The following is a 60,948-nucleotide window of genomic DNA, read 5'->3' as shown; positions in this document are numbered from 1 at the left end:
AGGATTGTCATCACCTCGGTTCATTTTTCTCCGTGACAAGCTCACGGTGTGTGCCTCCCCGTTTTGCTTGTGGGAGGGTATTAAAGATATGGAGGTTGTTAAAGATAAGGATGCCCTTTTACATTTCAAAGAGACTAGAAAACATAAAGTCTCATTCATTCCCAAGGAAAAACGTCAACACATACCAAGGGTCTGCCAATTAATAAATGATGTTGTTTCCCAATACATTGAATCTTGTATATAAATAGTGTTGATGTAATATCAAAGAAATATATAGAAAATATAATTTCCCTCTATCTTACTCTCTCATTCACCTATCTTTACTTATCATTTATTCTATATTCTCTAACTTGTGGGAACAAAGTGTCACGTGGGTCACTTTAAGAGTCCTAACCGGAGGAGTACGAGACTAAGGACGTCACGTGATTAAGTTGAAGAGATTGTAATGTCCAATATTGGGAAATCACAGTAAATACAGACTTCATATAAAAAGAAGTGGAACAACGAATTAAGCACTCGCAAACACTTAATCATTTAACCAGACGCAGAATTTGTCATCTAACGGGCTCAAACCCAGGATCTCAGGGAGGCTGAGAATATACACACCTTGTCGTCGCTAAGCTAGAAACGGGTATTATAGACTCCATATAAGAGTGATGCTAATAAAATTTTGAACTTTGACTGTGTTGGTTTAGTGATTTACTCGGGATATTTATAGTTTATTTTTTTCACGGGTAATGATACCAAAGTTTGGAAATTAAGTTACATTGAATTATAAGTGCCCTAAAATTTAGGGCAAATTACCTGGGCGACCCTCGAATTACTTCGATCGCTCACTTTTAGCCCTTAAATTATTTTTTAAAACAAATCGCCCCTTCAACTTTTAGAAAGGTCACCAATGGCCCTTCCGTCAACTTTTTGGTTAAACATAACGGTTTAAGCTTAAATTTATTTTTATATATATTATCTTTAATCTTATTTTTTATATTTATATATATATAATTATTAAATCGCTTATATATAATATTATATATATATATATATATATATCTCTTTAATTATTATTATTAATTTTTATATTTATATAATTATTAAATCTTTTATATATATTATTTACTTTTATATATATATATATATATATTTATATTGGAAGGTTATCATTACTTTTAACCTTAAAATTATTTTTTAAAATATACAATTTATAAATTATCTAAATTTATTTATATATATATATATAATTAATGATTAAAGATAATACATACAAATTATTTTTAAATTTTGTTTTATAGATATAAATATATATATATAAGTAAATAATATATATAAGAGATTTAATAATTATATAAATATAAAAATTAATAATAATAAAAAAAAAATAAAAGATATATATAATATTATATATAAGCGATTTAATAATTATATATATAAATATAAAAAATAAGATTAAAGATAATATATAAAAAAAAAATATTTTAAGCTTAAACCGTTAAGTTTAACCAAAAAGTTGACGGAAGAGCCATTGGTGACCTTTCTAAAAGTTGAAAGGCGATTTGTTTCAAAAAATAATTTGAGGGCTAAAAGTGAGCGATCGGAGTAATTCGAGGGCCGTCCAGGTAATTTGCCCTAAAATTTATTAAATGTTTTGTTTACTGATTGTATGGGTTATTATTTCTCCCCGAATTTGTGGATAGAGTTTTTTTTGTCAAAATTATCTATGAAGGATCGGGTTTGGAATACCAATACTTCATCGTTTGGGCCAGTCTGCGCAACTGAACTTATTTCAAGGTATTTAGATTTTCAGCCTATGGTTAATATTTTTGTCGCATGTTGTAATTCATTGTTTGTTGAGTTATATTTGTGTTGTTGATGAATTATTCTCCTAACTCTTATTTACAAAGTCGAGATCTTCTGATCGAACGTTTAATGAATAGTTCCACCTTCTAAAATAAATATATATATATATATATATAATATTTAGTTATGAGATTGTTCTAAATTTTAAATTTATTCCTATTTAGTTATGTTGTCAATCACTTATATGATACACCTTGGCTCATTTATTTTTATTTGTTATTTTCTCAACTTCTTGCTAAAATTGTATATCAAACACCACTCTCCTAATCTCTTTTCACACCCATTTTCATCCATATCACCCTAAAACCTCTAAATAAAAAATAAATAGAATGGTAAAAAAACATGGATTAATGTAATATATACTTAAAGACCAACTTCATGAATAAATCTAAGATGAAACAGAAAGTTTTATCAAATAAGAAATCAATATCAAACAACTCCAATTTATAATATCCATTTATTATTTTGACAAAATGCAACACACATGTATAAATATACTTATTGATCACCCTCATTTCAACATCCAAAAACATAAGTACTTTCAACATCCAGAAATACAAAACAAAACACAATACAAACAACACATTAACACAACACAACAAAATGCATATGAAACATTAGAAACAAACCACTCCACCAAATCATTTCATTAACCTAGTAATCTTCTGGTGCCAAAGGTTGATGAACGGTATGGGGCAAGTGAGACACAGCTTGATGATGATGATCCGACATTATTCCATATTCGTAAATAAGACCCGCAAGACCACCACCAACTAAGGGTCCAACCCAATAGACCCAATGGTTGTTCCATCTCCATCCAACTAAAGCAGGCCCGAATGCCCTAGCCGGATTCATGGCTGCACCATCAAAAGGTCCTCCAACTAGAATATTGGCACCAACTACTAGACCGATAGCTAATGGAGCAATTATTCCCAAGTTTCCTCTTTTCGGATCTATGGCTGTTGCATAGACAACGTAAACTAACCCAAATGTTAGCACGATCTCCATTAACAAAGCGTTCCAGTCTCCTTCACCAGCTGCGATGGCGAAACCCTCTGGCCTCTGAAGAATTTAACAATAATACATGGCTAAGCCTATCTGAAAACATATTGTTTCTTTGGTTTACTCATTCCAAATGAAATCTATTTATAGTCTATTAGAAGTATTTGGACTAGTAGGTATTACATTTAGTATTTCTCAAATGGTCTAGAAAATAAAAAACAATAATGATTCTGAAATCTATATACCAAATGAACAATATAATATTATCAAGATCAAAATTAATCTTATATAGCCTAGATAATTAATTAAGCAATACTCTAACCTTCTAAAAAAATCTAGATATATACTGGCTCAGTGAAATCTTATACTAAACAAAACAAAATAAAATTCAATGCTAACCTTAAATAACCTTATGTATTCATTATCTTCTTTTTTTAACATTTAGGCAAATAAATATTACTTAAAGAAATTATTTTTTTTTAAATCTAGATCAAACAAATTCTTGGTGCTTGTTTGAAATTAGACTAATGAAAAATGTTCTTGACAGTAATTAATTAGGTAAAGAACGATATTTACCATTCCATGAGTTGCAATCCTCAGAAAAACACATGCTACAACCGCACCCAACAACTGAGCAATCCAATAAAACAAAGCCCGGATCATAGATAACCGACCTCCCACTAACGCTGCAAAGGTCACGGCTGGATTTACGTGACCACCCGACACGTTAAAGCTTGCGGACACAGCAGCAAACAGTGCCAAAGCGTGAGCCAACGCAATGAAAACAAGCCCAGATGCTGATAATGCTGTACCATGGTACATCTTATCTGCGATTAATAGTATTAGATGTAACGTAACATAAGCCCAACAAGCCCATAGAAAGGGAAAACCAGAAAAGACACACCTTAACATTATAGAGTTCGGACAATTTAATATATTTGTCCTTATCCCGATTGAGGCGATTTATATAATATATATTTTTAATAAAAAAAATTAAGTTTATTTTATTTATTGCTTTGAATTATTTGATAAAAAAAAATAAAATAAAATGCTAAATCATGTTTGAAGTAACATTCGCCTAGTCAAAATGCAAGTTCATAATCCATCAATTACATGGGTAACGGGTTGGAAGATAAATTTATAACATAACTAATCTATCTACTTTTTATACAAATAAAATAATAATCTATATGATAAAAAATAGCAAAATAAAATATTAATTCAATTAGGCCACATAAGCCTATGGGCTAGCTAAGGCAAAACCAGAACAAAACCACCTTTACTAGGGTTAGCAAAATATGTCCCATATGGTTACAAATCTGAATTACCCGTAAACCCATTTGGGGGCAACCCGATCTAAATTACCCACAAACCATCTACCAGAACAAAACCACCTTAATTTACTAGGGTTAGCAAAATATGTCCCAAATCCCAATTGTTACAAATCTGAATTACCCTTAAACCATTTCGGGCGACCCGATCTGAATTACCCACAAACCATCTACCAGAGCAAACCCTCCTTTACTAGGGTTAGCAAAAATATGTCCCAATGGTTACAAATCTGAATTACCCGTAAACCGTTTGGGTCGACCCGATCTGAATTACCCACATACCATCTACCTGAACAAAACCACCTTTACTAGAATTGGCAAAAATATGTCCAGATGGTTACAAATCACAATTACCCGTAAACTGTTTGGAGCAACCCGATCTGAATTACCCACAAACCATCTATTTTTATCCGGTTTTGACTCATAAAGAACACTTCTCGATCACAACCCTCTATATGGGTTTTTCTGAAATTTTTATCAAAACTAAAACATTCTTATTTTACAGTATATTATAAATCAACTAATTAAAACCCAAATAACATTTTTTTTTTTCATCAAACAAGTTTTTTAATAAAAACCCACTAAAACCCTCAAATAACCCATATCAATACGATTATAAAACATAAAAAAAATTAAAAAAAAATATATGGGTTTAACTTTAATTAGATAGATCATTTAGTTAATATGAAGAAAGAGAAAGAGAGTAATACTGAGAGCAAGAACAGATCCTTCGCCGGCAAAGACAAAGATGAAAGTAGAAAGAAACTCCGATACGGCGGCGCGCATGGAATCAGGATGTGTTGCCTCCTCAGGCCTTCCGAACTCGTACCTACGTGGCGGCATCGTGATATTCTAGATCAAATCAAATGAAATCAAACAGAGCTTTATGAAATGGAGAAGAGAGATGTTATAATTATGAAAGTGAAAGAAGATGCGGAATATAGACAGAGGTTAAAAAAGAGAGTGCTGGCTTATGCATGGAATGGTGTTTCTGTCTTTTGGACACGTGGGAAATGGAATGCAGGTATTTCAACACGTATATATATTACCCATCATTTCTTTTCATTTTTTTTATTATTGTTTTTTAAGATCAACATTATCAACATTGAGTCACTCCATCTAGTATTGTTGGGTATATTTGAGGGGTCAATTTTGTTTTGGTAAGAGATTTAGAGTCGGTTGGTTCTAACTTATTTAAATAATATTTATTAATTATGACTCCTAGTTCAAGTTGTAACTTTTGATTGTTCGACTTTGTTTTATATAGTTTTAATGAATCTCTCAAATTAAATTTTGAAAGATTTTCCTATATATTGAACATAAATTAAGGGTTTGTTCATGGTCAGAACCCGATAAATTTAAGGAAATGCTATTTTAACTTTCTATGTTTGTTTACTAATGATGATTTTGAGTATATGATTTATTATATAAAATATTTAAAATATATAATAAAATAAGTAATTATTTCTCGAAAATGTAAAATAGATGCTTAAACTAATACGTGTTTGAGTACTTAGACGAAGAATCTTAGATAAAAAAAATGTGATTTGAGCCAATGGAAGATGTAGACAGCTTATTAATACTTCTCTAATGTCATCACTATTGATACAACATATTTGACCAACTGTTAGTGAAGATTTAGAGTCGTTCATTTGATTGTTCAAAGCTTGGTTGATATGCATGACCAATGTCGATAAATGTCAAATGCAATTGAAAAAGTAATTTTGAACGACCATCATCGTTATTGTCTTTGGCATATTATGAATATAAAATGATAGAGAAAATAGTGATGGACATTTTTTATAACTCCATTATTGTGGAATTGGGCCTAGGGTTTTGAGGCCCAATTTGATGCGCCTCAATGTTAGGTACAAAAAAAAAAAACAGGAAAATATGTGTGATTATTTGTTGGATTCAAAAAGACATAAAATCACATAATAGTGAAGATGTCAATAAAATCGTATTATTTAGAAAATGTCAACTAAATTGCCACGAGATCATATCATGATGGAGATGTCAAAGATATCACATTATCTTTACCTTAATTATGAATTTTAAAAGTATTTATATACATTGTAAACGAGAAGAGTGTATGAGACTAAAACCTAGAACAAATAGAGAGAATTAGAGTTTGTAATCTCTATTATAACTTTATTGAATCGATTCTCCAAAAGTATGACATAGGATATTGTTGATCCGAACCTGAGTAAGATTCTCGTGTCGTTATTTCTTTCTTTCTTACTTTTACGCTATTGTTTTGCATTCCACTACGGTTGCTATTATTCTGATTTCATTCTTGGATGATAGTTTTTCACCACAAACTAGTATTAGAGCCAAGTTGGGCTAGGGTGGTCGTTGTTCGGTTTTTTTTAGTGAGTTTCTTGATTCGGTCAATTATTTGAAGATTTGAGATGAGGTCTACTTCTAGGGTTGGTGTCGAGAAGTTCGATGGGACGAATGACTTTGGGTTATGGAAAATGAAGATGGGGGAACACTTAGGCAACATGGGAGTTGCTAAAGCATTCAAGGGGGAATCACAATTACCGGACTCGATGGACACGAAGAAAAAAATGGAGGTGTTAGAAAGGGTCTATAACACCTTGATTCATATAGTCTCAATGATAAGGTGCTGCGAGAGATTGCTAGTGTCACAGCGGCAACAGAGGTGTGACTTTAATTGAAGTCTTTGTATATGACTAAGACATTATCGTCTCGGATTTACATCAAGTAGAGATTCTTTAAGTTTAAAATGTATGAGGGGAAGGACTTGAATATGCATCTCAATGATTATGTTAAGATTCTCCTTGATTTGGAAAATATCGGGGAGTAATACAAGGATGAGGATAAGGTGCTAATGCTTTTGAATTTTTTACTGAAGTCGTATGAGACATTCGTAGACATACTCGGGCATGGAAGGGAGGAGCTTACCTTCGATGGTGTGATGAGTGCGTTGAGATCGAATGACCAAAAGAATGAAAAGAGCAATGTAAGTGGAGATAGACTCTTGGTTCAAGGGAGAATCGAGAGGAGAGACAATAAAATCAAGAAGAAGAAGCGTTCAAAGTCTCTTGGGAAAAAATCTACTAAGTGTTACAATTGTGACAAGAAGGGGCACTTTAAGCAAGATTGTCCAGATTTGAGTAATGACAGGAAGAAGAGCGGAGAAGTGGTTATTGTTCAAGAGGTGAAGAATGGGTACGAAACTGCAGATGTTCTCGTTGTCTCCACTAATTAGTTCGACAAGCGTTGGATTATGGATTCCGAGTGTTCGTTTCATATAACACCTAACAAGAGTTGTTTCGAGACCTATGAGAAGACTTCGGTGGGAAAGGTTTTGTTAGGTAATAATAAGTCTTGCAGGGTGATGGAGATTGGAATAGTGCGTTTGAAGATGCATGATAGAATCGAGAGGGTATTGACGGATGTACGACACGTATTGGACCTTCGGAGGAATTTAAACTCTCGACTCACTAGACCAACTTGATTTTGCATGGAAGGGTGAGAAGAATGTATTGAGGGTCACAAAAGGGTCGGTAGTGGTAATGAAAGGTGTGCAAGAGAAGAGTCTTTTACGTCTTTCAAGGTAACACCTTGGTTGGTGATATGGAGGCAGTGGCGGAGCCTTGAGATGTATCACCCACGAGTCTATGGTATAAGAGTTTGGGGCACGTGAGAGAGAGGGGTTTGAAGAAGTTGAGTAAGAGATGCTAATTTGGCAAGGAGAAACTTGATGATTTGGAGTTTTGCGAGAACTAAATATACGGTAAAACTACGAGGGTGGAGTATGGGCGGTCAGTTGAGGTGACTCAGGAGACGCTTAGTTATGTTCTTTTAAGACTTATGGGGTAGGTGAGTACTACAACTGTTGGTGGAGGTTGATAATTTATCACCTTCATTGATGATTGTTCGCGCAAGGTTTGAGTATATATCTTGAAGCACAAGAATGAGGCATTTTTTAAGTTTAAGGAGTGAAAGAAGATGGTAGAGACTCGGACCGGGAAGAAGGTTAAAAAGCTCTGAATAGATAACAATTTAGAGTACCTAGGTGAGGAGTTCAATTAGTTTATCAAGGAAGAATGGATGGTTCGTCACAAAACCGCCCGAAAAACACCGCAACATATGATTTGGCGGAGCGAATGAACAGAACGCTACTTGAGCATGTCTAATATATATTGTTTGAGGGTAGTCTACCGAAGCGGTTTTGGGGTGAGGTGGTCAACACTATGGCTTATCCTATCAATCATTGTTCATCGACGACATTAGAATGCAAGACACCGAAAGAAGTTTGAAATGGCGCTCCTCCAAAACTCGACAACCTGAAGGTATTTGGGTGTGTGGCTTACATGCACCAACGGATGAAAAACTTGATCTAAGAAGGAAGAAGTGTATGTTCGATGGATACCTTGAGGGATTAAAGGGTTGGAAATTATTTTATAAGGACAGGGAGACGGCCAAGTGCATGATTAGTCGTGACGTGGTCTTTAAGGAAACTGAGTCCTATTATGGAGCAACACAGTCAGTCGAAGTTGGTGAAGTCTCTAAAGAGAGGATCGAATTTGAGGAGGGATTACTAAAGAATCGGTAGACAAGGGAGAGACTAGTGAAGAGGATGAAATAAACGGTTAAGTAGAGGAGGAATGTACGGATCCGAAAGAGAACCTTAGCTCCTACTAGTTAGCGTGAGATAGAGACCGTAGGACAACCCAAGCTCTAGAGAGATTTAGCTACTCCGATTTCGCGGCCTTTGCATTCCTTGTGGCATATAAGGTATAAGATTCAAAGTTGAGATCGTTTAGAGAAGCGATGGAGAGCAAAAAGAGAATCGAATGGAAGCGTGCTATGGAAGAGGAGATGGCATCACTTGACAAAAACGAGACATGGGAATTGGTGGACAAACTCAAGAATCAGTGTGTGGTTGGTTCAAAATGGGTGTTCAAATGCAAAGAAGGTGTAGATGGTAGTAACAATCCAAGTTTTAAGGTGATACTGGTAGCTAAAGGCTTCACACAACGCGAAGGGGTAGACTTTAACGATATTTAATCCATGGTAGTGAAGCACACGTCCATTCGTGTGTTGCTCACTCTAGTGAATCAATTTGACTTAGAGCTCGAACAAATGGACGTGAGGATGAAATTTCTTCATGGAAACTTGGAGGAGAAAATCTTCATGATGCAACTTGAGAGGTACATCAAACCCGGTGATGAAGGCAATGTATGTCTTCTTAAACGCTCGCTTTATGATTTGAAACAATCCTCAAGATAATGGTATTTTCTCATTGATGAGTTCATGGTTCGTAAAGACTTCATGAGGAGTAATTTCGATAGTTGTGTCTATGTCGAGTGGGTTGATGGTTGCGGGGTCTTCCTATTGTTATACGTGGATGATATGTTGATCGCATCAGGAAACAAGGAAGATGTTCGTAAGTTTAAGAGTTTGCTAGGGAGTGAGTTCGAGATGAAAGATATGAGACTGACAAAGAAAATTTTGGGGATGGTGATTGAGCGGGATCGGGAGAAAGGCTCCATGTTGGTGTCTCAAAGTGACTACCTCCAAAAAGTGATCGCCAAGTTCGAGATGTTTGGCGTTAAGGCGGTTCAAATGCCATTAGCTACTCATTTCAAGCTCTCCTCAATGATATTACCGAATACCGAGAAGGAAAAGTTGAGAATGGAAAAAACTGCATATGCGAATAGGAGCTTAATGTATGCCATAGTATGTGCGTGACCTAACCTTGCTCACACGGTTAGTCTTGTTAATCACTTTATGGCGAACCCGGGGAAAGAATATTGGGAGGCGACGAAGTGGGTTATCTGTTATGTTCGGGGATCCTTATATGTCGGTCTTTGTTTTAAATGGGCGGGAGTAAGTGATGATAAGTTGAGAGGATATGTTGATCGGATTTTGTAGGTGACTTGGACAAGAGAATGTCCCAAACGGGATATGTGTTTACCCTATTTGGATGCTCGGTAAGTTGGAAGGCACACAATCCGTAGTTTCCATTTAAACGATGGAGGTCGAGTATAACGTTTTGACGGAGGAAGGAGACACTTTGGTTGAAGGGTCTTGTGGGTGAATTAGGGGTAAAACACGATAAATTGGAGCTATTTTGCGATAACCAAAGCGTTATACACTTGTCCAAGAACTTGATGTTTCATGAGCGCACAAAGCACATCGACATTCGACTTCACTACATTCAAGATGTCATAGCGAGTGGAGTGGTAGTTGTGGAGAAGGTTCACACATATGAGAATCCCACAGATATGGTAACGAAGGTGGCGACGGGAATCAAGTTTCGGAAATGTTGCGACTTTATTCACATCACAAAGGTTGGAACGTAATCGAAGAAGTATGAGGATCGGTTCTAGGGTGTTCTGGGTGATGAGGTTCATTCATTTGTCAATAGACATAGAGGCAAGGTAGAGAATTTGTGGAATTGGACCTAGGGTTTTGAGGCCCAATTTGGTGTGCTTCAATGTTAAGCGCAAAAAGGGAAGGAAGATATGTGTGATTATTTGTTGGATTCAAAAAGGCATGAAATCACATAATGGTGAAAATGTCAATCAAATCGTATTATTGTGGAAATGTCAACTAAATCGCCACGAGATCATATCATGGTGGAGATGCCAAAGATATCAAATGATCTTTACCTTAATTATGAATTCTAAAAGCCTATATATACATTGTAAACGAAAAGAGAGTGTGAGACTAAAAACCTAGAATAAACAGAGAGAGTTAGAGTTTGTAATTCCTATTATAACTCTATTGAATCGATTATCCGAAAGTAGGACGTAGGACATTGTTGGTCCGAACTTGAGTAAGATTTTTGTGTCGTTATTTCGTTATTTCTTACTTTTACGCTATTGTTCTGCATTGCACTACGATTGCTATTATTTCGTTTTTATTATTAGGGTGATAGTTTTTCACCACAATTACATTAATTGAGTAGTGTGAGGACAATTGGTTCAAAATGATAGTAGAGTTTAAATTATATCGGAATAATTTGTTGAATGTGTTAAATGTGTTGCATGTGAAAAAATGTAAATTGATTCTTATGTATGTTAAAAGCCACTTTTAGGTAAGTGTGTCAACCTCTCAAAGAAATTAAAGTATGAATGCATTTTTGATGACTTTGTTCGTTCAACAACATTACTAAAGTAATTTGTTGAGCAATATGAAAAGGGTTTTGAAGAAGAACATTGAGAATGAAACGAAATTAGATTTTCAATCTTTTAATTCGTTCATATCAATTGTTGTCAGTGGTTATGCATTGAAAAGATAATTTCATAATGTTTATACTAATGACATATTTAAGTTGTTCAAAAATAAAGTGAGAGGGTGATGTTTTGCGATATCGACTTATTTAAAGAAAAAGGGACAACTTCCATATTTCAAGTATTAGAGACCATTTCGAAGATTAATGAAGAACACGTGAGAGATGTTTCATTATTATACATTGAGTTATACTGTTATGTAAGATGTCAATGTCGGATGTTTAATTTAGAGACATTTTCTTCAGACATATTGTAGTGTTGAGAAGAATAAAGGTTAATGAAGTACCAATGTATTAAATTATGGACCGGTGGCATAAAGGTATTAAACGTGTATATCAAAATATCACTAACATTTACAGTTCAGATATGCATGACACTAAATTGGTATAATATGGTCTCTTCGTCCCTACATTTAAAGGCATTTCCTTAACCCTTTCATCATTTGACATGTGTCAATTGTTTTTTACAAATTAATCCAAATAAAAACCTAAACTCAACCATGGTTGACTCATAAATCAAACTATAGTTGACTCTATTTTTACATTATATTTTTTAGGATAATTTGTTATGAATAAAATTGTGTGGTAATTTTTAGAAAGCAATCCTACTGATATTCTTTGTTGATCTTCTTTGTCGCCGTTGATCTTTTCAAATTGTCGAGGATATTCGTCGCCGCCGATTAATATTTTTATATTGTCCGAATCGTCCACGATCTTTGTCACCGCCAATCTTCTTCGAATAGCCGCTATAGTCTCCGTCACCAATTTGTGATTCTCTTTTATTTGTTTACCTTACTAATGAATAGTTGGTCAATAATGGGTGGATTCTGTTTTTAATCGTACAAATATATATAAGATTTGTACATATTTTTCTTATTGACCTACGTAAGAGTGATCATTCGGATTATCCGAAACCGAACTATTCGAATTTCGAACTATCCGGACTATCCGAATTTTATATTTTACTATCCGAGTCCGAGTCTGAGTCTGAACTATCTGAATTCGAACTATCTGATTTTTTTCAAATACGGATACGGCCAAATTATCCGAACTATTTTGCACCTTGTCTTGAACGCAATAATCACTATTAAAAATATTTAAGAAAGTAATACATCAAAACACCACCTATTTCAAATATAATGTTCCACACAATTATAAATTAGTCAAAATCGAAAATCAAATTGAAGAGTTAGATATTTATAAGCTCGTAAATTTGACTTCGGATAGTTCGGATATCTGAAAATATTTTTTTAATATCGAATTCGAATCCAAATCTGAACTATCCGAATCTGAAAAAAAAATAGATACGGACTCGGATTTTGGATAGTAGATTTTATGCTCACAATTAGACCTACGTATGTTTGATATAATAGATAAAATGGTTTAACCCTATAAATTATAAACTGTAAATTATAATTTGAAATTTAAGTAAACCCGACTCCTCAATTTAACTATTTATTTTGGTGAATAAATTAAATAAACAACTCTTATTATTAACAAGAGAATTACTATTTTATTATTTATAATGATACAATATATAGATAATATTGATAATAATAGGATAAATAAGATTTTCTCTTTCCTCCATTTCTCTCCCTTTCTGGCCGACACCATTGATGTAACTTATCTGTTAAGGCAAACCGAGCCATATTTATCCAGAAAGAGAGTTCATTATTAATCTCACACATGTAATTTTATTATTATTATTATTATTATTATTATATATATATATATATATATATATATTTACCATATGTATATCTCCTTTTAAAAGGAGTGTTGAATTCTTTTTAGACTATTCAAATACAATATTATAACAAATTATTTAAGCATTATAAAGATATATATCATTTTAACATTAAAATTAATAAATAAAAAACTAGACTAATAATTGGTTAGTTATTCACTTTACAAATTTAGTGGTATATCTGGGTTAAAATTTTAAGAATAATATATCTATTAATTTATTTTGATTATGGATGAACAAAATGGTGTTCGCTCTTGTAGGGTTCATAATTATTTAAAAAATATATATATAAATGTAAAGTTATTCAATTGATTTATCAAGAAAAGGAGTGGAATAGAGGCCTATTAAATTGGGATGAGTTGAATGTTAAGTAAAGGAGGTCTTCAACAAACAAATCTATATAAACTCGTACAAAGTCTAAATTATATTTATCCAATTTATTATTTTGATTAATACTGATTGAATTTTGATTGAATTTTAATTAAATTGATTATGATTTAAATAATTCAATTTAATATTTTTCTATCTAATTATTTAATTTTCAATTTATTTTACTATTTAATGTTTAACTAACTTAATTATAAAAAAAAGAATTATTAACCGTTAATTTTTATAATTAATTTTGTTTATTATAATAATATTTTACTTATTTTTATTAAACATCTACTTCGTTAATATAGAATATTTTAATTAACTAATTAAAAACTTGAATAAAAGAAAAATTGAGTGATGGAAAATAAATTATTAACCGTTAATTATTTAATTTTTAATTTATTTTACTATTTAATGTTTAACTAACTTAATTATAAAAAAAGAATTATTAATCGTTAATTTTTATAATTAATTTTGTTTATTTATAATAATATTTTACTTATTTTTATTAAAACCTCTACTTCATTAATATAGAATATTTTAATTAACTAATTAAAATTTTAATAATAAGAAAAACTTAAATAAAGGAAAAATCTTATTGAGTGATGGAAAATAAATAAAATTATATTGATGAGAAATATAATTCATCAATATAATTTACAGAAAAATAAATTAAAAAATATTTTTTTTATTTGATAATTCGAATATATTAAATAATTTTAATCCAATTCAAATTTACTTTCATCGAAACTTAATCTGATCCAATCTGCATTAGTATTTCGGTATTAATATTTCGGTTCAGATTAGATTTCGAATTAATCCGATAAAGAACTATTCCCCAGTTTAAATAACACTCAAGGGATATAGTCGTACATGGACCCTAAAATCATCTCAAACTAATATTTAAAATGACCCCAATATTAGTTTCTCCACCCAAGTCCTAAACAAAACCCAAATGAGTTTTCTATCATTTTTTCTCTATAAGCAAAACTTATATTTGCATTTCACTATTCAAAAATTCATTTTTTTTATTAAATTATATATTGGTCCTCTAACTATTAATATATATATTAATTTTATATATTTTGTTTTTTATATAATTTACTTATATGTTTAAATTTTTATTTGTAACCTATATTTTTTTACATATAATGAACAACATTAATAAAAGAGATAAAAATAACAAAATAATTTTATTAAAATAAAACACAAAAATGTAATTTTATATGTATGTGTTTTGATGTAACTTTTGCACTTATGTTATGTAGTGTAACTTGTATTTATTTAATAATGTTTGATTTACTTATTTTATGTTTTATAATTAATTTTATCATAATTTCTTCAAATTGAAAATAACATTAGAGTTTAATTTGTAAAGTTAATAAATATATAGGTAATATAGAAAAAGTTAAAAAGTTTGTATAAAAATGAATATTCAAGATTATTTTTCTGAGTTTAAAAATGAATTTTCATAATTTTTATATCAGAGATGAGTTACTTTTTTATATTAGAATTACTACATTTTGAGCTTAAGAAAGTACAAAATTATAACTTATTGATTACATGAAAATAATTTAATTTTAAGACTTTGGCAACTATCACATACTTGTAGCAAAAAGGATCTCGTTAAGAGATCTCCTCTATTACCCTACAGGGGAGAAAACTGTCAAATCTTTTATGTACTCTTTTAGACCTTTAAATGCACCACAGATTTGTTATTACAGATTTAGTGCTTCACCCTACACCACTTTTACAATGTATGTTGATTTTTTATTCTTCTTTTTCATTAATTTTAATTTATTCTATAAAAATAACTATTTTTTATGAAGGTGGTGTAGAGTGGAGCACCAAATCTGCAACTGCAGATCTGAACCCCTTTAAATGACCCCCATCAATTAGTTATCAAAGTGAGGTTCTTTGTCTAATCCTAGTGATTGTGAACATGTGGAAACACTATTATATTAAAAAAAAAATAATAATAATAATAATAATAAATAGTATGTTAAGGTTTTAGTTTGATTTTAGTTCACTTTTTATTGAGAAAATGTGTATTAAATTGAAATTGAAGGTAATACAGTGAATTGTTGTGTTAGTTTATTTAATAATTATTTGAGGTATACACAAAAACTAGTCTAAATATACACGTTACAAAATCAATTTTTTCATTTACATTAATAAATTAACTAAGTTAGATGGAAAAGAGTAAGAATATACAAAATTAAAAACAAATGTGCTACCAAGTTATTAGTGGGTAATGAAAATTAATATTTGAATTGGATCCAAATATTGAGGGTTTACAAAACATTCAACTATTTTTATTTAATGTATTTCTTAACTATCATCTCCAAGTCATATGCAATAGTATGCCAAATGATAATTTTAACTAATATTATGTATGCACATTTAGAATTGCATAAACTTCAAGGGAAATATGCTTTTGTAATCAAAATGGATTTAAGAATCAAAAGAAAGTTCATAAAGAGCCACTAGCACTAGCATTCCATTCTTGCAAAATAAGTAGAGCATTTTCTGTATTTCAGGTAGATTTTTCGAAAAGATTTAACTAAAAAAAAAGTATGAATCAAAATGATTTTTGTTCAAATATTCCATAAAAACAATAAAATAGTTGAAATTGATTAATTTCAGTTAAATATAATCAGTAGTGGTATTAATCACTTGTGGTATGTATTATATTAATGCATATTATTTATGGCCATGATATTTGTTTTCTTACTAACCACATTTTTTCATTTGAGCTATTTCAAAACTTTATTATAAAGTTTTTTATATTCATGCTTAAAAGTTCACAATAAAGGGTAGACTCTAGGGTAAGAGTATCATGCCCTCGGATTGGACAGCCCACCCTCTAGACAGTCAATTTATTAAATATATATGATATTTGGTTAAAAATGTAGTGTATTATTGAACATAAAATGTGGTGAAAGAGTGGTTAAAGATAAAAATTTAAAATTTTATTTGGTTAAGAATTTAAATTTCTCAAACAAATATTTATTTTATTAATTTTTTAAACCAGACTTAAGGTAAAAAAATATAAAATAAAATAAAATCACATTTTACTTATGAGTTCCGACAACCCAAAAACTCTATACGAGCTAACCGAGAAATTTGACGAAATGACCCTCATATTATGGGTAAATGTGCTGGTAGTGCACGTATTTTTAAATGCGCTGATGACCAATATATATATATATATATTTATTAAATTGTCCATGTCGCGAGATGCAACCGTCGGTTGCAAGACGCAACCAAATGCCCAGTAAAAAGTCCATAATCGCGAGACGCAACCAACATTCGCGAAAAGCAATCGGCAATCGTGAGACGCAAATTATTTCAAAAAAAAATTGCATCTCGCGGTTGCCGGTTGTGTCTCGCGATTGTGGACATTTCACCGGGCATTCAATTACGTCTCACAACAGGAACAATCTCATAAAAAAAAATATAAAATAATTATCAGTGCATTTAAAATGATGTGATCAATGCCTTTGTAGGGTCATCTCGTCAAATTTCCCGACTAACCAGATTCATAACATTTTTTCAGACTTTTTATGTTTGTAATATCTTATACATATACTATTTTCATAATTTTTAATATATATTAATTAAGATAAAAAAAAAAGGGTTACCGCCTTAAAAAAAAATTTATTTTTCTTTTTAAGATGAGAGAAAAGGGATTAATTTCACATGAATCCGCCATTGTTGATAATTATAAGAATCTCAGTTGACTCAAAGAGAAGGAACTGACTGAACTCTGCTTCCAAGATGCTTCGCTAGGATCTACATTGTATTATTGCTCTCTTTGCTCTTCTTGCTGTTCAGGTTTTCTCAATTCTCTTTTCTCTCCATGTACATGTCTTTTTTTGTATGAATCTGTCGATCTACATGAATGTTATACTGATATTACGATTTCAGATCATTTACGTATCAATATGCGTAAAAGGAATATCATATAGAATGATCCAATATCTGTGTATGATTTCTGCAGAATTCTCTTTCGTTTTTGGTTCAGATAGATCAAGTAAGATGTAAATTATACCTTTAGCTGCATCCTTCTTGTTAAACCACAAAATTATCATGTATAACTTTAGATCCTGTTGTTTTGCTAAGTTTTCCTTTAAGAAGCCTTCATTTGAAGTGTGAAGTGGAGCAGAAGTTTCTCTACCTGAAATTGGTAAAACGATTTCGATTTCCTTTTTTGTAGTAAGGAAATTACTGTGCCCTAATTACTGTCCAATTCTAAGTTTTGAAATGATCTAGTAGACATGTCTTTGATTAGGATGATGGAATTTGTAATCCTAAGTTAAAATATACTGATTGACTAGCAAAAACATTCATTGTCAAGTTATTATATGTAGATATTTGGGAGTTTTTCCGACTTAAGCTCTCTGATACCGAGTTAAAAGAAACCCTAGATAGGAGAGTAAATGTTATTGAATGAATTGAATAAATAATAAGGTTAAAGTTTAAAGTTATATAAATTAGACTAATCTTAATCAAACTTAATCTAAAGTAATCTCTTAGTCTAACAAATCTAATATTTATTTACTAAATGAACACTGATTTAAATATAGGAAATCATGACAATTATCGTTAAGTAAAAACAAACTAATAACTATCTAAAGATAATTGATCGTTATCTTTGACATTATAAATTATTCTCGTGGTCGACTTGTTTTATTCAGTGAGTTTCTTGTTAGTTGCTAATATTTTCATTTTCAAATTTGATTTGAATATCACTTCCTTCCTCAATCAGTATTTTGTAATTAGTTTTTGTGTACTTTAGGGCATAACTTCATTATGTATTAGAAATTCAACAGATTTTCTTCTTCATTATATCCCTACATTTTTTAATAAGAATATTTGAATTGTGCAGGACAAGATATCTTGATAAATAAACAGTTTTGTTAGTTGCTTTATCAACTAATTAATGATGGGAGATCCCCAAACGCAGAGGTAATATTACATTTTCTTGATACTCCTTAATCCTTCAAAGAGGATGATTACATGTGTATTATTTGAGGTTCACAATTTGTTTTCTTTGTTCATACTTCTCCAATCATAACTTTTGACGCATATTAGCCTTGGAGGAATTCGTTTATTATCATTTTTTTAATTTGGACAAATTTGTGCAGGATTTCATTGAATGCTGAACAAGGCATGGTGGCAGATCGGAAAGACTATTTACTGAAAAAGCTAATAGATGAAAGTGTACAAGAAATTATTCTCTTTGGAGAAGCTAATGTTGGAAAAACATGGATGGCCAGAGAAATCAGTAATCTTGCAAAAAAGAAAGGAATTTTCCATGCTGTTATCTGGTTGTTTCCTAATTATAACAAGTATGAGAATGATGCTCTTCTGAACAGTATTGGACGTCAGTTATCTATGCTCCATACTCCTGCATCATCTAATGTTGATGATTATGAAAACTCAGAGCTGATCATTGATAGCCCTGAAATACTCAAAAAAATAAGGGCAAAACTTGGAGAGAAGAAGTTACTTTTGGTCTTAGATGATGTGCATATTGAAAGAAATGTAGAAAGTGATGAAAGTGTTGAACAAGATCCTCTTGAGAACCTTATTGATAAAGTGAAATCCTTGTTAAATCCTAATGAGAAAAAAATCAAGGTTTTGATTACCATGAGATGCTCTAATCCCTCTGAATCTCTTAAGCTCCCTAACCCAGTATTTTTTAAGGTGGAACCTATGCACGAGCAAGATGCAACAAATTTACTGCTCTTATTGCTTAGACGAGCAGAAATAAATATCTCACAAGACTTAGCTAAAAGAATTGTTGAAAAGACTTATTGTTTGCCACCTGCAATCATCTTGATGGCGAAGATCTTGAGTTTCTTTCCACATCATGCTTCTGAAGAAGAGTTGTTAACGAATTTGCCAACGACATGTGAATACTCTTATGTTGTAAGTTACTTCCTTACCGAACTATTGCGCAATGGGTATGCTAACTCTTTGCCTGCTAGTGTGCTAATTGATTGCTGTTGGAAAGATAACCACTTTTTTCGTGATCGTAAAAGTGTGCACCATAATGAGTTGATAGCTCATTGGATGCTTGAAGGATATCTTGGTCCGATAGATTTTATGGAGAAGACATATGAGAGGGGACACGATATTCTGCTTGAACTCATGGATTGTCAAATATTGAAGAAAGTTGAGTCTGATCATGTTGCAATTGTAAAAGTACCGATTGATTTGGATGATATCGTGCCAAGTTTGGGAAACAACCGGATGGGTGGATATGGTGGAACTGCCAATCTAGGGTTGGCTAGTGTATTTCAAGTTGGTGATTGGAGAGGAATTGGGAGAATCTTCCAGAAAGATGGTACTATGAAAACAGTTAGCAAGTCTGCTCTATTGGTTGATGGAAACTGTCTTGACAGGGCAGTTGGTGGTGATCTGTTTAAATCTGTGGATGATCTTGAAGTTCTTGGGCTCAACAACCCTACATACAGATCATGGCCCTCCACATTAACTAAGATGCCCAATCTCCGTATACTTTCTATGAGAGGATGTGATTTCTTGCATCAAATAAAATTGGATCTGAATTTTGAATTACTTACTGCTCTCGAGATATCTGGTGCTACCTCATTGAGAAATCTTGCAGATGATTTCTTTGCAAAAATGAAAAAAGTTCGGAGTATCAATTTTTCTGGGTTGCAGATAGATAAATTACCTTCGTCACTGTATGAACTTGTTGAGCTAAGCTGGCTAATTCTTAGAAATTGTTCTAATTTGAAAGAACTACAAAGTTTGAAAAAAATGACCAATCTCATGGTGCTTGATCTTTGCGGTGCTTCATCTTTGGAGAAATTAGAAGACAAGAGGTTCTATGTGAATACAAATATTCAATCACTTAATTTTTCTGGCACAAGGATTACATCATTGCCACTGCTTAGTTCCCTTAAAGCTCTCACTCATCTATTGTTAAAAGGCTGTTCGGAGTTAGACAGACTGCGTGGTATTAGTTCAGTATCTAGTCTTCAAATTATTGACCTTTCAATGTGTACTAGTTTTAATGAATTCCATGACCACTCACTTCAAGGAATTCAAGCTCTCAAGGTACTTGATCTATCTGGAACTGCTGTTATTCGTGTACCTTCCTTGAGCAATCCTCAATATCTTAACTTGAGAGGTTGCAAAATGTTGGTTAACACTTCCTACCTTGATAATATCAAACACATTGAAATACTTGATCTTTCGGGGACAAAATCTACAAACCTTCAGTCCATCTCAAATCTGCGTGATGTTCGTCAGCTGTTACTGTCAAGTTGTTTGTTTCTACAAGAGCTGCCAAATCTAAGTCTGCTTACAAAGCTTGAGGTGCTAGATCTTTCTGGCTGTACTGCTTTGACCATGATACCAGAAAATTCCTTCCTATCTAAGCCCAAGCTTCAGAAACTAGATCTTTCTAAAACTAAGATTAAGAAACTTCCATCCATTTCTAATCTTAACAAGCTTCTTTATTTTTCCCTTGATGGATGTACAGCTCTAGAAAAGATTGTTGTTAACTCCCTGGAAGAAATGAACAGCATACAGTATCTCAATCTTTCTGAAACACAGCTCAAATTGCCATCATCCATGCTAAACATTACAGATCTTCGCGAGCTGTACTTAAGGGAATGCAAGGATATTGTTGAAGTGCCAAATTTGGAGAATTTTACAAAGCTTGAGATTTTGGATTTGTCTGGTAGTGGTATCCGTCAGCTGCCATCCTTAAAGAATCTTAGTAAACTCCGTCAGCTCCTACTTGTAGATTGTTTTAGTTTGTCGAAGTTCCAAATGGAGATAAATCATCTGTTTGGAACAGGTATAGCAGATCTACCATATGATATCTCTATACTAACTCAACTTGAGCAACTTGTGTTGCCCAGCAAGAATAATACTGAAAGTGCTTCTAGCAGTCAGGCTGAGTTGTTGAATCAATGTGATTGGATCATCTCTGTACTGCGAGTAGAAATAAGTGGAGGAGGATATGAACTTCTTCCATCTATTAGTGGCTTTCGATTTACACAGCTTTTGGAGACAGATCCCTCAATGTGGAAAAATATGCATTTTGTTGCTATTCCCCTCATGGAGCCATATGGAAGTAATGTTCTGTCCTTCAAACAAGATAACTATGCATTTAGAGATATTTATTTCAAGACCCGACACTTTAATGTTGATTCCTCTGATGCGAAATCATTGGAGATTCGTGGATTCAAATGTTTTCCTGTCGAGATGGAACCAGTCATGCAACTTGCTGAGTTTGTATTTTTAGTCGACAATACATTTCAACCTAAGCTCTCATATTTTAAAAATACAAAAGGTTGTTGGATTGAGAGATGCAAAAACATATGCCAGGTATTTGATTGGGATGGGGAAAACCAGATTACTGACCTCAAGAGAGGATTGGAGGTTTTGTGGGTGTCTAATACATCTGATTTGAAATACATTTGTAATCTATCTGTGCTGCCCAAGTTCATTGAAAACCTTACACATCTTTACCTCGAATCTTGTCCAAATTTGTCCTCAGTTTTCTCTACATGTCAACCTCCTGTAAATCTGAAAGTGCTTCAGATTAAATTTTGTGATGCCTTGGAAAACATATTGGGACAAAAGTCTGAAGAACCTGAGTTCCTTCATCTCGAGATTTTGCATTTGTGGGAGCTACCGAAGTTAGAGAGAATAGGTGGAAAATTGCCATCCCTAAAAAATAAGATAATTGAAATGTGTCCGAAACTGCCCCCGGAATTAGAAGCCAGTGTTTCTGAAGATCAGGTTTTGTCATAAACTTATGACTGTGTTTGCAAAATATGGTCAAGTTCCATCTATTGAAATTCAGGTTATTCTTTACTTCTCATTTTCCACATCAAACAATACAAACTCTTTTCTCATTTTCAAATAACTAGCTTAATGACATTGCTAACTACATATGTTATAGATAATATCTGATCCGGATCCAATTTTCATTCTTTACTCAACGACAAAGAAAATCTATATTGATTGATTGTTTCCACGTTTTGGCTCTTAACTATGTTTTCAACTTGTGATCTTGTAGATTCTTATCCAAGACTTGTATCATTTGTGTAGGGTTGGAACATTCGAGGGCAGAGTAATCTTCTGCCTCTCTTACCGATTCTTTAAGGTATTACGTTCTTCGATTCTCATTTAAAGAGGTGTAAAGGAAGAGCCGTCTTTGATGTTGGTGATCCAAAAGTTAAAAAGATGATTTGATTTAATCGTGTAATTAGTTTCATCTCAATAATGAATACTCCAAATAATGTGTGGTAAGACTTAAAAAATTGTAATTTTATGTATTTGTATAGGTAAATCTGATTATGTTTTGATCACAACTAAGTGTTAAGCTAATCATATATACTTTAATTTTAAGTTATACTATATTTAAAATCTTCTTGTATTATAAAAAAAAATGATAATAAAACATATTGTTTTTCTTCTTGTTTTTCTTTAAAATATTCTGAGGTATGATTTGGTCGATTTGACAAGACAAATGCTATCATCAAAGCTAGCCAAGTAGGTATATTTAAAAGTCATGACAGCCTTCTAAGACAGTAAATATATTGTCTCCTGCAATGAAATAATTGTTAATGTGGGAGATATTAGTTTAAATTTCACTGAGACAGAAGAATATATTTGGGCTCAATTTTTTATACTTCATAAATTTTCAAGTTTAAACAATTACATTTTTAACCATTCAAAAGGGTTATTTGACAACTAATATTTTATTATTATTACAAGAATTATATAAAATATTTTTTATATAAAAAATGAATGAAAAATAAATAATTTTTATCAAATATAATTAATTTTAATTTTGACAAAAAATTATATTAAAATAAGTTCTAGGTATTTTTTTATATAATGAATTCGTTTTCATTCAATTCAATTAAAAGTTACATTTACACCAAAACAAAATTTAAAAAAAAATTGTCAATAATAATATAAAATTAAAATAAATAATCTATAATTTAGGTATCAAATTGTATGAACAATTTATAAATAAAATTTCCAATTGAAAATATTTAACTATTGTGCATATTTTATGGTCCCTTCTTCAAAGATTAACTCATTTAAAATCCTTAACAATAAGTATTAAAATAGGGCAAACCGAATGAACCAATGAAGGAACAAATAAAATAGTGTCGAAATAATCTCTATTAAATATTATGCACAGCAGTTAACATTATCTTTAACCGAGAGTTGATAAATCATACAAATTATTTGTTAAACTGAACGTACAAGTAACAAACAGTCTACCAATGGTTATGATTATGAATATTGTTCGGATTAAAAAAAATTGAGATAAAAAATATAATCCGACTAAATAAAATACCGATAATGGCACGCCAACTTAAATCAGAGTAATGAAAATAAAAATAAAGCACATCCTAATATTAAAAATTTGAATTTATTTTGAAGAGAGAAAAAAGTCTTTAATTTTTGTAAAGAAGAAAAGAGAAAAAATTAAGTTTATAAGATTCAAATTGGCATAAACAACTACATTTATAACAATATGTATAGTGAATAATATATGATGGAGAATTGAAACCGGGTAAACAAAAATGTGATTCCATATTATAAAAATTACATAATATATAACATTTAAGTTGTTGTATTTAGAAAGAAAAAGTGATTAAATGGAGTTACTCACTTCTAGCTAGTATGAAAAATTATGCAAATTGACAAACATTATGTAATTCAAGTAAAATAAAAATATGTATACATGATTCCGCACTATATTAATCATATTCAGAATTATTACCATAAAAAGAAACATAGAACAAAAACATGTCTTAAGGATCACTAAAATATTCGGGAGTGTTGAATCTAATAAAATCTAGGTAAAGAATACTAAAACAAATAGGATAATGAATAGAAAAAACAAGAAAAGTATCATCATCATCTGACCCTTAGCTCCAGCCTTCTTCATCACCATGCCCACCTTTTTCTGCATACATTATTATTAGATAATGAGAATGGCCAATTTTATTAGGAAACTAGCACTACTCAAACACTATTGTGACCTCCCAATTCAATTTAAAGCGGTTTTAGTGGGCATTAAACTTGAGAACTTCAGTATCTTACACGTGATTGTTTCCACTTGAGCTACCATAATAATCTTTATACCAAATGAGTATAAAAAATTACACTATAATATGGATAAGGAAAAAAAACACTTATACTTATCGAAAATAAAAATAAATCCCTTTCAAGTTTGATTTTGGTGATTCTTCAGTTTGATCGTTATTGTGTCGATAAAATACATGTTCCCAAAATGGTTAAAGGAGAGAAACCAAAGTCTTGTTTGATGTGAGCTGTTTGGGATTATTTCCAAGAAAATCCACTATCCAAACTATATCATGTATGAGGGACGAAACCAGAAATTAAAGTTAGGGGTTCAACTGTTGAACATAATGTAAGAAAATATTTCTAAAAAAATACACTTGAGGAGAATCCAATACAGGGCAGAATATACACTGTTCATCTTAAAAACCACTAGATTATTAGTATATTATATGTTTAAAATATTTGGATACATATTTTTTATTAGACTTAAGTCCAGTTACTCCAGTACAACCCTTACATAGATCCGCCGCCCTGATGTAATCTACAATCACATCAACCAAATTATCCAAAATAACTCACTTCTTACCCCCAAAAAGGTTATTTGGAAATAACAAGTTAGGTTATTCAAATAACCCCAAATCAATCAAGACCCAAATAGAATTTCATAAGAACAATAATTGTCTCATAATCCAACTATAGAACAAAAACTATCCTACAGGAAAAACTTGTATGATCATACAATTCCATCCAATGCATAATACACTGAAGATGAGACTATTACTAGCATAGAAAGTTGGAAATTAAATTTGAGTATGGGTGGAAGAGAGTTCACCTGAACAAAATCAAGGCGATTGGAAGTACTTTCCATTTCCATTCCCAAGTCACCAATAATATTCTCCTATTACATCAAAAGTTAATAAAATCTGTCAAATTATCTTAAATGCAATTTATCAAATCATTTAGGATTAGATTCATCAGAAAATGCTTAAGCTTTGAAGAAGTCATAAAACTCACCTGCGCAAGAAGTTCTTCATGTATTGTAAGACCAACACCTCCAATTCTCTCCACACTTGCACTAAGTGCATCAAGCTCTTCATCCTGTTGCCTGTATTTGAGATTAATTTCAAATAATTTATTATTCAATCAACAACCTACTCATCAATCGCATAATTCAAATCATCAGCCAAAATACCTACTTTTCCTTTCAAAAAAATATTAATTTTTAATTATATATTTATACCTAATGCCTTTTTAATCCTGATTTGTAATCATCTACATCAAACAAGGTTACTTAGAAATAACCACTTGGTTTTCAAATAACCCTAGAAAATGATCATAAGTTCATAAATACAGCTAACTATATGGACAACAAGTTTAAGAACAATTAACTCTTTTTTATCTCTTAGATATCTCAATCTCATTTGAAAACAGAACTTATTCAAACACAAATTCATAAATTTATAGGCGGTGATCCAGATGCATAGGAACTACCTTATGAGAAGCAATTGTCGATCAGACTCTGATGATATGAGATCATCGTTATTGTTATTCGCCGAGGTGTATTGGTGGGTGCTCCTCTCATTCTGCTGTGAATTGGGTAGTCTCATCAGTTCACGACGCATCCCACTCAAATTTGAGGTTCTTGTACCATCCAATTCTTTACCAGCCAGTAAAGTCTTCTTCACATTTCCCACCTAATGAAATAATTCATTACTTTAGAAAAATCATTCAACATTTAAAATATATTTGTACATAATCAATAAACGTGGTACCTGAATGCGAGCAGTGCTTGTCCATCTCCTCCTTTTATCAAGTTCCTTTTCATCAATGCCATACCAAGCAGGATCTCTTGCCGACACTGATATCGCCTTGTCCAATTCATCTACCTTCCTATCAAAAAATTGATTCAGCAAAGGACATACAAGTTTCCCAGTCTGATTTTTTTATCCAGAGTTTTTTCCTTCGAGAAGGTTACCACAGCATCAAACCGCCATAACCCCCCACTCCAATTTCTTAGTAGGAATCTAATCTAACACCTTAGCCTCTTAGTTAAAGACTCTTACCACTCGAGGTGAAACTAATATAAAATAATCCACTATTCAATCAGCGATCTACTCGTCAATCACATTATTCAAATCATCAACTAAAATACTCTGTATTTTAAAATATATATTATAATTTCATTATATATTTATAACTAATGTGGTTTGGTTTGCCAAGTCTGGAATTAATCAAGAAAAAACATATAAAGTTGAAAATTGCATTGAATACAAACTTGACAATGGGAAAAGAAACCAAATGCTATGATGGAGAATGTCATTCCTTGCCATAGTTTGGAAGAAATACCATAAATGTAAGCCATATGTTGATATCTTCTTTTATATACTTGTTTTGGTATAAGTTTTTGTGAAGTTGATTAATATACAATACAATCTAACTGGAAACGAATCCATGAAAATTCTGGATCGTAATCTTGATATTGCCTCAATCACATTTTCATACTAAACAGGGAAAAAATTCAATTACAAATCTGTTTGGCAATTTTTTCGTTGTGATCATGATTGTGAGATAGATTAAGACAAACTAGTTTCCAAATAGGCTAACGTATATCAAAGATTTGGGTATTTACCTGCCACACAATGCTCTCACATCCAACAAGCAGTTCCTTTGTCAGGTTTTGTTGCTCTTGATTGCCTAAAGGAATATGCTCCCATTGGCGAAATGTAGACAGCAGCTTATCAATCTGAGAACCATAAAGCCAAAGAGAGACAGTATCATGTGCCCTAACAAGTATTGTTGACATTTAAACGAAAACATTGATGTTCTACCCTTTCCATTAAATTTTCAGGATCTAAAACTACAAATGAACCAAGTTGAACATGAGTAGGTAGATGTTTGTCTGAGTAAAATCTCATTAAGGTTCAGCAGCTCAGTAAGAGAGCATTCAAGTCCAACTAAGTTTCTAATAACCCAAGCTTGATAACTGCATTACTTGGCCACAAAGCTTGTGAGCAAATTCATAAGATATTAACAATATAATGATAATTAAAATGGTCTAATCGTAAGCTAATATTTTTATGAGTTAATTACTGGCATGCTTCACAAATTTATATTTAAATTACTTCTATAGTAATTCCCCTTTGACTGTCTTTTTTGTGCTAGGAGAAGTAAGTCAGCTAAGCAACTAATCAAGTAAGCTAGTGATTCAAATGCTATACATAATAAGGAAAAAAAGGTAAATTTATATATGAATGTGAATTGGGCAAAAAATACCCATGCACTAATAAAGGAGCAAAATACATATGACTTTTATTAATAAGGTTAAAAATCAACCATTTGTTAAATAAAATGAATTTGTATTACCATTATTTACATTCACTGAATTGGTTACATTTACTCAAATTATGTGAAGAAGGGGGCAGCCAGTTAGGAGGCCACAAAATTTGGATAAACAAAAAACCGTTATTTACATTGATAAATCTTATTAAATCTAACATATGGTTAATTTTGTTTACTCCTATATTAACACATGGGTATTTTTTCTCTGAATGAAAAGATTTATGTATAAGGACACCATTTGAATATACATGTGCCGATTCGCATAAAGAGAACATCAAAACTGTACTTGATATACTGAAAAATTCAACAGTCCATCTGATGCAGAATTGAGTAAAATGCAACTGTTTGATATGGACAAGGCGAAAATTCAAGGAACGGTAGGGTCAAATAATGTAATTAATCAGATGACTAGCTGTAAATTAACTGGAAATTATAAAGTTCAGCCCGTGGATTTAATCAATAGTAACCATGGGTATAGAATAACTAGCTTTTGGATGTGAATGATACAATAAGTGTAGGTATGTAAATAATAACTCTTTACTTCCCCACTCCAGAAGAGTCAACAAATATCCTCGAGACATTACAAGGACCAATCTTACAAATGGCTAGGCTGCTTAAACATGAACTAGATTTGGTAAGAGAGAGCAATTACAAAACCAAAAATAAAACTTACAGATTCTTGAATCTCCTCCTTGACAATGTAAAATGGATCCTGAGCAGAAGACATATTCTGTCAAGTTATATAATTAGCACCTGTTGATGTCCAAAACTAATGAGAAAATATTTGAATAGAAAAAAAGGAATGCTATGTACTTATACAAACCAATATGCAACATGTCAAACTTTTCCAAACTCTGATAAGAATGGAAAAGCACATATATCCATCACAAACCTATATAAACATTTGCATCTCCAGTAACCTATAACACTTCATTTTAAAAAAATCTTTTGAACCCGCAAAAATATTCAAATGCTGAGTTCTCTACAACTTGACAGAAAACAGACCTTCAAATTTTCCACAAAGATCAATGAGAGCTTCGAATTTCATTCTGAAACCCATTTCAGTATCCAGATAGTTTCACTGAACTAAAAAGAATCTTACACTTGAATCGTGATAGGAAACTAGTACAGAGTCAACCCTCAAAAAGAATTCAAACTAGGACAGCCCTTGGTATAAGTTGCAACAAGAAACATAAATAAGTATCATAAAGATGATAGGTACAATGAACAGCTTCAAAATTATATTCTCTTATCAGATCATATTTCAACAAGTAAGAAAGATTCCCCTGTTTTCGTATTTTGCTTGTATGCATTTTGACACCTTTGTGGGTGACATTCTTTTCATTTCAACAAAATTGAAACTTTGTTACAAAAAAAAAAAAACAAATTATCTGTTTTAACTCAAGAAGGATCCACAATATTTATAACTCTCTGAATCGAGAAATCGAGAGATGAAGAAAATGAATTATGTTATAAGCGAATGTTTTAAGTTAACAAGATAACAAATATCGGATACCCATTAACCTAAAATCTCAGGACAATCGTAATTTGGGATATTGGCAAGTTTCCCTTACAGTTCGTGAATTGACCAATTGCGCATCATAAAGAAGAGATTCGAGAAGTTACCTTTAAAAATTCAAATTCGATTCATGGTGATAGATCTTCCGCTATCACCGTCGAGTAAGTTGATAGAGAATCGAAACTGGCAGGTGTTTTGGAACCTGTATCCAGATCTAAATAGAGGGTAGAGAGAGAGAGATCTGCTGGCGAATGGATCCAAGTATCAATGGCGCATATTCATTATGCTGATTCAGTCGAAAAAGGAATACTTTGGAGTTTGGAACATGGAAAGGTCTTGTTAACCTATTTGGTTTCATATCAAAATAGTTTACACATCCTAAGTTCTAGTTTGGGTTCGAGCCATTAAGCGATAAGGTGAGATTCGAGCCCGTCAGGTGACAAGTTGGGATTCGAGTCATGCGATAAATTATCGCCTAGTTAAATAGTTAAATGGTTAAGTGTGTTTGTATGTGTTAGACTTTAAACTATAACCGAGCCTTTTGAGTTCTTTAATTCAAGAAACAAGTTCTTGATTGTTGGGACCAGGGACGGAATTCAATACTCAAACGCAGCAAACATAAAATGAGGAGAGAATTCGAGGTTAAAAAAGAAGAAACCGAGGTGAGAAGAGAATACCACTAGTATACACCTAGAGGTCCAAGAAAAGGGGGTGAAGGCCGAGAGATAAATTAGAGCACCAAGTTCCAAAAGATTCAATTCATAGCCCCAAAAGTGGGTGGGCATCAGCATTTAAAGAGGCTGAAGTACCCAAGAGTCGGTTACAAATTTGTTATAACAACTTACAAAATAACAGAATTCGGTTTTAAAGAAATATAAGAGAAGATAAAAGATGAATTATTAAACAGAACATAAAGTTGGCCCAATTGATCCGTAGGACCGAGGAGGGTGCGCTTTCTTATTCTTGGATCGTAACATCATCTCCCCCATCAGAAGTTCGTCGACCCCGACGAAGAGAGTGTTGTCTTGTTTGCCTCCTTGCTGCTAGCATTTATAGGCATTGAATACTTATAACTTCTGCATCTTCTCAAGTTTGGTCTTCTGTTTGGGCCCCATCCCAATTGATTAGCAGCTGTTTTTTCATTTTTCCTTGCACCATTATGTCTTGTTCACCCACAATTTTTTCGGTCCTGTTTGGTTATGTGCTAAGTTGGGGAATATTTTCAACAGCAGCAGGGGTACCTTTGAATGATTTTAATTGCGAGACATGGAAGACATTGTGTATTCTGTTGTCGGCTCCGAGTTCCAGCTTGTAAGCAACTTCCCCAATCCTTTTCAACACTTCGAATGGCCCAAAATACTTTGGTGAGAGCTTGTGGAATAACTTCTGGACCGAACGTTGTCTATATGGTTGTAACTTCACCAATGCCCAGCTACCCACTTGCAACGTGACATCTTTTCTCTTCTTGTCCTGCTGCTGCTTCATACGATTCTGGACTCTTTTCAAATGGAATTTTATGAGTTGGAGTGAGGCTTCCCTGGCCGTTAGCGATACATCCACCTCTTCCACTCTCGAGTCACCTACTACATACAGTGTGTGGACTGGGGGGTATCCATATATGGTTTCGAAAGGAGTTGTTTGTATTGCTGTATGAAAATTAGTGTTATACCACCATTCAGCCAAAGGCAACCATTGTACCCAATCTTTCGGTGTTTGGCCAGCCATGCAGCGTAGATAAGTGACCAAGCATTTGTTGACTATCTCGGTCTGGCCATCCGTCTGGGGTGATAGGCTGAAGATAAAGCTTGTTTTACTCCTTGTATACTTAAAAATTCCTGTCAAAAGGTGCTTAAGAACACTTTGCCCCGATCACTGATGATGGTTGTTGGCATTCCGTGAAGCTTGGAAACGTTGTCCACAAATAATTCAGCTACTGTCCGGGCAGAAAAGGGGTGTTGCAAACTCATAAAGTGGGTCATCTTCGATAATCTGTCAACTACCACAAATATAACACTTTTACCTTTTGACTTAGGCAAGCTTTCAATGAAATCCATGGAGACTGATTCCCAGAATCGATTGGAAATTGCTAAGAGCTGAAGCAGACCCCTATATGCTGAGTTATCAGGTTTTTTTTTTACAAACTTCACAAGTTCGGACAAATTCCCTAATATCTTTAAGCATTCCTGGCCAATAGTAAACAAGCTGCATTTTCTTCTGGGTGACCAGAGTCCCCGAATGCCCCCATTCTGCTCCCAAGTGCATGGCTGCAATTAAGGTATTCTGAGGTCGTTATTCTTTCCCACCACCAGCCGGTCCCTTTTCCTCAATAACCCATGGTCGTATGAGCATTCTGGGTGAGAATCAACATTAGCAAGAATTTCACGAATGACTTTGGTTAAGTTGAGATCTTCTTCATAGCTTTCCCGAATTTGTTTTTGGACAGCAGTGTGATAGACCGAAATTTCTGCACATTGGACACCTGCTACCCGCCTAGACAAAGCATCTGCCACCAAGTTTTCTTTTCCCCTTTTATATTGAAAAACAAAGTCATATCCCACCAATTTATAGAGCCATTTCTCTTGAGCCGGGGTTTGAACTCTTTGTTCCAGCAAGTATTTAAGAGCTTCATGATCGGTCTTTACAATAAATTGCTTGTACCTAAGGTAAGATCGTCACTTCTCCACCGCAAAGGTTAAGGCCATCAACTTTTTTTCATATGTGGATGATGGTAACTTTTCTGGTTCAATCGCCTTGCTTATGAATGAAATTGGTCGGCCTTCTTGCATTAGAACTGCCCCTATACTAACTCCGCTTGCATCGGTCTCTACTACAAAGGGAATATTGAAATTTGGAAGCGCCAGGACCGGAGGGGAAAGCATACGCTGCTTCAACAATAGAAATGCATCTTCAGCTTCTTTATTCCATTCAAACTGACCTTTTTTCAACAGGGTCGTGAGTGGTCGTGCTATGGAGCCGTAGCCTTTTATAAATCTTCTATAGTATCCGGTCAGACCAAGGAACTCTTTCAATTGCTTAGGAGATTCTGGAACTGGACATGTGCTCATTGCTTCTAACTTTGCTGGATCCGTGGCTACACCATTCTCGTCAAGGATATGGCCAAGATAGGAAATTTGCTTGCACCCAAAATTACATTTCCCCCTGTTAAGGAATAACTCATTATGTTGCAATATTGAAAGTACCTTATGTAGGTGCTGGATATGTTCCTTCCAGCTCGGGCTGTATACTAGGATATCATCAAAAAATACTAGCACAAACTTCCTTAAAAATGATTTCAGGGTCGAGTTCATTAAGCTTTAAAAGGAGGACAGTGCATTGGTTAGGCCGAAGAGCATCACCAAAAACTCATACAGGACTTCGTGAGTACGGAATGCTGTTTTGTGGCAGTCACCTGGGTGCATCCTTATCTGGTGGAATCCTGAGCGCAAATCGAGCTTGGAAAAGAACCTGGACCCATGCAATTCTTCCATTAACTCTTCAATGACCGGAATAGGAAACTTATCCTTAATGGTTGTTGAGTTGAGCCGCCTATAATCAATACACATTCTCCATGATAAGTCTTTCTTTCGGACCAACACCACAGGGGCGGCAAAAGAGTTGTGGCTTCTTCTTATGACTCCCCTGTCCAGCATATCGTTGACCAAATGTTCAATTTCTGTCTTCTACAGGGCGGGATATCGGTAGGGACGCATGCATACAGCTTTCGTGCCTTCCTTTAATGGGATGCAGTGATCTTGTTTCCTGGCGGGTGGTAAGTTCTCAGGTTGTTGGAATATTGGGCTGAAGTCATCTAGCATTTGCTGAAGGTCTTCAGGAATATCATCTGGTGGCCTTGTAGAGAGCGAGAAAAATTGTGCTTCATTTTCACTTCTTAATTGGACCATGGCAGCAACATTGCCTTTCTTTAATAACTTCTCTAGGTGATCACCCTTCATTAAATTGATTTGTGTATGGGGTATGCCTTGCAAGACCGTGGTTATCCCTCCCCTTTTAAAAGAGAGTGTTAATTTTTCAAAGTCCTATTTTGAAGGGCCTAGAGTAATCATCCATTCGATTCCCAGCACAATATCATACCCTGTCATTGTCAATACCTTCATATTTGCTTGATAAAGCTTACCTTCCATAGACCATTTCAGATCTTGGCAGAAACTAGAGCATAGAATGTTAAAGTCGTCTGCCACTCGGACCGAGAGCACTTGGGTGGGAAGTATGTCATGGCTAATGTTCTTCATTATCCTGCTATTAATGAAGTTATGAGTGCTGCTTCTATCAATTAGGATCACGACCGGTAGGTTCCCAACTTTACCAAGAATCTGGAGCGTTTGAAAGGTTTTAGAACCCATTAATGCATGTAAGGATATGGCTAATTCTTCCACTGCGTCAGGCTGCAAAAGGGAATCATCAAGGTCTACCTCCGGAGCAGGTTCTTGGAGACTTGATGCGACTTCTTGATCATTGGCCGAGACCATGAATAACTTTGATTTACACCTGTGGTTTGGTTGCCATTTTTCATCGCAAGTGTAGCATAAGCCCTTCCTTCTCTTTTCATCCATTGAGACCGGGTCTAATTGCTTAATATGGCCCTGATTTGCACTCGAAGAGGACCCATATGATGAGCTCGGCTTGATGTATGGGGTTCTGTTCGTGCTTTGCCAACTTGGTTTGACGTTGCTCGGATTGGGCAGTAGTGGTGGCTCGGCGATGTACAAATTCCCATTGCTCATTAAGGACCGATACGTTGCTTCTTGGACTTTAGCCATGGACATTGCTTCGTTTAAAGAATCTGGGAATCGCAACCTGATGCAGTTCGCAATATCTTCCCTTAGACCAGACAAGTAGCAATCTATGACATATTCTCTTGGCATGTTGTAGATTTTTTGAGAGATCGACATATATTACAGATTATAATCTTGAACCGACCCAACCTGTTTCAGATTCATCAACTGTCTCATTTGAGTGTCGTGTATAGAGGGTCCGAATTGCGTCATAAGATCTCTCTTGAACACGTCCCAAGATAGGGCCTCCATATGGTCTCGATTCTGTAGATAAGATCCATACCACATTCTTGCTTCGCCAGAAAAGTGAATGGTACAATTTCTAGTTTCGTGGCATCCCTAGCTTTATCCACCCTAAAAAATTGCTCAGTAGATATTAGCCAGCCCTCGATATCCGACCCATCAAACCGAGGAAAATTGACCTTGGTTAGCCGAGTAGGAGGAGCATAGTGTTGGTCGCGGTTCTGGCCAGGGTGTTGGGGCCTAAATGGTGAATGACCGTGGCAAGAATTATCTTCATAGGGTCTGTGGCGGGGTTCTTGCACATTTCCAGATGCCCCGCTCTCAAAGGATACCATTCTTTCTTCAGCCGCATCAAATCGTCGGTCTATGGCAGCTTGCATCGCAACTGTTTGTTGGGACAGGTTTTCAATAAGGGCCTTGAGCGCATCCATTTCTAATTGCTGGCGAGTTTCTACCATGTTGAGAATCGGCCAGCTCTGATACCAATATGTTAGACTTTAAACTATAACCGAGCTTTTTGAGTTCTTTAATTCAAGAAACAAGTTCTTGATTGTTGGGACCAGTGACGGAATTCAATACTCAAATGCAGCGGACATAAAATGAGGAGAGAATTCGAGGTTAAGAGAGAAGAAACCGGGGTGAGAAGAGAATACCATTAGTATACACCTAGAGGTCCAAGAAAAGGGGGTGAGGGCCGAGAGATAAATTAGAGCACCAAGTTCCAAAAGATTCAATTCATAGCCCAAAAAGTGGGGTGGGCATCAGCATTTAAAGAGGCTGAAGTACCCAAGAGTCAGTTACAAATTTGTTATAACAACTTACAAAATAACATAATTCGGTTTTAAAGAAATATAAGAGAAGATAAAAAATGAATTATTAAACAGAACATAAAGCTGGCCCAATTGATCCATAGGATCGAGGAGGGTGCGCTTTCTTATTCGTGGATCGTAACAGTATGCTACATACTTTATTCACTTTCTATTTTTTTTAAATAGTTTATACAATTTTGTTAGCCGAGTAGGAGGAGCATAGTGTTGATCGCGGTTCTGGCCAGGGTGTTGGGGCCTAAATGGTGAATGACCGTGGCAAGAATTATCTTCATAGGGTCTGTGGCGGGGTTCTTGCACATTTCCAGATGCCCCGCTCTCAAAGGATACCATTCTTTCTTCAGCCGCATCAAATCGTCGGTCTATGGCAGCTTGCATCGCAACTGTTTGTTGGGACAGGTTTTCAATAAGGGCCTTGAGCGCATCCATTTCTAATTGCTGGCGAGTTTCTACCATGTTGAGAATCGGCCAGCTCTGATACCAATATGTTAGACTTTAAACTATAACCGAGCTTTTTGAGTTCTTTAATTCAAGAAACAAGTTCTTGATTGTTGGGACTAGTGACGAAATTTAATACTCAAATGCAGCGGACATAAAATGAGGAGAGAATTCGAGGTTAAGAGAGAAGAAACCGGGGTGAGAAGAGAATACCACTAGTATACACCTAGAGGTCCAAGAAAAGGGGGTGAGGGCCGAGAGATAAATTAGAGCATGATAGAAAAATTAAGTAGATTAATTTTGGAACCGGCCAGACAAACTAAACAGAAGTTAAATTTCATGTGCAGGTACTGAACAAACCGGAACCAGAAACCCTGCATCAATAACCGGTCGCTACCACTTCAAAGAAACCGGCTTCAAGTGATCAAGATAAATGATCACAGGAACCGGCTTCACTCTCTTAAGCAACCGGTAAACGAAGGACAAAAGATTTCACTCCAACCGGATCATAATGCACAAGACACAGAAACCGTAAAGTACAGATCAAAAGTCAGAAGATTCAAATCTCAAGAGTGACGTACCATGACGGAAGAAACGTGTCTCGAAAGAATAAAAGAAGATCGGATCCGATCAGAAGCATGGGAGGAAAGCAATGATGCCTTGGTGATCCGATGCTGACGACCGGAAGCGGATGTTCAACACGTGTATCAATATAAAAACCGGCTATGTCATCATCTGTTCAGAGTCACCTGCATGAATGCCAGGTGTTGAGGAAGTTGAAGCGTGCAAGCAATCTTCCTGCAAACAGGCGTGATGACGATCAACCAATCCAGAAGAGAGAGAAGAAAGTAGCCGTTAGCTACTTTCAGCTATAAAAGGAAGACGGATCGTCTTCATTAAATGCTAGTTCTGCAAGTGACGGATTACGAAAACAAAGTATCAAAGCATTAAATTCTAGAGAGATAAACAGTGTTATATTCTAAAACCGGTTTGCCTAAAACCGGAAGTCATTTGTGTGTAATTGTGTTGAGTTGTTGTATTACATCAAAGAGTGAGTTTGGTGTAACCGGCGAGTAGCGAAGTTGGGCTCGACCGGAAGTGTGATTGTAACTCTAAAGAGTTAGTGGAGATCCTTCTCATAACCTGAGAAGAAGGGGTGACGTAGGAGGGTTTGCTCCGAACATCCATAAACAAATTTCCTTGTCTTGTGTTCTTTCATTCGCTTTCATTTCCTGCTGTCTTACTGTAAACCGCAAACCTATCATACGTCCAAAACCGGTCACTCACCTTCATTAAACACCCTCCTTCTTAAACATCATCTAAAAGTCGCAAACGTTGCTTCAACCTGAAACAGACATTTCCGCCCTTGAACCCGGTTCAAGAGTCTGTGACAGGTTGTGCAGTGCTGAGAACGGTTTTAGTCTTTAACCGGACTATCACCAAGTTGTGTGTTGTGTAAGCGGCCACCCTTACCGAAACCGGAAATCACCCCGGTCCTCCAAGGGCGTCCCCGATCCTAACAAGTGGTATCAGAGCGAGGTTCTTAGCACTCAAGCAACCAAAAATGGTGGGAAGCATGACTCACAGCGACAAGCCGCCAATGCTAAACAGCGAAGCATTTAGCAGTTGGAAGAAACAGATGTATTTACATCTGATAACGCTAGATGATGAGATGAGCCGAGTCCTGAAAGAATGACCGATCAAGATCAACAAGGAGGAAAGCCAGTGGACGAGTGAAGATCGGAGAAGAAGTAACCTGGACAACCATTGCATGAGGCACATCTATAAAGCCATAGATAACAACACTTTGAACAAAATATCAGAGTGCGAAAATGCGAAGGAAGCCTGGAAAACGATCATCCAGATCCACGAGGGAAACGAAAGAACCAAGGAGAATAAAATCTTGGTGGCTACGCAGAAGTATGAAAACATAAGGATGAAACCGGGAGAAAATATGAAAGAATTTAGCAACCGGTTTACCAGCGTAGTAAGCGAGCTTCAGACACTTGGAAAGAAGTATGACAACTGAGAAGTGATCATCAAAGCTCTAAGATCTTTGCCAAGCACGTGGGATATCAAGACCATGGTGATGAGGGAATCAAGCACCCTTGGGCAGATGAAGTTGCATGATGTGTTTGAGGACTTGAAAGCCTACGAATTCGAGATCAATTCTCGGATTGAAGATGAAACATCTACATCAACCGCAACAAGAGCTTTAGTCACATCGGTGGAACCGGCGGGTCCAGTATCAACCGCACCGGCTCCAGTCAAAAACACTGATCAAATAACCGACGATGTGATGGCGATGCTAGCCCAGAAATTCGGGAAATTCATGAAGAAGAGCCAACCACCATCTAATAATGATATTAATTATAACTATGTAGATAAATCAAACAAAAGATGCTATAACTGTGATGGTTTTGGACATTTCAGGTCAGAGTGTAGAAAACCAAGAAGAGATGACAGAAAACCGGAAGGAAACTATCAAGGGAATAATATCAAAGCAACCGGTATCAGGGAAACAATTATCAAGGAAACAATTATCAAGGAAACAATTATCAAGGAAACAATTATCGGGGAAACAACAATAACCAACGAAACGATTACCGAAGAAATGATGATCAACATGCTAATGAAGGAAAGGAGATCCAAAAAGCTCTCATTGCATCCGATGGTGGAAGCGAATGGGCATATTCCGACAATGAAATTGGTGATTAAGAAAGATGGCCGGGTGCAGGCCTATGCTATGCAAATCGTTAAGATTCTTGAGTTCCTTAATGTAGAACTGGGTGAAGGCATACCGCTTCCGATCTCCAACATTTTTGACTCTGAGTCAGTGGCAGAAAAACCGGAGAAGACAATCAAACCTAAAACCTCAAAAACAAAATCATATAAGGGAGCCAGTTCATCGGTTCCAGTTGAAGAAGAAACAAGACAAAGGAAACCGTCAAGAAAAGCGGTTGAGGCAGAAGCACCACCAGAACCGAAAAGGAGGAAGAAGGTAGCTGCAAAGAAGAGTGCAAAGAAACCGGCGGACTCCGAGAAAACGCTTTCCTCGGACAATCCACCAGAAAGAACCGCAGATGTTTTTCAGCCCACTCCAATCAACACCGTCGTCCCAACTCCCATCCCATCCGATTCTCCAAAGCAAACCGAATCTTCGGGGAGCGAGGAGAACAAGTCAAGCTCAAAGGAGGAGGCAGAGGGAAATATTCACTCTGCAACCTCCAAGTCACCAAGTAAGCAAGCCGAAGAGGTATTAGCCGATGTGGGCTTGAATACCTCAGAAGCAATTCAGAATGTGGTCCAGGAGATCACAAGAGAAACCGAAGAAGACGATGTCTTTAGTCGTCGAAAGCCAGATAATCAGGTTGAAATACCTGATCCAACAGAAGTTCAACCGGTCGATGAGACGACCAAATTAACCGAAACCGCATCTCCGGCTCAGGAGGAAAACATTGAAGAACGGGAACCTTCCGGTTCCGCAGGAGGCAAGACAGCTCCAGAAGGTCCATCTCAGGTAGACAAAGGCAAAGGGATTCTTCTTGAAGAAGCAACTGAAACCGGAACGGGCACATTGCAAATCGATCCTCAGACTGAAACCACAACCGGAGACGAATATCCATACACCTTAGAGCAAGAAAATGAACTGTTTGATGAATTTATTCAAGACATGAACAAGGGTGCAAGTGACGCACTAGCTCCATACATCCGGTGGGTGAAGCTCCGATGCGAGACCAAATTATCCGACATGCTTCCAGGTTTTAGTGGAAACAGGCAGTGGGACGCACTTGTCAAGCTAGAAGAGATGGCACTCGAGTTAGCCAACACCAATCTAATTCAACCGGCGTTCTCCAAAGCTCCGGTAATCCTTGAAAACGTTCGGCTACAGGCAGTTGAGAATGCCTTTCAAGAAATCCAAGGAAAGAATCTAGAACCGATTGAAATGAAGATGGTAGAACGATTTATTGGAGTACGAGAAAAGCTTGTAGAAAGTTTCGATCGTCTTGACAAGAAATGGTGGGATACTTGCCAACGTCAATTCAAAAATCCTGAGTTATTTCAGAGTAAGCCTTTCTTTATAACTGGTGAAACATCCGGCACCTCTGAAAACTTGGAACAAGAAGCCCCTCAACCGGCTAAAGCTCTGGACATCGATCAAATCAAGCAAGCAGTGGTGGAAACAGCTGATTCATGCCTTGGGAACTTTAAAGCAGTAACCGACGAAAGAATCTCAGTGGCTGAAGATAAAATGGTAAACTCTCTACAAACCATGATGGATACGACAATGCAAACAACTGTTAAAGCCATGATTGCCGAGTCCGTCAAAGCTGCAACCGCTCCACTGATGGACATGCTGCAAGCAATGGCAATTCAAATCGGAGAAATGTCCAAGGTTCAAATCGGATCAACCCAAACTCAAATCGAAAAAGATGCTGAAACCGCAAGGAAATTGCAAGAAGAAGAGATTGAAAGAGAACGGCTACAGAAGGAACTTGAAGATAAAGACCATGAGCTTGCCCAACAATGCAATGAAGAGGAGCAGGCTAACGCTCAGGAACCGGTACAGGGTCAATCATCCCACTCCATGAGTACAAGGAACAAGAACAAGAAGAAACGAAGTGCCATTAAAAACGTGATGAAGCGGGCAGAACTGAAAACAGCCGAACCGGTTGCGTTAAATGCGGAACCGCTTGATGAGGAAGAAGAAGAAGATCCGGAGGAACTCAACAGACGGAAAAGAAGGATAACCGGAGAATCCGCAGCAACTCCAAGCTTCAGACCTCTGACTGTTCCACCTCCTCCACCGCCAAAGCCAATTTGCGCCAACTTCAACCTTAAGAAAAAGATCACCGGTCATCCAAGTGTATGGGCCGGTGTGCTGATCGATGCCGATAGACGCTCCAGAGAACACAGAGCACGGCAAGAAGAAGCAAGAAGACGGTTGGAGAAAGAACTGGAAAAAGAGCAAGACAAGGGGGGATCATCCAAGCCCTAAACTCTATTTCCATAATTATTTTGAACAATTATGTTTTTACTGTGTTTCAGAACTTGGTTACTTTGCTATCCTTATGTTTTTCAAACATAATTTCTATGTTTTTCAAACATACAATCTTACCTATTTTTCTTCAAAACATACATCAAACTCATGTTTTTCAAACACGTTTCTCTCAAAACAAATTTTTAAAACCGGCCACACATTACAATTTTTGAATATTTATTCTAAATAATCAAAAAGGGAGAAATTGATAGAAAAATTAAGTAGATTAATTTTGGAACCGGCCAGACAAACTAAACAGAAGTTAAATTTCATGTGCAGGTACTGAACAAACCGGAACCAGAAACCCTGCATCAATAACCGGTCGCTACCACTTCAAAGAAACCGGCTTCAAGTGATCAAGATAAATGATCACAGGAACCGGCTTCACTCTCTCAAGCAACCGGTAAACGAAGGACAAAAGATTTCACTCCAACCGGATCATAATGCACAAGACACAGAAACCGGAAAGTACAGATCAAAAGTCAGAAGATTCAAATCTCAAGAGTGACGTACCATGACGGAAGAAACGTGTCTCGAAAGAATAAAAGAAGATCGGATCCGATCAGAAGCATGGGAGGAAAGCAATGATGCCTTGGTGATCCGATGCTGACGACCGGAAGCGGATGTTCAACACGTGTATCAATCTAAAAACCGGGTATGTCATCATCTGTTCAGAGTCACCTGCATGAATGCCAGGTGTTGAGGAAGTTGAAGCGTGCAAGCAATCTTCCTGCAAACAGGCGTGATGACGATCAACCAATCCAGAAGAGAGAGAAGAAAGTAGCCGTTAGCTACTTTCAGCTATAAAAGGAAGACGGATCGTCTTCATTAAATGCTAGTTCTGCAAGTGACGGATTACGAAAACAAAGTATCAAAGCATTAAATTCTAGAGAGATAAACAGTGTTATATTCTAAAACCGGTTTGCCTAAAACCGGAAGTCATTTGTGTGTAATTGTGTTGAGTTGTTGTATTACATCAAAGAGTGAGTTTGGTGTAACCGGCGAGTAGCGAAGTTGGGCTCGACCGGAAGTGTGATTGTAACTCTAAAGAGTTAGTGAAGATCCTTCTCATAACCTGAGAAGAAGGGGTGACGTAGGAGGGTTTGCTCCGAACATCCATAAACAAATTTCCTTGTCTTGTGTTCTTTCATTCGCTTTCATTTCCCGCTGTCTTACTGTAAACCGCAAACCTATCATACGTCCAAAACCGGTCACTCACCTTCATTAAACACCCTCCTTCTTAAACATCATCTAAAAGTCGCAAACGTTGCTTCAACCTGAAACAGACATTTCCGCCCTTGAACCCTGTTCAAGAGTCTGTGACAGGTTGTGCAGTGCTGAGAACGGTTTTAGTCTTTAACCGGACTATCACCAAGTTGTGTGTTGTGTAAGCGGCCACCCTTACCGAAACCGGAAATCACCCCGGTCCTCCAAGGGCGTCCCCGATCCTAACAGAGCACCAAGTTCCAAAAGATTCAATTCATAGCCCAAAAAGTGGGGTGGGCATCAGCATTTAAAGAGGCTGAAGTACCCAAGAGTCGGTTACAAATTTGTTATAACAACTTACAAAATAACATAATTAGGTTTTAAAGAAATATAAGAGAAGATAAAAAATGAATTATTAAACAGAACATAAAGCTGGCCCAATTGATCCATAGGATCGAGGAGGGTGCGCTTTCTTATTCGTGGATCGTAACAGTATGCTACATACTTTATTCACTTTCTATTTTTTTTTAAATAGTTTATACAATTTTGTTAGCCGAGTAGGAGGAGCATAGTGTTGATCGCGGTTCTGGCCAGGGTGTTGGGGCCTAAATGGTGAATGACCGTGGCAAGAATTATCTTCATAGGGTCTGTGGCGGGGTTCTTGCACATTTCCAGATGCCCCGCTCTCAAAGGATACCATTCTTTCTTCAGCCGCATCAAATCGTCGGTCTATGGCAGCTTGCATCGCAACTGTTTGTTGGGACAGGTTTTCAATAAGGGCCTTGAGCGCATCCATTTCTAATTGCTGGCGAGTTTCTACCATGTTGAGAATCGGTCAGCTCTGATACCAATATGTTAGACTTTAAACTATAACCGAGCTTTTTGAGTTCTTTAATTCAAGAAACAAGTTCTTGATTGTTGGGACCAGTGACGGAATTTAATACTCAAATGCAGCGGACATAAAATGAGGAGAGAATTCGAGGTTAAGAGAGAAGAAACCGGGGTGAGAAGAGAATACCACTAGTATACACCTAGAGGTCCAAGAAAAGGGGGTGAGGGCCGAGAGATAAATTAGAGCACCAAGTTCCAAAAGATTCAATTCATAGCCCAAAAAGTGGGGTGGGCATCAACATTTAAAGAGGCTGAAGTACCCAAGAGTCGGTTACAAATTTGTTATAACAACTTACAAAATAACATAATTCGGTTTTAAAGAAATATAAGAGAAGATAAAAAATGAATTATTAAACAGAACATAAAGCTGGCCCAATTGATCCATAGGATCGAGGAGGGTGCGCTTTCTTATTCGTGGATCGTAACAGTATGCTACATACTTTATTCACTTTCTATTTTTTTTTAAATAGTTTATACAATTTTGTTAAGAGTATTTTTAATCAAAATTATACCAACCTTTGAATAATCTTAAATTTTAAACCTGTTGAAAAATATTTTTTTATTTTTTTTTAGTTTAGCACAATCTCTCACAATAGTAGCGGAAGGTGATAGAAGATTTCCATCAGGTTAATTGTTTTTATAATAAATTTAAATTCAACTTTTGTAATTGGTTATTCTTTTAAGAGTTTGTGTCGACTTCATATGAGATGGATTATATTGGTTTTGAAAAAAGGACGACAATTATAAATTTTTAGGGGCATTTTTTCTCTAAGTTACCGAAATGGGGTGGAGATTAAATTTGTGTCGCCACCTCATTCTCATACCGGAACACTATAAACACAATTAAATATATAATATCACAAATATATTTATTTATTTTTCATATTTTATAAGAATTTTTAGTTTATATTTTTATAAAAATTATAAATATATAATATTAAAAAATTAATTTATATAATTTTTTAATTTAAAAAAATATGATATAAGGGTGTCGCTCAAGAATTTTCCAAACGGGTGATAATGGTAGTGAAAATAAATTCTCAAAATCAAATGAGGGTGAGATGCTAAACATATTCCTGCCTCATTTCCATCATAATTTTGAATACCTGGTTATCTATATATATATATATATAATGATACTTAATTTTTAAAGTGCCTGGATTGCCGGGTCGAGAGCTGTGGTTAATTTGGATACTTGGTTCGTATTGTGGGTTGACCCGCCTTTAAATTTAAAACGGTTAAAAATAAAATTATTAATGCTAGAGGTATGTTTCAAATTTGCAACCTAACAAAATAAGTATAACTCTTTAACCAACTAGGCTACTAAGACTTTATATTTTAAATTTAACACCAAATTTGATAATTAGACATATTGTTTTGAAATAACAGAAATATATATATAAATTGTGTTACAAATAGATGAAATAAATAAAATATATAAAAAAACAATATCACCGAATAAATTGTTGATTCGAGGCATGTGCTTAGCACATTTCCCTTAAAACAGTTCCACCGTCTCCCCATGTGCTAGAGATTATCACAGATGGCTGTCTCCCAGGGTACAACGAATCTAGTAGTGATTCAGCACCGAAATCACTACACAACGAGCTTGATAAAGTACCTGAACTATCACCGGGTTTCAACGGAAAAATCGAACACAGAACTCGAAGAACACTCACAAACAAGAAGAAAACTTTTGGAATTCTAGAGTGAGAAAGAATGAAAATGAAGAAGTGATGTGGTTTTTTTTTTTGTCCATCGAATGGTGTGGGATAGAATGCCTATTTAGATTGTTGAAATAATAAACTGTTAATTAAATCATCAATTGATCCAACGGTTGACATTATTTGCCTCTTCATTTGCCTTAATATTTCTTCTTAATGAAGGATAATTGTTTGCCAAAATTAATGAAGACATTTATTTTGCAATACTCACGTTACATGGTTTTTTAATCTGTTAATAATAATATTAAATTATCATAACAATTAATAATAATAACAAACTCATGTAAGTCACACTACAAATTAACAACATTTTGTTAATTGGTCATCAAGGCATTTTGATTAATTAATTTAAATTAATTAATTCAAACATTTGGATCAAATTTCATCCTATAATTCACATTTGAATTTCACATGAAATTGATTTAATTTTATTACCCATATTCTAATTTCCATTCATTAATAGAATTTATAGAATTAGTTTAAAAATTCCAACAATCCCCCACATTAATGGAAATTGAAAGATTAACCCGGTGAAAGGTTCAACAGTTGAATTCTACATAGGATAGGTAGGTGTAACCCTTTGAACCTTCCCTTATGAAAGTATATAACTTTACTAGCCGATTAGTAGACTCGATGTCCTTGAACTATTCTGCCATTTGTGTAAACGATTACACACTTTCACATAGAATTCTCCCTGATACATGTCAAGCTCTCATGGTTGTGTCCGTTTTGGCCATGGAACACGCGCCTGGTTCTGTGAGAGGGTCTAGAATTGAGCCATGCAATTCTTTCGAAGCGGCCCCACTTCTCCCTCACATAGGTGATCTCTTTGCTCACAAAGAATCATTAAAAGCAATATACTTATCCTCGTCAAAATATATATTGTTTTGTTATAGGATTAATCCTCAACAATAACTTTCCAAGTTAGTACAATTAGGTTGTCCCATTGAACCTAGTTCTTGGGATCTCCAGTCTGCATAGGTTGGGTTTTCCTTCATACCAACTTATAGTAGGCTAATGTCTCAAAAGACTTCAAACTATCTCTCTATTCAATAATCTGATTAGTGGATCCACAATGTTATCTTTGACTTACATAGTTAAATTTGATAACTCCATTAGAGAGTATAGTATAATGACATTATGTCTAAGACGTGTATGTCTAGACTTGTCACTGACTCTAAGCTTGTCCAATTTCTAATTACTATCATAATAATTAGAAATTTATGTTGGTACATTCTTAGTTAACCTTGGAACATCTTCTAATAAGAAGCATAGTCATTCGTACATGATTATCATTTAAAATTTTATGAAAATATTGTTTACTTGGCTAACTAGTAGACAAAATGTCTTTGAACTATTCTGCCTTCGTGTAAACGATTATATATTTTACATAAAAATATTTTATTTTTCGACATAAGTCAAAAATATAGATTATAACGTTTAATCTATCCATCATAAATAACTTAGAAGATTTCCCTACGTAGATTGCACTTCTAAGTGTAAACATATTCACTTTAAGACGTAAAGTCTTTCATTTAATAATATCAATATATCATTTGATAACAACATGATATTTCGTTCAGTGCAATTCATATCCTTTATGGATTTAATCATTTTTATCGTAATTTTCAACGATAAAAATATCATACAAAAGACACGTAATGAAATAATTTTCATTGTCTTCATGATATATATAATTGTCACATCCACTTTTTAATAAAAATATGATCAAATTTTCATATCATTATTATAAAATTTGTTATAAGTCATATCAAGACTTTATAAATTTTCCTTTTCATTTATTTCATAAAATCCTTTTGAAGACATTGGTTCTTCAAAGTTTTATGAAAATAATGTCAAAATATGACACGTTTCTTGATTTCAAAATCCTCAAATCTAAAATATCGATTTGAACACCAACTCAGCAAATATAAACAAGACATTTTCTTGTTATTTTCTTTCTTTTTTGTAAAGTTGCGCAACTTTATCTTTTATAGAGAACATATTTCTCTAACAATAAATTATCTTTTTATTTATCATAATATACACAATTATTTTTGTGTTATAATCAATAAAAATATTTGCCCCCACATTCGTGTTGGTACCATTTTTTAAATCACACACTTATATGATTTAAATCAATGATTTTTCTAATCAAGAAATTGTCACACAATTCTTTTACAAATTTCTTTTGTTATACTTATCATACAATGAATAAGATAACTATATCATAAATATTTAATTGAATAAAATATAATTTCTATACAAGAGATTAGAATGTTTATTCATATATTATAAATCATTCTTCACATAATCTCTACATAAGAAATTAAAATATTTAATCAATTAAAATATTTATTTCAACACTTAATTTCTATAAAAGAAATTAGAATATTTAATCAAATAAATATTCACCATATCACATGATTTATACAAAATAAATCATAATGTTTCAAGCATCTTTGACCGAAGTCGCTTAAACATTTATTTCCGGTTGCACGTTTGCATCCCGGAATATCGGCACGTTTGCCACATTATTCTCAAATCAAACAATACTTTGCTTGTAATTATTTGATTTCAAAATTATCAAATATATTTAAACCAAAATTAATATATCCATATATATGATATTATATATTATTCTTCTTTCATTTTAGTCACCACGATGACAAAGCAACTATAATATATATATAGTCAATAACATAGAAACGTAATCAGATAAATAATATGTCATATATATTCTTACACAAATATATATACAACTTCATTTATCATTAAAAATACCGTTTAAAAAATACATAATAATTAATTAGAATATTAATTATTACACTTAATTAGAATGTTGATCATTTATCTTTAATCGAATATAAAATTAACTAATTATAAAAATAAATATTCATGTCATCAATTATTCGTTTCTTAATTAATTAGATGACCTTTAACATTCTATAACAATTTTTTGCCAATTAAAGAACACATGATTTGTGACAAATTTCAAAATTATCTATTAAAATAAAAATAGATAGAAAATAAATCTTAATTTATATATATATATATAAATTTCTAGATAATCATACTTATTATGAATAACATGAATCATCATATTATTAGCTAATATGCATGATTTATATTAATAATCAATTAGCACATAATCAAATATAATTCATATATTAATCGAAGCACTTACATTGCCATGTTTTGAACAATAATCGGCGTGAAGCGACTATGCATGCTCAAAATAAATCTTAGTAGATTGTTCTCACCGAGACAATTTTTGCGAAGAAAATTTCGACTAACATAGTCATGTCTCTTTAAATGCATGATTAGAATAAGTTCTAAAACAAATAACTTATTTAATCTCATTATACATATGACCTTCATTTTCTGTCATTATGAATCACATAATTTCTATAGTGCCCCATTTCATTTCATTTAATAATTTTTACACAAGAAATTATAATGATTTTCACATCAATGACTCAAGTCTAATTTCTATAAAGAAATCATTAACTACCTCATTCATCTCCAACATTAATGGATAGAGTCATTTTAACGAGTCTGATTTCTACCAAGAAATCATTGACTACACATTCAACTCATAATTTATACACAAGAAATTGAAATGGTTTTAATATCAATGACTAAAGTCATTTTAACAAATCTGATTTCTATAAAAAGAAATCATTGACTACCCCCATTCAACTCATAATTTCTACAAAAGAAATTGGAATGGTTTCAACATAAATGACTAGTGTCATTTTATAACACATCAGATTTCTATGAAAGAAATCATTGGCTCCATTCATCTAATAATTTCTATACAAGAAATTTGAATGGTTCCACCGTAAATGACTAGTGTCATTTTATCACGTCCGATTTCTATAAAAGAAATCAACGTAAATGACTAATGTCATTTTATCACGTCTGATTTCTACAAAAGAAATCATCTTATCAGTTGGATTTGAACAGGGGACCTCCCTTCCATCACGCACCATTGCGTCTGAACTTTGAACCACTGCACCAATGCGCCATTTCATTGTTGTACCGCTTTTATGACCTTTTGTCTTCTTTTTAGAGAAACTTAATTTTCTCTTCTTTTTGACTTAAACTCTGTCAAACAATATATACCCATTTAAAACCATAACTTATTACCATAATAAAATGTAATATATAAAACAATGTATAAATAAAGATATCATCTCTCTTTATTTATTAAATCATCCAACCATATTCTTATTAATTATATTGTTTAATTAAAAAGAAGGTATATATTATAATTAATTATTTTAAAACTGAAACCATATGTTTCAATTATAATTAATTTTAACACCATAAATTTTATAAAAATTGAAAGTTAACATATTAGTTACTTTCTTATTTTCATTCATTATTATTAATAATTTTAATAACCAAACAAATCTTTAAATAAGACTAGAACAAATTAAATTATTGTGTTCTAATTTATTTTCTATATAACATTTGTATAATGAATATACAAATTAATGTTTCTTGAGAAAATTTTCCTATCAAAATATATTAGCTTATAAAACTAAGCTTTAACAGCATAAGAACATATGTGTTAATAATCAAACATATTTATATGTAATAAAGACTTATCTTTATTTGTTGATTCCTTAAGATGAATCTTTTTCATTTTTTTTGAAATGAACATCATCTCTTCCGCAACACCGCGACTCGTATTTCTGAAACATCAAAGACAAAAAATATATTCGATGGTGCAAACTCTTAAATAGCTTAGCACAAAGAACCTGTTTTAAGATTGTTAGACATATTGTTTTGAAATAACAGAAATATATATATAAATTGTGTTACAAATAGATGAAATAAATAAAATATATAAAAAAACAATATCACCGAATAAATTGTTGATTCGAGGCATGTGCTTAGCACATTTCCCTTAAAACAGTTCCACCGTCTCCCCATGTGCTAGAGATTATCACAGATGGTTGTCTCCCAGGGTACAACGAATCTAGTAGTGATTCAGCACCGAAATCACTACACAACGAGCTTGATAAAGTACCTGAACTATCACCGGGTTTCAACGGAAAAATCGAACACAGAACTCGAAGAACACTCACAAACAAGAAGAAAACTTTTGGAATTCTAGAGTGAGAAAGAATGAAAATGAAGAAGTGATGTGGTTTTTTTTTGTCCATCGAATGGTGTGGGATAGAATGCCTATTTAGATTGTTGAAATAATAAACTGTTAATTAAATCATCAATTGATCCAACGGTTGACATTATTTGCCTCTTCATTTGCCTTAATATTTCTTCTTAATGAAGGATAATTGTTTGCCAAAATTAATGAAGACATTTATTTTGCAATACTCACGTTACATGGTTTTTTAATCTGTTAATAATAATATTAAATTATCATAACAATTAATAATAATAACAAACTCATGTAAGTCACACTACAAATTAACAACATTTTGTTAATTGGTCATCAAGGCATTTTGATTAATTAATTTAAATTAATTAATTCAAACATTTGGATCAAATTTCATCCTATAATTCACATTTGAATTTCACATGAAATTGATTTAATTTTATTACCCATATTCTAATTTCCATTCATTAATAGAATTTATAGAATTAGTTTAAAAATTCCAACACGCGAGACGTTTTAACATTAATATAAGTTCAACTTTTTAACTAACTAATATATATATATATATAATGATGCTTAATTTTTAAAGTGTTCGGATTGCCGGGTCGAGAGCTGTGGTTAATTTGGATACTTGGGTCGGATTGTGGGTTGACCCGCCCATACACTTAAAACGGTTAAAAATAAAATTTAAAATGCTATGGGTATGGTTCGAACTTGCAACCTAACAAAACAAGTACAACTTTTTAACCAACTAGGCTAATAACACTTTATATTTTAAATTCAACCCAAAATTTGATAAACGCGTGACATTTTAACAATATAAGTTCAACTTTTTAAATAACTAATCTATATATATATAATGATGCTTAATTTTTAAAGTGTCCGGATTGCCGGGTCGAGAGTTGTGATTAATTTGGATATATATGAGAGTAAATTGATACTTGAGTCGGATTGTGGGTTGACCCGCCCATAAAAATTTTACCGTAATATTTTTTTCACGGTTTTTTATATTATTACTCGTGCAAATGCACGGGATACATGCTAGTATATATCTAATAATTCATGTTCGACATATTGTAAGCTGAGTTTAAAAATTAAGTAAAATAATATTAATAAAATAAAAATTGCAAAATACTTTTTTTAAATAAAAATGTAAAATAAAATGATATATTTAAAATTTATTCTTTAATTTTAACATTAATGTTTTTCAATTATATAAATCATTTAAATTTATTTTATTATAATTTTTATTACTTAACTTTTTTTAATTGTATAAATCATTTAAATTTATAATATATATATATATATATATATAAATTATAGTTAATAATATATATACTTAATTTATATAATATAATATTTATTTAAGATAAAAAGAAATACATTTTATTAATTTTTTTAATTTTTAATTTTTTTTATAAACACCTAAACTATGAATTATTGAATATATGGATGAAATATTCAAAATTTATTAAACATACTTAAATGTCTAAAAAAATTTAATTGGGTGGATATATGATTGAAGGTAGTGGTGGGTTGGTACGATATATCTTGATTTTTTTTACTCTACTTTATATATTATCGAAAATTTCGGTATACAAAAATTCATACATTACCTTACCTTGATTTCGGTATATCTTAATTTTGGTACGGTATTATACATTTATACCTAAAAAATATATTAACTTAAAAAAATCAATTTAATATAATTATTACGTAAATGTTACACAAAATTAACAAATAAAGATATTTATCATAAAATATAATATTTTGTTTAAAATTTAACATTTGTAAAAACTAGTGAAGGTTAAAAATTAAAATTAGTTTAAAAATTGAAATTAACAAGAATAAACATAAGTATAGTCTTCAAGTTAGACTAAAATGAAGGCAAAATAGTGAAATTCATAATGGTCTTCAATCGTATTTGTAGATGTAAATTTGTTTTATAAATTGATAATACAATTCTAGTTAGATAATAATAATAATAATAATAATAATAATAATAATAATAATAATATATATTAGTTAATTAAGACTTAATTAATAAAAAAATCGCTCTTTCAATTTTCTTAAACAATTCAAGTTTATCATGGGTAGGATATTTCCATAAGTTGAATTTTTCTACTTTTAGTCAGTACACACCAATGTTTCCATTATTTTATGACTCAAATTAATCATAAAATGATCCACTATTCTTTTATCCAAGCCGAAAACAGATTCACTAACAACCGTTAAGGATGAAATTGCAAAAATACCATTGACAATAATTGAAAGGAATAGATATCAAGTTTCACTTCCTTTCCACCACTCGAAAAGATTGAAAGTTTGGTTGAATATTTTTTCAATCTCATCGATAAGGTAAAATTGCATATATTGAATAATATTTCAATATAATTATATTTTCATATGTTTTCAAAAATTATATTTTTATAATTTATATATATAATAATGCTTAATTTCAAAGTGTCTGGATTGAAAGATCGAGAGTTGTGGTTAATTTGGATATATATATGAGAGTAAATGAATATTTGGGTCTGATTATGGGTTGACCCACCCATAAACTTAAAACGGTTAAAAATAAAATTAGAAATGCTATATGTATGTTTCGAATTTGCAACCTAACTAAAATAAGTATACACATTGAACCAACTAGGCTAATAATATTTTATATTATAAATTCAGCACCAAATTTAATGAACGTGTGACATTCTTCTTAACAATATAAGTTCAACTTTTTAACTAACTAATATATATATATATAATGTTGAATTTCAAAGTATTCGGATTGTCGGGTCAAGAATTATGGTTAATTTGGAAATATGTGAGAGTAAATAGATACTTTGGTCGGATTGTGGGTTGACCCACCCATAAACTTTAAACAGTTAAAAATAAAATTAAAAATGATATATGTATATTTCGAATTTGCAACTTAACAAAACAAGTACAACCATTTAACCAACTAGGTTAATAAAATTTTATATTTTAAATTTAACACCAAATTTGATGAACGTGTGACATTCATAACTATATAAGTTCAACTTTTTAACTAACTAATATATATATATATAAATATATATAATAATGTTTAATTTCAAAGTGTCTGAATTGCCAGGTCGATAATTGTGGTTAATTTGGACATATATGTGAGAGTAAATGGATACTTGAATCGAATTGTAGGTTGACCCGCCCATAAACTTAAAACGGTTAAAAATAAAATTAATTATGTTATATGTATATTTCGAACTTGCAACCTAACAAAAACAAGTATAATTCTTTAACAAACTCTTTAATTCATATAAACCTTAATGAGTTTAGTTAGTTATGAAAAAAATGGACACATTTCTGTATTTTTTAATAATAAATATAAATAAATAAAATTAATAATCCAAAATTTATTTAAAACAATCATACAAATAAACATTAATAGTATAATAATAATAATTCAATCATATATATATATATACATTTAAACATTAGTGAAAAATTAATAAATTTTAAAAATAAATATTTAATTTAAATTTATTAAATAATAAGTATTTATTAAATATTTTAAAAATATAAATATTATACATATATAATATTTTTTAATGGTTAGTCATATAAATTATGTATGAATACACAAAATTATAAATATAAATCAAAAATTTGAAGTGATTTAGTGGTTGAAGTGTTAATGATACATAATAGAGACTATGGTTCAAATCTCGTTAGACACAATTTTTAAACTATTAAAAAATATTAATGGTTAATATGTGAAATAAAAATGTTGATTTATCAAAGTGAGGAGATGGTTGGATGCGAATGATATTGGTTAGAATTTGAGATGAAATTGGTGGGTGGGTAAATGACATTCACAAAATTAGAGGTCGATTAAGATGAATGGTTAAAATATGCGATGAAATTGGTGGGTGGGTAAATGACATTCACGATATGGAAGACATGGAAGGATATGATTTGTTGTTTGTTGAGTTGACCGAAGTGAAAGTGTAAGGTCACATATGAGAGATCGATTATTGGGGTGGATAAATGTGGAATGAGAGAGATGGTTAGCCGAATTGAGGATAAAGAGGGTCTGGTTGTATATTGTAAAAATATGTTAGGAGATGAGTTATTGGAGGAAGTGAAAGCAAGGTCTCAAAATGAGAGGTCAATTGTAAATTGGTGGATAAGTGTGGAATGAGATGGTTAATTAGTCAAAGTGAAAGTAAAGTAACAAGATGAGAGGTCAATGAGGTGGATAAATATAGAATGAGAGGTATGGTTAGCCGAATTGAGGATAAGAATGTCGGGTTGTATATTATAAAATATGTGAAAAAATGAGTTGTTTGATGAAATGAAAGTAATGTCTTCGAGAGAATTGAGGTCGATTGTGATTGGTGGATAACTATGGAATTAGATGATTTTTGATTAGTCGAAGTGTAAGTAAGGTAAATAGATAGAGGTTGATTGTGAAAGAAGTTGATATTGGTGGTTAAAATATGCGAGAAGATTAATTGTTTGACCAAAGTGAAGTTAAGATCACGAGATGAGAAGTCCAATTTAAATTGGTAGATAAATGTGGAAGAATGAGATGATGGAATAGTCTGAGTGCTTTAAGGTCACAAGATGAGAGGTCAATTGAGCATTGATGGGCTAAAATGAGGATAAAAAAAAGATTGGTAATGTTTGAGATTTTTTATTTGACCAAAGTGAAAGTATAAGGTAACGAGATGAGAGATTCATTGGGAAAAATATATGTGATGAGATATGTGAGAAAATGAGTTATTTACCGAAGTGAATAAAATATGGAATGAGAGTGTTATATTTTTTATTTTAATATATTATTCGTGATTTATTAAGAAATTTAAACATTGAAATACATATTATTATAATATTTTTTATTAAATTTATTTTGTTTATATTTTTATCCGTGTTCATCGCACAAAAATCATCATAGTTAAATTAATATCAAATCTATTTATTTCCTTATAAGTATATATATAATATACATTTTAATTTATAAATACTATTTTGGTATATCTCGATATACTAAAATTTTAAAAATCTCATACCTTTACAAATACCAATAACTTCGGTATCGATACTCAACCTTATATATTTTTTGGTATACCTTAAAAATCGATATTTTCGATATATTGCGGTACGGTATAGTCTATATACTTTAATATATATATATATAATGATGCTTAAAGTCAATAAAGGACCACAATAATCCATGTCATTAATTCTCTTTTCTAATAATTATTATTCGAGTGTGAGGTCATGAAATTGAGGTCGGGTGGTGTGTGGTTTGTCAAGTGTGAGGTCGGAATTAGTGGTTAGTTTGACGAACATTTGAAAGTGTGAGGTTACGAGATGAAGGTCGGGTGGTGGGTGGTTTATCTAGTGTGAGGTCGGAATTAGTGGTTGGTTTAACGAGCATTTGAAAGTGTGAGGTCACAAGATGAAGGTCGAGTAGTGGTTAGTGGTTGGTTTGACGTTGAATATAAGGTATATGATCAATTGATATTGGTTGTTGATTTGTTGAAGTGAAGAGTAAAAGAGAGGTCGACTAAGATTAGTTTGTCGAGTGTGAGGTCGAAATTAATGGTTGATATAACGAGCATTTAAAAATGTGAGGTCACGAGATGAAGGTCGAGTGGTGGTTAGTGGTTGGTTTGACGTTGAATAAGAGGTTTGTGATCAATTGAGATCGGTTGTTAATTTGTTGAAGTGGGGAGTAAAAGAGAGGTCGACTAAGATTGGTGAGTGGTTTGTCGATGGATAAAGAGACATATAAAAAAGTTTGAGTCACAAAATTAGGGTCAGTGGATGATTTGCTGAGGATAAAGAGACATATGAATGAGTCGCAATATGATGATCAATTGGAGGGTTAGTGATTGAGTTTGATGAGAGATAAGAGATGTCTTATCAATTGAGGACGACTAAGATTAGTGAGTGCTTTTCCGAGAGAATAAAAAAGACATATGAAAAAGTATGAATCATAAGATAATAATCAATTGAGAGGTTAAATGAGATAAAAAAAGTATAAAATATATATTAATATTAAATTTAAGATTAAATTTAATTTTCATAAATTAAAACCAATTTTAAATTAATAATAATTGGGACATTTCTTTATTAGTCATCATACAAATAAAAAAAAGAAATATAGTGTATAATGTAATAAAACATTCTAAAACCCTTTATTATTTTAATTTTATCCAAACAAGAAGGGAAAATGGTTACATATGGGTGAGAGTTGAGAAGGGGAAGAAGACGGCGTCCTGGTTTCTAACCATGGCACTCAACGGGATGAATGTAGTGGAGCTTCAACATCGATATCTATCAAAACCCTTTCTTCTCCGTCTTCCTAAAACCCTAGTACAAGCAGCAAACTCGTCTTCATTGTCATTCCCCTTATCTTCTTCAAGATATAACCTCAGAACAACAACTAGATTGCGCTTCTCATCCAGGACTACAAGATTTCTCACGCCGCTGAAGAAACCCTTGAGAAAAGTATTATCGACTTGTTCCATACCCAATTCTATCGTAAACGCCTCTTCTGAAGAGGCAGACCTTGAGTCATCACAGCAGCTGTTTGAGGTTAGAAGCATTTCCAGTTTTTAGAAAGTTTCATGGGAGAATTGTTCGATGTCTTTCTCAGATTCCAGTTCTTCTAGTTTGTTTAGTCAAAGTGTTCTTATTTCTTCTACAAGGTAAGACCCATTGCCAGTTTAGGTACCTTAGTCATAGAAATAATCACTTTTTAGTATCCAACGAAAATATGATCTATGAAATTCTTGAAGTTCCAATTTTTACAGTTTGGACCTCACATTGGAGTTTCTAAACAACACAATGAACAAGTTCACTGGTGGGTGTTTCTGTGTTTCTATATTTGTAAATAATATCGATGAATTGATTTGCAGAAACTGAGAGATGCAGAAAGGGAACGAATTAATAGAATAGAGGAATTAGAAAGGAAGGCCAACCTTCAATTGGAAAGGCAACTTGTTATGAGTTCAGATTGGAGCAGAACATTGCTAACATTGCGTGGGAAGCTGAAGGGAACAGAGTGGGATCCTAAGAACTCTCACAATATTAACTTCAGTGATTTTTTGCAGCTTGTTAATTCAAATAGTGTCCAATATATGGAGTATTCAAATTATGGCCAAACAGTCTCAGGTTAGAAAGATCTTTGTAATGGTCACTCTTTATTGAACTGTATTTGTTTGGTGTTTGCTTACATGTTACCAACCCTTTATTGAAATTAAATTATCTATCACAGTAAATTTTTATTTCTAGCTTGAAAGTAAATGTGACCTAATCACAATGGCTTGTTCTAACGGTTTGACATGGAATACCAAAATAATCCCATTAAGTTGAAATGAAGATCCGTGTTTCTATTTAAAATGGGACAACGGATTAAGTATGTAGCCCGCAAATAGACTTAATCATTTAACTAGACACAGAACTTGTCGCCTGTCGGGCTCGAACCCATGAACTTAGAGGCAATAGTGGATACTAACCTTAAGTGTCTGGGTTCGAGCCCGTCAGACGAAAAGTTTTGCGCCTGGTTAAGTGTGTTTGTGGGCTACATACTTAATACGTTGTCCCATTTTTTCCCCCCAAAAAAGATCTGTGTATTCTTTAGCACATTCAAACAATATATTCTTTGGCAAAAGAAACTAGTTGGCTCTCATGTTGTTTGCCATGATACAGTGTTGCATGCTTACATCATGAACGGAGATTTTCTTGCATCCCTTTGGAGGTGTGGGTTTCCTTTTCCTTGTTTTAGATATACCTAATTAGCCTAAGTTCTTGTACCTTTCTTGTTTTTCTAAGTTCTTGTAGAAATCCTAAGTTGACAGACTTTTGTTTGTCATTTTAGAAAAAAATATTTATTATGATTCATATTGATTGGTTTGACTTGTTTGCTTCATTCTGATATGCTGTTGTTTAAGCAGTTGTTTTGGTGCAAAAAATAGGATATGTTCCTTTAGTATCAAATGTATAACCCAGAGATTTCTTTAACATTCTTATATTGTTTTTTTCTTCTTACAGTCAAATTAACCTCTCCATGGTTGGAGGAAGAGTAGGCTACCTACAATTTATTCCATTTCTTTTGTCTTCTGTTTGAGAAAATGTTCTCATAGTAGTAAATAAGTTGTTTACTTATTTATTCCATTTTGTGCAGTGATTTTACCACATTACAAAGAGGAAAAAGAGGACGGAACTTCGAGAAAAGAAATTGTTTTCCGCCGACATGTGGTTGACCGTATGCCAATTGATTGTTGGAATGATATGTGGAGAAAGTTGCACCAACAACTTGTTAATGTTGATGTGATTAATGTGAACTCAATTCCAGCAGAAGTCCATTCCACCATTGCAACAGCAGTTGTCTGGTCGATGCGGCTTGCTCTTTCTATTTTAGTTTATCTTTGGATTGATAGTGTTACAAGACCAATCTATACAAAGTTGATACCCTGTGATTTGGGAACTGCTCCTAAGAAAAAAAGCTTTTCTTTGCAGCGTCGTGCACTTGGGTCATTGGGCAAAAGTAGGTAGGAATTTCCATGACTACTATTCCGTTTACTTGTATCTGTTTATTCTGGAGTCTACGGTTTAGGTCTAAGATCCTTTTTTTGCAGTAGATGGACAAGGATGGATCCTTTTGAGAAATAGTTATATTTAAATTTCTTAGAGGCCTATTTGGTTTAAAACTATTGTGATTGACATCCATAATTGGTACCTTTTGAGCTGGTGGATCAAACCCAATCTGTACCATGTGGAAACACTTTTTGTAGTTGGATCTGGAATTGAGTTTCGACGAGAAAATGTCAATAAATTTATAAATATATGTTTAATTAAGTCATGTTTCAGAATATTATCTCATTTAAATTAACATCTCAATGAGATACTTGACAAAAATAAAGTGTTTTCAATGAAATTTATTGACGTTTTCACATCTAAACCCAGCTCCAGCACTAGAAAGTTTTTTCAAATGGGCCTTATTCTGTGTGGAGGCCTCTCTATCGCGTCAACAACTATACATCCATGTGTCATCATTCCTCACATTACAGGAGTGGACGTGCATAAATCTGTTTGAAACTAGTATACTGGACTCCCTTAATACTATTATATCTTTGATAGTTTACAGTTTTTCTTTTGTCAAAATTGCACACCTTAAATCACTATCTTGTAGGTGTAAATCTGAACAGATTTGATTATAGGATATTTTCCTTTGAAGGCTCCTTTAGCTCGGTGGTAAAGCACAAGGCTTAGGGCCACGAGTTGTGGGTTCGAGCCTTCATGACCATTTAAAAAAAAAGAAGAGGATATTATTTTATTTTGCGAAAAGACATTGTCTTTTATTAATTATGATTATAGAATATTCTTATATGTGAAGATGTGATCCAAACGTTCTGTTTCAGCAGATTTGATTCATTATAAGTAGAATTTGACACTAGTTATTTTCTATTAGCAATTGTTACAAATGATAAGGAGCTAGTCAGTTTGCTGTAATTTACTATTTTGATTGTAATTGCGGAAGTTAGAATGGATTAAATTGTGGTATCTATTATCCATGGGTCATGACCTTTAAATACACAATACATAAAGTATTCTAGGATAGATAACCATTCCTAGAATTATAGGATAATTGTTTGTAAGATAACTATCCTTTTAACCTATTATCTAGATAAATATTAAAAAGGATAATTATCCTTAACACTTGTTAACCTAATTAATATTAGGATAATCCCAATATTCTAATTAACTGGGATCTCTACACTTAACACTCCCTCTCAAGCTGGGTTGTATATGTTATACATGCCCAGCTAGCTTGCAAGTAAGTTCTTCAACTCTTGTTCTTGCAAGTGCTTTAGAAAATAGGTTTAGGGGTAAATCTGTTTTCATTTCGAGTCTTGGTTATTACTTTTTTCCGTCCTGTATCCTATATTAGGCTAATTAGAGTTTTCTTGTATTCAATTCTGTCATCAGTAAAGTTCTTTCTTGTTCTAATGAAAAGTTGACATTTGTAAAAAATTCTGTTGTCAGTAAAATCCCTGTTTGAATTATGTGTCTGTCAACTATATATATGCTTTTGAATTGTATATTCTGTGGTTATTTTCCAATAGGGATCTTGACAAACAATAATGTAAAATTATGAAATCAATGGTATATAGTTGAAGAGGCACTATGAACTCAACTATGGATTTTATGGGAGAAAAATCTTCTGCTAATTGCTTCAATTTCATTAATGCAGAGCTAAATTTATATCAGCGGAAGAAAGAACTGGAGTTACTTTTGATGATTTTGCTGGCCAGGAGTACATAAAGAGAGAGCTGCAAGAATTTGTTAAGATACTAAAGAATGAAGAAGAGTTTCAAGACAAAGGAATATATTGCCCTAAAGGCGTGCTGCTTCATGGGCCTCCTGGAACTGGTAAAACACTTTTGGCTAGAGCCATTGCTGGTGAGGCGGAGCTACCCTTTTTTGCAGCTAATGGAACTGACTTTGTGGAGGTTAGAATTCACTTTCTTATTTGGAATTTCATAGCTAAGCTATGCTTAGTGGTATCTATATTTAGGATTGTTTGGTATTGCAGACGTGAAACAGTAATTTGGGGTTAAATGAAAAATATGTATATGCAAATAAGGAAAAAAACTAAATAGTGGATTGATTCAAGTTATCGGATTTCAAGTTCTTTCCGGAAACTATTGCTTTAGTTGACTGTGAGCTGTGGGTTTTAGTGTTAAAGTTACTTTATTCCCATAATGGCCAATATCCGCATCTTGCTTTACCAATAAAATAAATAACTCTGTTTTATTCATATTGTGAAAATTTATATTTATCGTGGTTGGATTTCCAGAATTTTATGATTTAAAGTACACTTATACATTTAAAACATGTCGTCCATAATTGTCGTTCTATTTCAATGTCTACGGCGACAGATGTTTGTTGGTGTAGCTGCGTCACGAGTGAAAGATCTCTTTTCTAGTGCCAGATCTGTGGCACCTTCCATCATATTTATAGATGAGATAGATGCTATTGGGAGCAAGCGTGGTGGGCCCGACATTGGCGGGGTATGATGTGTTCTATTTTATTTTTTTTACAGAATTTTGTTTTTCTATTCTTCC

The 60,948-nt window shown here is 33.3% G+C and overlaps 4 protein-coding genes across 7 annotated transcripts in view; 2 read left to right on the top strand and 2 right to left on the bottom strand.

The window, feature by feature from the left end:
* Nucleotides 1-2,486: 2,486 nt before the first annotated feature.
* LOC124942331 (probable aquaporin TIP3-2) lies at nucleotides 2,487-5,040 on the bottom strand. Its single transcript, XM_047482814.1, has 3 exons — nucleotides 4,898-5,040; nucleotides 3,433-3,683; nucleotides 2,487-2,916 (listed from the first exon to the last, which is right to left on the bottom strand). The coding sequence occupies exons 1-3, from the start codon at nucleotides 5,028-5,030 to the stop codon at nucleotides 2,509-2,511; spliced, it is 792 nt and encodes a 263-aa protein (XP_047338770.1). The 5' UTR covers nucleotides 5,031-5,040; the 3' UTR covers nucleotides 2,487-2,508.
* Nucleotides 5,041-18,452: 13,412 nt separating this feature from the next.
* Nucleotides 18,453-22,938, top strand: LOC124941934 (putative disease resistance protein At4g19050). The gene is made up of 3 exons (XM_047482319.1): nucleotides 18,453-18,547; nucleotides 18,727-22,430; nucleotides 22,647-22,938. Exons 1-2 carry the CDS (start codon nucleotides 18,522-18,524, stop codon nucleotides 22,376-22,378), a joined length of 3,678 nt encoding a protein of 1,225 aa, XP_047338275.1. The 5' UTR covers nucleotides 18,453-18,521; the 3' UTR covers nucleotides 22,379-22,430; nucleotides 22,647-22,938.
* A 1,420-nt stretch (nucleotides 22,939-24,358) lies between these two features.
* LOC124943983 (syntaxin-61-like) lies at nucleotides 24,359-29,852 on the bottom strand. Of its 2 annotated transcripts, none has more exons than XM_047484440.1 (8): nucleotides 29,642-29,852; nucleotides 28,689-28,745; nucleotides 27,306-27,419; nucleotides 26,449-26,562; nucleotides 26,168-26,370; nucleotides 25,691-25,781; nucleotides 25,509-25,574; nucleotides 24,359-24,557 (listed from the first exon to the last, which is right to left on the bottom strand). In XM_047484440.1, exons 2-8 carry the CDS (start codon nucleotides 28,740-28,742, stop codon nucleotides 24,447-24,449), a joined length of 753 nt encoding a protein of 250 aa, XP_047340396.1. In that variant the 5' UTR covers nucleotides 28,743-28,745; nucleotides 29,642-29,852; the 3' UTR covers nucleotides 24,359-24,446. The 2 variants fall into 2 exon arrangements, with proteins under 2 accessions (XP_047340396.1, XP_047340395.1); XM_047484439.1 differs by having other exon boundaries at nucleotides 28,689-28,768; nucleotides 29,642-29,851.
* A 26,171-nt stretch (nucleotides 29,853-56,023) lies between these two features.
* Nucleotides 56,024-60,948, top strand: part of LOC124941402 (probable inactive ATP-dependent zinc metalloprotease FTSHI 4, chloroplastic) — an 11,453-nt gene continuing 6,528 nt past the window's right edge. For all 3 annotated transcript variants that reach the window (XM_047481717.1, XM_047481718.1, XM_047481716.1), the window contains exons 1-5: nucleotides 56,024-56,413; nucleotides 56,737-56,992; nucleotides 58,005-58,371; nucleotides 60,075-60,333; nucleotides 60,763-60,894. In XM_047481717.1, the coding sequence (XP_047337673.1) occupies nucleotides 56,108-56,413; nucleotides 56,737-56,992; nucleotides 58,005-58,371; nucleotides 60,075-60,333; nucleotides 60,763-60,894 (1,320 nt within the window). In that variant the 5' untranslated portion in view covers nucleotides 56,024-56,107. The remainder of the gene's footprint in view (nucleotides 56,414-56,736; nucleotides 56,993-58,004; nucleotides 58,372-60,074; nucleotides 60,334-60,762; nucleotides 60,895-60,948) is intronic.

The sequence above is a fragment of the Impatiens glandulifera genome, chromosome 6 (genome assembly GCF_907164915.1).
Source record: "Impatiens glandulifera chromosome 6, dImpGla2.1, whole genome shotgun sequence".
Lineage (NCBI taxonomy): Eukaryota > Viridiplantae > Streptophyta > Magnoliopsida > Ericales > Balsaminaceae > Impatiens > Impatiens glandulifera.
Note: the sequence above shows the minus strand (reverse complement) of the source record. Positions and strands in the feature narration are given on the sequence as shown.

Excerpts from the sequence above, each read along its gene's own strand:
- LOC124942331 (XM_047482814.1), bottom strand. The coding sequence starts at position 5,030 with ATGCCGCCACGTAGGTACGAGTTCGGAAGGCCTGAGGAGGCAACACAT. Across the intron at positions 3,684-4,897 it reads AGGATCTGTTCTTGCTCTCA|ATAAGATGTACCATGGTACA; the intron begins GTATTACTCTCT and ends TATTAATCGCAG. Across the intron at positions 2,917-3,432 it reads GGATTGCAACTCATGGAATG|AGGCCAGAGGGTTTCGCCAT; the intron begins GTAAATATCGTT and ends TAAATTCTTCAG.
- LOC124941934 (XM_047482319.1), top strand. The coding sequence starts at position 18,522 with ATGATGGGAGATCCCCAAACGCAGAG. Across the intron at positions 18,548-18,726 it reads GGAGATCCCCAAACGCAGAG|GATTTCATTGAATGCTGAAC; the intron begins GTAATATTACAT and ends AAATTTGTGCAG.
- LOC124943983 (XM_047484440.1), bottom strand. The coding sequence starts at position 28,742 with ATGTCTTCTGCTCAGGATCCATTTTACATTGTCAAGGAGGAGATTCAA. Across the intron at positions 26,371-26,448 it reads CAAGCACTGCTCGCATTCAG|GTGGGAAATGTGAAGAAGAC; the intron begins GTACCACGTTTA and ends TTATTTCATTAG. Across the intron at positions 24,558-25,508 it reads ATCGCCTTGATTTTGTTCAG|AAAAAGGTGGGCATGGTGAT; the intron begins GTGAACTCTCTT and ends TAATGTATGCAG.